Here is a 62,820-nt window from a genome sequence, read left to right on the forward strand (position 1 = left end):
TGTGGATCCTAACTCAAATTAAAATGGGGTTGGTTACATAACTGTCACATATGACAATAATATTTATTTCTTAATCAATACTGGTTTATTTTTAATATATCAAGATCATTAATTTTATCTTGCAAATGTCAAGTGGTTACCTAATTCCTAGGGTGATAGAAAAAACGTGGTAAGATATAAGTGGGATTGATGAAAAAACCAACCTTCATAAAGTGATTTTTTTTTTTTTTGTGATTTTCATAAAGTGATTTTCTCCTTTTATAAATTTGTAATAGACTAGAATTGTTAATTGATTTTGTTATATATATATATATATATATATATATATATATATATATATATATATATATATATATATTACTTAGATATTTATATAAAATTTTGGATTCAAAAATATAAATTTAGATTCTAAAAGATACACCTTATATCTAAATTTATAAATCTTAATTTATGAATCTTAAATTCTAAAATAAATCTTATATTGTATAAATAAGTCATAGACTCTAAATTATGAATTATGGATCCTAAAATATACACCATATATTTTAAAAAATAAATCCTGAATGTTATATTCTAATTTATAAATTATAGACTTTAAAATATATGATGTAGATTAATTAAGGTTGATTTTAATATTTAAAGTTTTTAAATCACTTAAATTAGATCTTAAGTTTTAATATACACATAAAATTTTAATTGAAAGATGACCCGTTTAAAAGGTGTCCGACGATCCTTAAACCGAAAAATAGAAAAAACTATAAAAGGAATGGAAACTATAGAAAGAATATATATGATCATAGAATAAATTGAAAGAATATAGTATATATAGGAATATAATTGGTAGAGAAAGATGGATGAAAAAAAGGAAGAAAAAAGAAAGGATATATGAGGTTTAAGTAAAAAAAAAATAAAAAAAAAAAATAATGGATAAGTCAAACTTTTGTATGAAAAATATGAGTATTAAAAATTATGTTTAATTATTAATATAAAATAGAACGGTTGACAATTTGACAAAATGAAAAGACTTTGTAGTGATATGACAATAATAAAAAAGTAAGGTTGTTTTATTGTAAATAGTTTTTAAAACTGGCAGTTGTGTGTAATTTTCTCAATTAAAATGGTTGTCTATCTCTTGAAACTTCTTAATTGAATTTGGGGTTTGATTTAGCTTTTTGGAAGTGGTAAATATCAGTTATTGTCAAATCTTGAGTATCTATATCACCTCTTTTTGGGTTGTCTTGTTGCTTAATTTCGATTGCTTTAGTGAGGGGTCTCAAATCTCTGACGGTAAACGGCTTGTCCTCCAGGCACTGTCAGCATTTTTATTTTCCTGCGATTTGAAAAGATGTAATATTTGTAAATGTAAGCTTATCATTTAGTGTTTAAATATTTAAGCGTTTAATTATCGTTTATTCGTTTATATTTCAATTTTTGAATTCATTTATTATAAACTATTTTTAGAACTCAAATATATTCTAAATGTTTAATTATACAGTAAAACCTCTATAAATGCATATCTTTAGGACCGGAAAAAAATATTCATTAAGCGAGATTATTTATTTATCGATAAATGAATAAATTATTCATTTATCGATAAATATTCATTAGATATGTAATTATCTTGTTTAGGAAATATATTATTTGATTGATTTGTAATTATTACATTAGCATAATTACAAATCAATCAAATAATTGCAAGATTCGTTCAGAATATGCTAATATTCCTGAACCAGAAGTTGGTCAATTAGATGAAGATATCCAAGGATTAAGTGATGTCATTTATAATTTATGCTATAGAAATGTGATGGATGTTGAACATCTTTTGAACTATCCTAGCGAGAATGATGCAGTTATGGAATCGCTTACAGACGAAGAAATTATCCAGTCAATAATGAACAATGATGATGGAAATGATCCAGAGCCAGATGATAGTTGTGTTGTCGCAAATGTATTGTCAAAAGAGGCCTTTCAAGCAATGGTCACCTTAAACAACTACTTGCTACAACATGAGCAAAATATACCAGAAGTTGTGTTTGCACTACAAAAAGTTAAGCATGGTGTTTATTTTGGTTTAGGTGGAAAGAAAAAACAATCAACTATAGATGCATTTTTTCAGAAGAAATGACTTCTAGTTGATTGATTAAAAGGTTTTGGTATATATATATATATATATATATATATATATATATATTTTTTTTTTTTGACAACCAAAGAAGCATATATTAAGAATCAAGAAGAAGCATATTACAAATAAACTCAGGGGGTACAGAAAACCACTCACCCCGATGTAAAGGTAAAATACTACTGCTAGCTAACAAATGAGCAACAGAGTTTGTAGAATGACAGACAAATCGAATAGAGCAATTAAAAAGCTCGTTCAATGAAAAATGACAATCATTGGCTAAGACGTTAAAAGGAGATGAAACCTCTAACGGGCGGGCCATAGACTGTACCACGATCAAAGAATCTGATTCAATGATTACATCATTCCATCCGCGTTCTTTGATCCAACTGAGAGCTTCACGGACCGATAGCGCTTCAATGAACGATGCATCATGGTAATTCTGCAAGATACCATTTTTAGCCGCAACAAATTGGCCCAACTCATCCCGAACGATACACCCAAACCCAGCCACATTCTCGTTTGCAAATGACGCACCGTCCACATTTAGTTTTAGAAAGCCTGTTAGAGGACGCTGCCACACCGTCGGACTTGGCACAGCCGGACAGCCTGAAGGAGAAACCGATGCCTGCGCTTTCTTCCATGCCTGTAAAAAGGAACTGGCCGAAAGGTACAGGACCGAGGCGTGTGAATCCTTCCGATTCCACACAATGTCGTTTCTATAACACCAAATAATCCACCATAAAACCGCTACAAGCTCAACAAGCTCCACCGGTTTAGAAAAGATCCAGCCCCAATAATAAAAAATGTTATGAAATTGGGTTCCCACATCCCCAATAGGCGAGAGAGTCCAAATAGCTCGAGCCATAGTACATTTGAGAAAAATATGATAAGAATCTTCCACCGCCCCATGACAGAGCTCACATAAATCTGAGATAGGAACCCTCCGGGCTTTCAGCGCGACTTTAGAAGGGAAACAGCTAGCAAGAACCCGCCAAAGAAGGTTCTTAACTTTAGGGGGCACTTTAAGATTCCAAACTTTATTCCAAACTGGAGAATTACTGAACCAATTTGTTCCAAATCCAGCCACAAGTTTTCGGTACCCACTTTTAACTGTATAGTTGCCCCGTCGGTCATCCTTCCAGTACCACCCATCATGATCAATCCGATTAGATAAAGGGATACAGAGAATAAGTTCTGCATCCCGAGGGACAAAAATGCCCGAAACTAACCCAACGTCCCATGACCGCCGACCCTCCTCCATAAGATCAGCCGCCACTTCCACCCCTAAACCATCCAATTTTTCACTTTCAATATATGGGAAATGATCGTCAGGGAGTGATGCGCCCTCACCTAACTCGAGATGAGAACTCACTAAGGGATAAGTGTACCCCGTCGTTATCAAGTAATAAATTTCTGGTTTAAGTCCAGGTTATCGTCCACAGGATTTATTTCTGCAAGTATCAAGCTACTCGATCTCGGATGTTATCTAGGCTTAGGGGGTTTTGAGTTTGGTTTTGTTAAATTAATCTACTCCTAGGTTGAATCGTGCTAATCCTAGCTAAGTTATCTAATTCTAACTAAGTTATCTAATTCTAGCTAAGTTATTCTAACCCTAACTACGTTACTCTACCCCTAATTGATCTTTCATTAATGAAACTATTCGAAGGAACATGGTATGAACGATAATAATAAGATAGATTATCAAGTCTATTGATTAAAGACCTAATCCAAGTCACTTGTATTCAAGGCGATTAACCCTACTTACCCTCCTGGGGTTCCTAGCGCGTGATTCCCTAAGGCCGAAACTAGGTCTAAGGCTCAGTAAATTGGCGCTTAATCAACTAAGAGGTTGTCAATCTCCTAGGCTCTGACTAGGTCAGATTCAGCTCGCAATATGTGCCTACTAGATTTTGGGGCTTTTGAATGAGTTAAACCAATTGAATAAAGCGTAAGACAAGAATTAGACAATAAACATAGAACAAAACAAGAGCTAAATTATTATTAAAGGTGAAAGTAATTGTCACAAGATACAATAAGACAAGTTCGGCAACTGTATCAAAGAGTACAAACATAGAAAGATGAAAGAAGATACAAAAATCCCTTTCAGGGAACCTGTTTACTCTGCAGCCGGCGAATTGATCTTAAGGACGAACCTTAGTAATTCCTCGGTAGAAAGCTTTGAAGGAGCTTCAATGGAGTTTGAGGAAGATGGAGAAGATGGAGAGAAATTACAAGGGGAAAGCTAAAACAATTTACAAAAACGAAAGATCTCTAATTTACAATTGAAAATTCCTATTTATAGACGCGTCTCGGGCCTCGTTTTGACCTATTTCGTGTCCTAGTTGGTGTAGGAAGACGTGGGGCCGAACGTGGCTTCGTGGGGGCGGAATTGGTATTTTTGACCAATTCCCGCAGGGCTGCTCGCTGAGCAGGAAAGGCTGCTCGGCGAGCAGAGCTGCTCGCGCCGAGCAGCCCCCTGCTCGCCGAGCAGGCGCTTGGTGGCCTGCTCGCCGAGCAGGCCTCTGGCGGCCTGCTCGGCGAGCAGGCCACCAGGGGCCTGCTCGGCGAGCAGAAATGGCCCGTAGGGCCCTGCTCGCCGAGCGTTTTCGCCCGAAGCGCGCTCGATCCAAGCTCGATGAGTTCCGTGACCTTTTTCGTCCGACTTCACACCTGCACACGCATAAAAACTCCAGAAAACATTAGTCCAAAAGCCAAATTGATCCATCAATCGCTTATTTTGAGCAAACGCTTCGTTCGGTGCGACTTTTGACGGACCAATTAGCTTCAAAAGATAACGGAATTCTAATACGCATGCTATTTCGGCCGTATTTGCCTAAATTGATTACAAAACAAGCCTAAACGACGAAAAGTAAATAGAATGTTCTCAATTCCTAACTTACTCACACAAAAGCATTTAAATGCGAGAATTGCTCGCTTATTAGACAAATAATCCTAAAAACCGTCCTAAAACCGTACCCAAAGATATGGGTTTTTGACCCCTATCAAACCTCCCCGCACTTAAAACTTTACTTGTCCCCAAGTAAACTAAAAAACTAAACCCGCCATCACAAGCAAGCTAGAAAACTTCCCAGTTTGACTAGGTGCTTGACATAATTTCGAGCATCTGTAATTACATGCATTCGGAAGTACAAAGTAGAGACACGATATCCAAAAGCCGCATTTCAATTACAATAGGTCATAGTTTTAAGAAAAAAGGACACATGTTCAATTAAACGAGCTTGAGGGGATCGCTAAGTAAAAAATCTCACCATAGGTAGTTCACTCATTCACACAATTTTTGGTGGCTAAGGTGTTTACTCTCGACTTATGTTCTTGCTTAGGATTACGTTGATTTTGCACGTTCATCCGAGTTCCTCTACTATGCTATATGACTCCGATGATATCAAAAACAGCCTCTAATTGGGGTTGTAATGTGGTTAGAGGGTTAAAGGTACAACAAAGGTTAAATATTCTAGCGCTACAAAAACAGAGTTAAAGTAGCTTTAGCAAATATGAAGTGACTGAGCTTTTTATTCATCCCTTATTATTTTTGTTTTCTTTTGGGATGCTTTCTTGAGACGTTTTTGATTTTTAGGAACTGGGGAATGAAGTTTTGTTTCCCTTTTGTTCGTCTCTTTTCTTTTCTCTTCTTTTTTCTGCTTTTCTTCCCTTTTTTTTTTCTTTTTTGGGATAGTGATGCTCATTCACTTCTTAGCCTTTTGGCTTGCTACTGTAATGCCATAAACAAAGATAAAGCGCTAGAAGAAAACAAAGGCTCAGTTCGAGCTTTGCAAAAACAAGGGTCAAGTGGCGAACCAAGTTGTGGTTCGCAAAAACGGGTTAGAACGAAAGAAAATCTACAAACTATAAAAATGTCGGCTCAAAGGGGCTTCCTAGAGTGGATGAAAAAGAAAAAGAAGGTAAAGAAAAGGGTTAATTCTAATGAGGCTGATTCATCGTTTATCATCTCAAATCATTGCATGTAGGTTCAACACAGTATTAGGTGCAAAATCTGTAATCTTCCACAAGTCAAAGCATTCACACAAAAATGTCAAGAAAAATAGCTTTTTGATGTTCGCTCTTAGGCTCAAATTCAGCTCACAATTCTTTGGGTTTCAATTTTGTGTTTACTAGTTTTCCCCAAACTCAAGTTTAATATCACATGCCTTCAATTCTTAAGTTATCTACCTAAGTAATGATTTTAGCATTTCTTCAAAAGTAGGGTCTAAATGCAAACTGTAGCTCATGCTTTTACAGATACAAGAGTTGTGTCCTACGCCTAAACTAGTTGTCATGCAATTTTAGATTCGGTTTTCAGCCCTCAAAGACAAATAACGAAGTTTAGATTCGAAGGAGGTTCACGGTTTTAGGTCCTAAACATGCAAAACTTAAATAAAGCAAAAATAAAACACCAAAACGCAAACCTAAACTAGACACACGCAACAAAAATTTAAAAATTTATACAATTTTTGTTAAGTTTGTCTACCCCTCCTCCTCACACTAAAAATATGCAATAAGTTCCAACATTGCATCATAAACCTTGAAGCACGAGTGTAAAGAGTTAGGGTGGAGAAGACAACTTACTGATCGGCCGCCCATTCTGTGCTTGTCTGTAGGCGCAGAACTTGCACGTCCGAATCGTTCTTGCCAAGATAAAGCTTTAGGCGGTGCCCATTTACCTTTTGGGTGGCTCCATCCCTTCCTTTGATTTCAACCATTCCGGAGGGGTGTGCGTTGATGACCGAGAATGGTCCGTGCCATCTACTTTTGAGTTTGCCCGGGAAAAATCTCAGTCGGGAGTTGTATATGAGTACTTGGTCACCTACTTCAAAGGTTTTCTTTTGTACTTTCCTATCATGCACCCTCTTGGTTCGTTCTTTGTACAGCTTGGCATTTTCGTAAGAGTTGTACCGGAGCTCATCCAGTTTGTGCAGCTGAGTTAGTCGTAGTTCACCTGAAAGTTTTGGGTCAAAATTCAAGTATTTCAGCGCCCAATAAGCCTTATGCTCTAGTTCAACCGGTAAATGACAAGATTTTCCGAAAACTAAACGATAGGGGGACATTCCTATTGGAGTCTTGAAAGCTGTCCGATATGCCCAAAGAGCATCATCCAGCTTAAGGCTCCAGTCTTTTCTAGCATTCCCTACTGTTTTCTCAAGAATACGTTTTAATTCCCTATTTGACACTTCTACCTAGCCACTCGTCTGAGGGTGGTAAGGTGTTGCAACCCTATGAGCTACGCCATACTTTTGGAGCAACATGTCAAATTGCTTATTGCAGAAATGGGATCCCCCCATCACTGATTATGGTCCGGGGGGTCCCGAATCTGGTAAAAATATTCTTTCTCAGAAATCTCATCACTACTCGAGCATCATTTGTGGGTAGAGCTTCTGCTTCTACCCATTTGGAAACATAATCAACCGCCACAAGAATGTATTGGTTGTTGTGTGACATGGGAAAAGGTCCCATGAAGTCTATGCCCCAAACATCAAATAGCTCACACACGAGTATACCTTGTTGAAGCATCTCATTTCTCCTAGAGATATTTCCTACTCTCTGACATGCATCACAATATTTAATATAGCTATTAACATCTTTATGCATTTGTGGCCACCAAAACCCACTTTGGAGGATTTTTGTCACTGTCCTATCTGGCCCGAAGTGGCCACCTGGTTCCCTAGAATGACACATATTAATCACTGAATCTACCTCCTCTTTAGGTATACATCTCCTAATTATGCCATCAGTGCAGAATCGAAATAAATATGGTTCTTCCCAAAAATATTGGTTGTTTTCAAACATGAACTTACGTTTCTTGCTTGCATCTAAATCAGGGGGAAGAATGTTACCGACTTTGTAATTTGCGATGTCTGCAAACCATGGGAGAGATCGTACCGAATACAATGTTTCATCTGGAAATACCTCCTTGATTGTTTCATGTTCTAAGGTTTGTTGATCTGACTCTAACCTGGATAGGTGGTCTGCTATTACGTTTTCCACCCCTTTCTTGTCTCTGATCTCGATGTCAAATTCTTGGAGTAGTAAGATCCAACGGATCAGCCTAGGTTTTGCATCCTGTTTGCTCATCAGATATCTCAGGGCTGCATGGTCAGTAAAAACAATTACCTTAGATAACACCAAATAGGATCTAAACTTATCAAAGGCAAACACTACGGCTAGCAATTCCTTTTCGGTTATTGAATAATTCTGCTGTGCATCATTTAAGGTTTTGCTAGCATAGAAGATTGGGCGGAACAGTTTTTCTACCCTCTGCCCAAGACAGGCTCCTACGGCCAGATCACTGGCATCGCACATCAACTCAAAGGGAAGGGACCAATCCGGACTTACCATAACGGGTGCTTCAATTAATTTCTTTTTCAGTAATTTAAATGCAAACATACATTCTTCATTGAAATTAAAATCAACATCTTTCAGTAATAATTGAGTGAGGGGTTTAGTGATTTTTGAAAAGTCTTTTATAAACCGTCTATAAAACCCCGCATGTCCTAGAAAGCTCCTAACCAATTTCACATTAGTAGGAGGTGGCAGTTTTTCAATCACCTCAATTTTTGCCGGATCGACCTCGATCCCCTTCCCCGACACCTTGTGTCCTAATACTATACAGTTTTGGACCATGAACTGGCACTTTTCCCAATTAAGTGCCAAGTTTTTGTCTTCACAACGTTCTAAGACTCGGTCCAAGTTTTCAAGACATTGGTCGAAAGTAGGTCCTACAACATTAAAATCATCCATGAAAATCTCTAGGAACTCCTCGACCATGTCAGAAAACATAGCCATCATACAACGTTGGAACGTGGCGGGGGCATTACATAATCCGAAAGGCATCCGCCTATATGCAAAAGTCCCATAGGGGCAAGTGAATGTGGTTTTCTCTTGATCCAAAGGGTCCACAGGAATTTGCATATAGCCGGATAGCCCATCTAAGGTACAGAAAAATTCGTGCCATGCCAACCGTTCCAACATTTGATCAATAAATGGTAAGGGAAAATGGTCTTTACGGGTGGCCTCGTTTAATTTCCTATAATCTATGCATACACGCCAACCCGTAACCTTTCTAGTTGGGATTAATTCTCCTTTCTCATTTTCCATTACCGTTTTTCCCCCTTTTCTGGGCACACATTGAACCGGGCTTACCCATTGGCTATCAGAAATTGGAAAGATGATACCTGCGTCGAGGAGTTTTATAACCTCGACTTTTACCACCTCTTTCATGTTAGGGTTGAGCCGTCGTTGAGGTTGGGCAGATGGCTTGATCTCCTCCTCAAGAAAAATTCTATGTGTGCAGATTTTGGGGTCGATACCTTTGATGTCGTGGATTGACCATCCAAAGGCTCCTTTATGTTCCATCAGCACCTCCACCAATTTTTCTTCCTGTTCAACTGTCAACAAAGAAGAAATAATAACGGGTAAATCTGTGGGGGGGTTGAAGAAAAACATATTTCAGGTTGTTGGGTAAGGGTTTAAGCTCCAATTTTGGAGGTTCCTCCAACGAGGTCTTAGGTTTAGGTTTGATCTCACGATCAAGGTCCTCTTTCCTACCCTTAACCCAATAACATTTTTCAGGTGGGAGATCTTCAAATGGCTCACTTGAGCTTTCACATTCCTCACCACCTAGACCGAGTTCTAAAGAGGCATTTCTTATATCGAGATCAACTTCCTCAATACATTCATCTATAAGTGCATCCACAAAGTTACAACTTTTGGAGCGTTCTTGAGGAAACTTCATGGATTCATAAACGTTAAATGTTACCTCTTCGTCCTGCACCTTTAGGACCAATTTACCTCCATGGACGTCTATTAGTGTCCTACCGGTTGCAAGAAACGGTCTCCCGAGGAGAATGGGGACGGAGTCATCTTCTTCCATGTCGAGGACCACAAAATCGACCGGGAAGATTAGTTTGTCCACCTTTACAAGCACATCTTCAACTATACCTTTAGGCCGTGCAATTGACCGATCCGCTAGCTGTAGTGTCATGTTTGTTGGTTTAGGTTCTCCGAGCCCCAATTTCCTGAAAATTGATAGAGGCATAAGATTAATACTTGCTCCTAAATCACATAATGCCCTATCTATGTGCATGTTGCCTATCCTACACGGGATGGTAAAGCTCCCTTGATCTTTAAGCTTGGGGGGCAATTTATGGGTGATTATGGCCGAGCATTGTTCTGTTAAAGCCACTATCTCATTTTCCCCAAACTTTTTCTTTTTCGACAACATGTCTTTAAGAAATTTTGCATAGTTCGGCATCTCCTCTAGTGCTTCCATTAATGGAATGTTTATTTCTAATCTACTAAGGATTTCCGAGAACCGGGCAAATTTCTTATCTAGGTTGGCCTTTTTCTGCTTCTGAGGGAATGACAGTTTTGGTGTATAAGGCCTAACCACTTTTTCTACAGCTTTTTCAGAAGCTGAAGTTTCAGATGCGGGACCGGGGTTGCTTACTACTTCCGGTTCCCTACTTACCTGAGGTGACAGAGGCATTTGCGATGGAGATGCCACGAGTGTGTCCACTTCCTTGCCGCTCCTTAGGGCGATGGCTTGAGCCGCTTCTTCTTGCAAGAGGAACGCCTCGTGGCATTCCCTTTCTTCTTGTCTGATTGTGGCGAGCTGGTCACTCAGGGTCCTGCATGCCTCCTCGTTGGCTGCTAGTCGGACGGATATCTCCTTTAGGAGAGTCATTATTCCTTCTGAGTACCCTATATGCCTGCCATAAAAATCAGAGTTAGAATGAGGACATGGAAGGGTATCCATAGGTGCCATGTAGGGCGCCGGTGGATATCGTGTATGCTCCTGATCGTAGTAGTTGTAAGTTGAGGGTTCAGAATTATACCTTTGATGATTACCCAAATAACTTACACTCTCACCTCTAGGTACGTAATAGTTGATGTGGCATACCCTACCGGGGTGATTCTGGCCGCATCTCTCGCAGAATGGTATCCTTGGTTGGCTATTTTGGTTGTATGAAGCCACTAGGAAGTCCATTTTTGTGTTAAGATCGTTCATGGACGGGTTTGATGTTCTGTTGTCCATAATTGCTGGAAGAACGATCCAATTTAAGTAATAGTATATCAACAAGTATATATATATATACAAATATGAATGATATTAACAAGGAAAAGTATTCACAAAGAATGCCTAAACTAACAAGTCGACCTTTGGTTCGATATTGCAGAAGAAATAACTCCCCGGCAACGGCGCCAAAAACTTGATGCGCCCTCACCTAACTCGAGATGAGAACTCACTAAGGGATAAGTGTACCCCGTCGTTATCAAGTAATAAATTTCTGGTTTAAGTCCAGGTTATCGTCCACAGGATTTATTTCTGCAAGTATCAAGCTACTCGATCTCGGATGTTATCTAGGCTTAGGGGGTTTTGAGTTTGGTTTTGTTAAATTAATCTACTCCTAGGTTGAATCGTGCTAATCCTAGCTAAGTTATCTAATTCTAACTAAGTTATCTAATTCTAGCTAAGTTATTCTAACCCTAACTAAGTTACTCTACCCCTAATTGATCTTTCATTAATGAAACTATTCGAAGGAACATGGTATGAACGATAATAATAAGATAGATTATCAAGTCTATTGATTAAAGACCTAATCCAAGTCACTTGTATTCAAGGCGATTAACCCTACTTACCCTCCTGAGGTTCCTAGCGCGTGATTCCCTAAGGCCGAAACTAGGTCTAAGGCTCAGTAAATTGGCGCTTAATCAACTAAGAGGTTGTCAATCTCCTAGGCTCTGACTAGGTCAGATTCAGCTCGCAATATGTGCCTACTAGATTTTGGGGCTTTTGAATGAGTTAAACCAATTGAATAAAGCGTAAGACAAGAATTAGACAATAAACATAGAACAAAACAAGAGCTAAATTATTATTAAAGGTGAAAGTAATTGTCACAAGATACAATAAGACAAGTTCGGCAACTGTATCAAAGAGTACAAACATAGAAAGATGAAAGAAGATACAAAAATCCCTTTCAGGGAACCTGTTTACTCTGCAGCCGGCGACTTGATCTTAAGGACGAACCTTAGTAATTCCTCGGTAGAAAGCTTTGAAGGAGCTTCAATGGAGTTTGAGGAAGATGGAGAAGATGGAGAGAAATTACAAGGGGAAAGCTAAAACAATTTACAAAAACGAAAGATCTCTAATTTACAATTGAAAATTCCTATTTATAGATGCGTCTCGGGCCTCGTTTTGACCTATTTTCATGTCCTAGTTGGTGTAGGAAGACGTGGGGCCGAACGTGGCTTCGTGGAGGCGGAATTGGTCTTTTTGACCAATTCCGGCAGGGCTGCTCGCTGAGCAGGAAAGGCTGCTCGGCGAGCAGAGCTGCTCGGCGAGCAGAGCTGCTCGCGCCGAGCAGCCCCCTGCTCGGCGAGCAGGCCTCAAGAGGCCTGCTCGGCGAGCAGAAATGGCCTGTAGGGCCCTGCTCGCCGAGCGTTTTCGCCCGAAGCGCGCTCGATCCAAGCTCGATGAGTTCCGCGACCTTTTTCGTCCGACTTCACACCTGCACACGCATAAAAACTCCGGAAAACATTAGTCCAAAAGCCAAATTGATCCGTCAATCGCTTATTTTGAGCAAACGCTTCGTTCGGTGCGACTTTTGACGGACCAATTAGCTTCAAAAGATAACGGAATTCTAATACGCATGCTATTTCGGCCGTATTTGCCTAAATTGATTACAAAACAAGCCTAAACGACGAAAAGTAAATAGAATGTTCTCAATTCCTAACTTACTCACACAAAATCATTTAAATGCGAGAATTGCTCGCTTATTAGCCAAATAACCCTAAAAACCGTCCTAAAACCGTACCCAAAGATAGGGGTTTTTGACCCCTATCAGGGAGCCACGGGTCATCCCAAATCCGGACCTCACCACCCGCCCCTACAAACCTGCGAATACCTGACTTTATCAACTCTTGAGCACCCATAATACTACGCCAGATAAAGCTAGGCCCATCAGATAACGATGCATCAAGAAAAGAGCTATTCGGATAATAAAGAGCTTTAAAAACTCATGCCACAAGAGACTCAGGATTTGAGCTAAGTCGCCAACCTTGTTTAGCCAATAAAGCTAAGTTGAAATTATGCAACTTCCTGAACCCCATTCCACCAAATTTTTTAGGGCAGCACAACTTATCCCACGATTTCCAGTGTAAACTACCTTTACCAGAACTATCCGATCCCCACAAAAAAGAATTCATCAACTTTTCAAGATCATCACAGATATTCATAGGAAATAGGAAGAGACTCATGGCATAAGTAGGAAGCACCTGCACAACAGATTTGATCATAATCTCCTTTCCTGTTCTTGATAGAAACCTGGCTTTCCAACTCTTTAATCTAGACCGCACCATGTCCTCAACAAAGCCAAAAATCTGTGACTTATTCCTTCCTACCACCAAAGGTAGACCCAGATACTTATCCGGGATGGCTACAGTGGAAACGCCCAAGATATTACTAATTTCTGCACCCCCACCATCTGGACAGTTTCGACTGAAAGGTATAGAGGATTTTGATAAATTTATTTTCAGTCCAGAAGCACACTCATAGTCATTTAGAGCTTGTTTGATTGCTGAAGCTTCTGATCGATTGGCTCCAAAAAAGAAGTAACTATCATCAGCGAAGAACAGATGAGAGATTGCTGGTGCTTGGTCCGCAATAACACAGCCTTGGATCCGACCCTTTGACTCCAGCCGAGATAAGTAGAGAGAGACCCTCCGCACAGATAATAAAAAGATATGGTGACAGCGGATCCCCTTGTCGGGACCGGAAGAATTTATTATATAATCGAGGTTATTACTTTATCGAATATTGATTTATCGAGGTTTAACTGTAATATATATTTGGATTAACTTTTAATATATAATATTATATTATAATTCATAATTTAGATTATAATTACTTCTAAATATAATTTACAACAATTTAGATTTGGTTCATTAATTTATCGTTATCTTTGATTCAAAAAATAAATTATTGATACTTGAACTTTAATTACTAAATCATATAACTCAAATTGAAGCAAATTCATTTTTATTCAAAATAATAGGAATATGTCTCGAATAAAATTCACAACATGTTAAAGCTATACATTAATTCTATTAAGTCTTATTTTGAGTACCGGTTTATATCAAAATGCGATAATTTAGCTTTAATAACACAATTTTTTCTTAATAAAGTATTTCCAAGATAATACCATATATTCTGAATAATTTACGAATTGTCCATATTTTGAGTAAAATTTATTAAAAACTTAAAATTTGGTCCAGACGAAAATGGATATCTACACCTTGCATCCCTTCTGAAACGGTCTCAAGGGAAATCTAGGGGCATTACCGTCAATATCATTAAAGATAGAAACAGATGAACTTAAAAAGTAATCAATAGTCGTTAAGAGCATTAATGGCATGAGTGTTCGAGTATAGCATCATCAATGCTCAAAGATTACAGAAATCTATATAAATACCTCAATCTCGAGGTATTATATGGTATACTTCCTAGTTCCTAAAAGAGCTCTTGTCATTATTCTTATTTTTTTTGATAGAAATTGGGACGAGACAGAACTTGGACGGGGTGAGCACCCATGGCCCAAGAACTGACAAACCCGCAATATATAAATAAAAGAAAGAAGTGAGTACTCTATTGACTTTAGCATCAGAATGTCTCTCGCTAATTTTGACGGCACCTCACATAGAAGGATTCCGATCAAGAATATTTTACACAAGTATCAATTTTGTATATTTATTATAATGGTCAATTCATTTTTATTAATTATATTTATTCTATTTTAATATTTATTAGGGTAATATATTTTTGTCTTGTATCGTGAAGAAGAAACCTAAACAAAGAAGAAATTTACATGTTGACACATTATTATTTTTATTTTGGTATGCAAATCAATCAATACAGTATTTATGATATTATTATAATATTTATGATGGGAGATATAATGTAACCTCGTATATTCTCTTTACTTTTAGAGTGTCAACTAAACCAAAAGACTGCTAAAACACTTCTTGTAAATTTTCTATGCTTCCACTATTATATATAACTAGTATTGTGCCTGCGTACGCGGATCGATAAATTTTTTGTAAAGTAATTTAATATTTTAATATTTTTTAATTATATATCATTTTCATATAATGATATTAATATTTTGTTTTAAAATGATTTTAAGTTTTAAAAAAATAATATTAAAAAAAAGAACTTTGTTCGAAAAGTAAAAACGTGATAGAATCACTTAAGTCTTCAACTACCATCTCGAACTTATATTTGCAGTTGTGAAAGAAGTATATTCTTATAATTTTGTTTAATATTGAAAGACAAATCATTGTTATTTTATTATTAATTTATAGTTTGGAATTGTTATTCTTGGTTTTCATTCACATTCCTCACAACAAAATGTAACATCATTCGGTTTTACTTTGTTTCGGAAAATTTCACATGCTAAATAGTACTATCTGAATTTGTCGTTGATACTCTTTTCAATTTTGATCCCAAACTAATATACACGGAATGAATTCAATTTATTATAAATTACAAATAAATATATATAAATGGCTTTTCAATTTTTCTTTGATACTATTTTGACAACTCATTAAAAGTACATTTAAAATTCTTTTTAGTTATTTCTCTTTGTTTCTGTTATTATATATAGTATGGATAGAGAAATATATAACGTTTTTCACGTAAACATTTATTATATTACAATTTTTTTATAATATTCGACAAATCAATGTATTAAGAAACCAATTATATAATATTTAATTATTTTTTATTAACTTAATTAAATTTGGTTTGAGTGGTTAAGGACTTTAAGTTATTTGAACTAGCAATATCGCGTTTTAGTTCTGATGTATGTAGAAAATCTTAATTAGAAGAGGATCCACCTAAAGGATGCCTAACGAACCTCAAACCGAGCAATTCGGTAAATTATAAAAAATATATACTTTTTACTAAAATAATATGTATTAAAACTAATTAGTACTTATTTCATCAATTTTTTAAAATAGTTTGTCCAATTTCTCGAGGCTCGGTAGAGCTCTTTTAGATGAATGCTTTCCTAATTAAAGATTCGAACTCGAGATCCAACTTAAGCGACTCGAGACTCTTAACCACTCAAGTCAAGTTTAATTGGGTTGTCAAATTTAATTTTACTTATTAGGTTAAAAAAAACATTATTGACTATTTAACTTATGTTTCATTTAATCGAATATAAATCAGTAAATTAGAAATTCAATAGTGCATATATAACAAATACCACATAAAACAGATATTATATAAATATAAATTTTAATTAAATTATTATAAAATTAATTATCTATTTTTAATTAAATACACAAAATAAGAATATAGTTTTATTACCAACTAAGGTTGTTTGAGTGGTTAAGGACCTCAAGTCGCTTAAACTAGATCTCAAATTCAAGTCATGTCGTACACACAAAAGCTTTAGTTGGCAGCGGATCCACCTAAAGGGTGCCTAATGATATTAGTCATAAATAGGAGGTAAAAAGCACCACGAGGCCCATGATTTTTCACTTTTTTAATCATTTGATCTTTTATTTAAACACTTTGAGCCCTTAGTCTTTTGTTTTTATCACATATCAAATTGGTTAGTTGTGAATATCTAATTTTATCTGTATTTGAAATTATACTTTTTACAACTAGAAATAAGATTTTTTCAGTTTTCCTATAACTATATTACACATATTAAAAATTGTTTCAACTCTTAAAAATAAAAATTTCTAACGCAGGCGAAATGAATAACAGTATGTTAATCAAGTTTTATATTCAAAACTAATTTTTATGGTCATCATGGGCTTAATGTGACAGCAAATAAAAGACCACAGACTTAATGTGCAAATAAAAAATTAATGACTTAATATATCAAAAAAATGAAAAATCAAGGGCCTTATGAATAAAAGTGTCAAAAGTACATACAACCAGATTACACAATACGAAATTGACACACGATTTTAGTGTTTGGGTTTAGCTTAGTAGGTAACGTGTCATTTTTGGGTTAGCATGAAATTGACACGTAAATTTTTAGGCTGGGTTAGGGTTGATATGCTAACTTGAAAACGACATGAATATTTAAAATTATTATTATATTCTCTTATGTTTTTATATATCACTTTATTAATAAAGATAATAAAATTATAATTATTATTTGCAAATATGATTCTAACCTCCTAATTTGTTAGAACCACATTATATTATATGACATCCTAATATGATATTATCAGACATTTTGATAGATAATGTTAACATAATAATCTAAAAATGACATAAATTATTTAAAAATAGTACCATATCTTTTTATAATTTTAAAAGTTATAATTAATATATATGTATAACAAATTACATGTAACCTGCAAACACGACACAAAAGCGACAGTAACCCGAACAGTTTAACATGATTGTGACACGAAAGTTTTTAGGTTGGGTTTGGATTTACTCTTTTAAACACGAACCCAAAATGACACGGCATGAACGCAACTCAAACACGATAATTTCCAGGTCTACTCATAATGCATACTAATTTATAGATTTATTAGTCATAAATAGGACCAACTTCTAAGTAGAGATTATACCTAATTTGTTTTTGATAAAATAAGAATTATTTTGTGTGTTTTCACAATTCAACGGCGAAAATACACAAAGTACCAACTTCTATAGATAATTTGGATTTTATCAGATCCTTTAATTACACAATAAATAATTGCAAATTACAATTTAGAAATAAAAATTCTTCAACACATAATTCTAGAAATACAGATTCTACAGAATCAGTAAATAAAATATTCTGGATGTCCGCAGAAAACACATCACACCACAACATATTTTAAAATATTATGAATATCTGCAGAAAACACATCAAGATTTACTCCACGACGTATTCTAGAAGTCCGGGAATATGTGTATTCAGGAAGTAATCACTCCAATCAATACATTTCACATCAAAGTAAAATGTATCCATTTCCACACCATTTCCTTTTGTTGCTTTGAGTAATTTTTGTATGTTGGAGTCATCAAATCTGAGAAATTCAATATTAAGCTCACATGAATAATAATAATAAAAAAAAAACAGAAAAAAACATCTTTAAATTATATTTTCAAGTTTTTGTTGATTCAGACCATAATTTTTCAATTTGACTCATTTGAATTCTCGATCAATTATAATCGTATATATTAAGTCTCTATTTGTAAAATTAGTTAATTGTAAACATATAATTTAGTCAAATTAATATTACTTGTTTCATTTGTGTCTGGAATTGTATAATCTATTTTTTTTTACAGTTTCATGTATAACTACGTTAAACATAAAAAAAATGTTTCCGCACTGTTATAAGGTAAATTTCGAAAACAGATGAAATGAATAATATTTTGTTAACCGGATTTTATATTTAAAACTGATTTCATGGTCACGAAGAGTTCAATATGTATAATTATAATTGATCAAGAATGCGATGTGTCAAATCGAAAGATTAAGAACATGAAAAAAAAAATGAAAACGATCTCGAATTTCAGAATGCTCTTATTTTTTTTCCAAAAAAAAAAAAGAAAAAGTACAAAAATAAACCTTGTAGTTTGGCCGATTTACAAGATATTCCTAGTGGTTTAAAAGTTTACAAACATGGATATGTACTTTGTGAATTTTGTAGTTAACGGATATATGAGTCAATTTTTCTGTCAAACAATATTTGTGGTTTAGTTAATTTGCAAAGTTAGACTTTGTATTTTGTATAATTTGCAAAGTCAGTCTTTTTTTAATTACTCCAAATTGCTCATTTTTAGGGAAAATAGTAACAACAATAATTTTTGAACGAATTACTGTGTTTCTAAACTGCAAAAAACATAGTCTTATTTGCAAACTTTTAAACCATGAGGATTGTCTTTGCAAATCGATCAAACCATAAAGTTCATTTTTGCATTTTTCTCTGCAAAATAATATAAATATATTTATGGTTTAATACATTATTTGGCTCCCGAATTTGTCCAAAAAAAATTGATTGGCGCCTAAACTTTCAAAGTGTTTCGATAGTCCTCTCAACTTGCTTAAAATGTCATGATAGCTCCTTTTAACTTGCTTAAAATGTTAATCAACTAATAACTCCGTTGTAAAAAAGTAAGTTACATGCGCAATGTGTATTGTACACGCCTTGAAATGTTATTACATAATTCACAAAATAGAAAAAGAGAAAAGTACCCATTATGTTATTAGGCCTTGGAATGAACTACGTGGTATTGTACACAGAATAGAAAAAGAGAAAAGTACCCATTATGTTATTACGCCTTGGAATGAAATACGTGGTATTTACTTGTTAATTTCTAAACTAAGAGGATAATATTTGTAAATCGGTCAAATCACAAAATTTGTTTTTGTACTTTTCTCTAGATTGAAACATATTAAAAATGAAGTTTTATTTACTCAACTGTAAAACTTGTTATCTCTGATATTAGAACTTCATACCTCGACTTTCGTCGTTTTACTTTTTTAAGACACGTGTAACACACTTTCCGCCTGTAACTTACTTTTTTTACAACTCAATGATTTAGTTAACTACATTTTAAACAAGTTGAATGAACTATCAAGACATTTTAAGCAAGTTGATGGAGCTATTAGGATTTTTTGAAAGTTTAAAGGCTAATCGAATTTTGTTGGACAAGTTCAGGGCAAATGATGTATTAAGCCAAAAATATATTAAAATAGACAATTTTAAACAATTTAGGAAAGCATAATTAAGTCTTTGAACTTTACTTTGTTTTAAGGATCAAGCCGCTAACCAATTATTTTTCCACATTGAGCCATTGATTATTTATTTTCTTATGGATTCGGCCCTTATTTAACTTTTTCATCAAGTTTCGATGGTATACACTATTAAGGGATTTGGCCTGCTGATGTGGACAATTTCATTGCTATGTGGACAAATAAAAAACTAAGTTTCTCGATTAGAGGAGAAAGAGAAAAAGGTCAAAAGAAATTACATAGTCGATTTTCAGTAGGTTCTTCCAAGCTAGAAATCGAGCTTAGAAGAGCCTGCTAGAAATGGATTTTGCTTATTAGGGGAAAAGTTCGATTTTGGTCAATTCTAATGTTTGGAAGAATCTGCTGGAAATTGATTTTTGTAATTTCTTTTTATTTTTTTACTCTCTATTTCTCCTATATAATAAACTCTTATTTTTATTTGTCCACGTCAACATGCCGAATCGCCCTAACGACGTGTGTCATCCAAACTCGATAAAAAAGTTAAATAAGAGCCAGATCCATAACAAAATCAATGATGAAGGGTTCGGTGTAGAAAAATAATTAATAAGCGGTTTGATCCTTAAAACAAACAAAGTTTAGAGGCTTATTATTTTTTTTTTTTGCCAACAATTTAAGCAATTAAATTAACATACCTTCCAAGGAAAAATAGGTAAGGACTGTAGAGGTCAATTAATCTTATGACAAATTTGATTTTTTTATCCAAAGTGTTGTACATGTTGTCAAATTGATGGCAGAATATTCTGTTCACCAATTTTAGACCCTGTATTAAAAAATAATATTTTAATAAATAATCAGTAATTGATTAATTATTTGAAACAAATATATAATTTATAGCATACCTTAATTAAAATAAGAGAAAAATCCCAAACATGAAATTTGACAAAAATATAAGTTCTTTTATATATATTTAGGGAAAGGAGGTTGATGTGCTTATTTTGTTCTTATTTAATTTGGAAATTAATATAATTTATTTCATTAATTTTAGATGATTATAGATATATTCCTTATTAAATATTAATTAGTGATAAGGTACAAAAAATACTCCTAATGTTTAGGGTCTGGAGCAATTTTACTCCTAACGTCTAAAATGGTACAATTTTACCTCTAACGTCACTACAAAAAAAAATGGTTTTACCAACACTATTGTAGCAACACTCTATTTAAGTGCAGCTACAAAATACACTATTTTATTTGAGATGAACTCTCTTTAGGAATTTGCCGATAGAAAGTTCGTTTTAAATCGAGTATAATCATTTAGCGACGAATTACAGACTAAATTTTGATCAGTACCGCATTTCATGTAAGCATTTGAAAACCGCCAGTACAAAACGTCGCCATTAGAAAACCTTACCCTGCCGCCCCAGTAAAACCGTCACTAACAATAACAACGGTAGCCATTACAATACTTTTCTGATGGTTATCAGAGCCGTCCCTAATATTTTACCGAAGCCTAAAACCGTTGCTACAATATAAAAAATCTGTCAGTAAAGGGCATTTTTTTTGTAGTTTGGGCAGCTAAGAGCAATTTTACTGCTAACGTTGACAAGTTTGGTCAATTTCAGGCATTATTATATAACACAGATATTTTGTTCTTTATTTTGCACTAATTGCATATCAGTTCGTTTTAAAAAAAAAAAATTTATTTTCTATGATTTAGTAATAGAATTGGAGATTAATATTTATAAATTCGGTGAAATTTTTTAAATTTTTTTTGTCCAACTCGTACAATAGACAATATATTTTTTAATTTTTTTTAAAATTTGTTTCACGTCTAATCATATGTTTATGATCCGTTACTAATGAGTGATAAAATGACTCACATGTGAAGTGTAGATGACAAGATTCATGATCGAGAAGACAGTTTAATGAATTATTTCTCAAATTGACCCAACTTGACAACATTGAGGGTAAACTTGTTATTGGCTGTCAGCATTAGGGGTAAAATTACACCATTTTAAGTGTTAAGGATAAAATTGCTTTTGGCTGTAAACGTTATGGGCAATTTTTGCACCTTATTCCTATTAATTATGGATATAAATTACAATTATTTTGAGGTTTCCATAAATAATTTGTGTTTATTAAACTCTAAGCAATCATGAATCTCGTTATCTGTGCTCTACCTATGCATTATGTTATCAATTATTAATAATAAATCAAAGACACATTTTTAAGGGTAAAATATGAATATTGACAACTAGTCGGTAGGAGATAGGATGAGATTATTAATGAGAAGATGACTTGTATACACTGTTTTGAAAATCAGATTCGATTGGCCGATTTGACTGTAAACCTATTAGATATCTGATCCGGTTAATGCTGGATTTTTATATGCTTAACAAACCGGACTGAACTATTTGAACTGGTCGGGTGAACCGTGAATATGTACGGTTTAGCGGTTTGATCCAGTTAGTTTTTCACTTAAAGACTGTCTAACGAGTCTCGAACTGAGTAATCAGAAATTTTATGAAAAACGATAATTTATCTTTGCAATATAAACAAACTTTACTTAGAATTTAAATGTTAAGTATAAACAAAATTAAAAATTAAAAATCTAGTAAATTTCATAATTTAAATTAAATTAGAAAATATATATTCTAGTATTTTCTTATATTTACATAAATATTTTTATGTTTTTATAGTTTATCCGATTTCTCGGTTCGAGAGTCATGGACACCTTTTAATGAATCATCTTTCAATTAATACGCTAGGACTCAATATATATATATATATATATATATATATATATATAGTTGAACCTATTAAACTCTACCCAATTGTTAATCTGATTCAAACTTTCGATCCAGTTTTTAAAATATATATAATGTTTAGTTCCTACAATATTACTACAAGAAGAAAGAAAAATCCCTACATCTCCCCATGTGATTCGAACCCATGCTCTTTCTAATCATAGGTATGCTCTCAACCACTATAAGAGTTTCACCATCAGTGCACAAGTGTTCTAAATATAACATAAATACAAATTCAAGATCTTTCCGATCAACTTAAGTTTTCAAGATAAATAATTTATTAGTCCTTACCTTTTTACATAATGCACTGTTTAGTCCATTTATTTTGAAAAACATATTATAAGATCCTTATATTTTGTCAATATTAACTCTTTGGTCCTTCTGTCTATTTTTCTTTTAGATTTTTAACCGAACATATCTTAGATTTCAGGACAGCCAATACAATACAAATTACCATGTTACTCTGTTATTTTCTGTCTGTCTGTTTATGTCAAATATAACGGTTAAAAATCTAAAAAAATAGACAGAATGATTAAAAGGTTAATATTTACAAAAGATAGATATCTTATAATATGTTTTTCAAAATAGGGGACTAAACAACGTGTTAGGTAAAAAGTGGGAGACTAATAAATTATTTACCCTTAAATTTTTTATTGATGATATTAATTATTATTTTTCTTATTATGATTTGCTTGTTTCATCTATTATGGTCAACTGTTTAGTCTTGCTGATAGATTTATTTTTTCATCTAAAATAGTTAATAACAGTTATTTCTCAATCTTAATCAAATATTTATTTGACAGTTTAGAGTAATATAGCAAAAACCTGATGTAAAAAGGAGAACCATATAAAAAGGAAACCCAAATAAACACTTAGGGGTATGTTTAGTTCAACTGTTGTTGTTAGAGTTTATTGTTTCATGTTGTTATTATCTATTACTTAGGGTTTGCATCGGTTGAAAACCGAACCAAAAAATCCAATATCGAAAGTTCCAAAATAATTGACACCGACACTAAAGCGAACAATATATAAAATCAAAATATAACCGAACCAAAATATTTGGTTCGGTTTTAAACCGAACAAACCAAATTTAGTTAAAAAAAATGAAACAACAAATAAAAATCACTATATTTTCTCATTAAATTTAGCTCAATAATCTATACTATATATAATTTTAGGAGCAGAGAGAAAATAATAACAATGATTCTAGAGGTGTTTTTGATGAGGTGATATCTTCAAAAATTTATACTATATGTAATTTTAGGAGATTCTAGACGTGCTTTTGTTTAGGTGGCATCTTCAGAAATAAAACAAATATAAAATAAAAATATTGAAACATGGTATAAAATTAAAAAAATCTATCTTTTTTTTCACCAATTTTATCTCCTCAAGTTATCTATAATGGGGTGTTTGTTAGAAGGGATATAGGATGTGGGATAGGGATAAAAAATACGAGATAAGTTATCCCGTATTTGTTTAGGAGATAGAAGAGTGAAAGAGATGAGGGATAAACCTCTTATCCCTCAAATCCTATACCCAAGAGGAGGGTGGTACAAGGAGGTGAGATAAGCTCCTGCGATTTTAATAGGATGGAAAATTTCATCTTATCCCTCAAATTAATGTTATGTAGTTTACATAAGGTTAAAATAGTAAAATGTATTATTTTATCCATATCCATATCCCACATACCAAACATTGAATAATAATTCTCGACTATCATATTTTTATCCTTATCCCAACCATTTATCTTTATCCCTATCCCAACCTTTATCCTTATCCCTATCTCAATAGAATACCAAACGCCCCGTAAGTGTAATTACTCACTTCTCTTCAAGTGTAATTAATTATGGGGTGGAACCAGGGGGGAGGGGGGCTCGAGCCCCGGCAGGCGGCTGGAGAATTGAAAATTTTCTTTTTTTAGTAATGGTGTCTGGTAATATTTTGGAGATAATTATATTAACTCTATGTAGTATTATTTCAATGTTTAAAAGTGAATGAGATGGTTAAAGCTGCTTACTTCTATTTGAGAGGTCTATGTTCAAATCCCTTCAACCTCATTTTTTTAAAAGTTTTTATTTATTTTTATTTTATTTTTCAATAATTATAAAAACATGTTACCATTATTAATTAATTTAAATGGACTCTTTATTTTTATTTTTTATAACACTTTTGAATTGATAAAAAAAAGACAACATTTTTTAATTCATTTTTAATATGTCTTTACCATTAAAAAAAAGTAGACATATTTAATATTCATTTTTATTATATTTTTACCATTAAAAAAAATAAACATGTTTAATTTTCTATTAGTTCAATGCTAGTTTTAAAAAAAGGATAACATTTTTACAGTTTTAATGCGTTGAAGGGTAAAAAATTTTTGCCCAATCCTAACGGGCTGGACTTTGAAAATTTACCATCAACCGCATAATTAATTTCGATTTTTTATCTGACGTTTTGAATTTTTTTTTACTGACATGTTTGAACCCCGGGTCATCCAGGATCCTGGTTCCGCCACTGCTCACATAAGTCTTAACTTCTCTTCGGTTTCTAAATGTTTATTTTCGTTTCATTTTCCAACCCACACCAAGAGTCTCTCTCTCTCTCTCTCTCTATATATATATATATATATATATATATATATATATATATAATTTTGTTATACCAATTCCTTCTAATTCGTTTTGAGTTATTTTGATTTCACTAGGATTATATCCATGTCGTTGAAGCATTGCTTTCCACCATCAAAATCAAATCATATTCTTTTAATTATATGCTATAGATTTTTTGCATCACTTACTTCATCCCAATTTGAGGTAACCTTTCATGTCAATTTTTATTTAAATTCAAGTTGACTAATATTTAGAAATTTGCTTGTCCTTTGTGTAAATTATTCCAATTTTGTGTGTTTGGATTTGATTAGATGGATATGCTATTCGGACCATCAACTTATTTTTTTTAAACTTTTCTTAATTTAGATATTGAAGGCATTTTGTCCATGGAGATGGAAAAATTGCAGTAAGTAACAGTGAATTGTTTCAGCCATGTGATGTAATTAGAAATTTTAGATGCTTCGAATTTATATCTTTAGGTTAGATCCTACATTTTAATTTTTTAAACCTAACTTCAGTTTTGACATATACCATCTTTATAGTTATTATAAATTGTAATTGGATAGTTAATTTTGATGGTGTGTCAAAAATAAAGATTATATTTTTTAGAAAAATCATACCTTGTACTTATCTAAATTTATACTATAATCAATCATATATCTTAATCGTTATCTTTATTTTTTAAATAAAATATATGAAGTTTTTCTTAAATATATACTAATATATTAACTTTACCAAATTTTAATAAATTCTAATTAATACCATATAATGATCCTAATTTGTCATATTCTACATATATAATTGATGAATTCTATGGTACTTTGTATTTTACCAATTAACAAAGTAACGTTGTGTATTTTTACCATTAGATGGTTTATATGAAATTAATATAATGTAGTTCATATATTTCTTCTCAAATTTATGTCAAATTAAATTAAAAATGTATATAATAAATTATATAATAATAATGCATGATTGTTTGAGTCGAAATAGGTTATTTAACACCGAAATCCCCCTCATCCCAACTAGTTTGGCACCAGGATAGAGACAAACCGAATATCATTGTCATAATAAGAATATAAAAAAATTATCTATTACTATTAAATAATGTCATGTATTGTTCAAAAAATAAAGTAAAAAGCAGTTAGTTAAATTGTATTGTATTCCCGCGCAATGCACGTAGTAATAATAATAATAAAAAATTAAAATACTTTCAAAATATATCTATATTGGATTATTATCTCAATAACAATATAAAATTAGACTTGTAAAATCAAATATGTATGTATATATTTATATATAAATGTAGAATATGAGTAATTTAGTGCGGTTCAGGTTCTTACATTTTTTCCCAAGCTGAAATACACCTAAAACTATAGGCTGATACCAAACTGAAGTGTCAAAAAAATCGAAACAAAAAATTGGATTAAATTAGTTCGGTTCGATAATGAATAATGTACGGTCCTAATTAGTGTTAGCTAGTAGATATTAACTAATTTTCTTTCTATTTAATTATAATCGAACACTTTTATTAAAGTAAAAATACTAAAAAGAACATACAAAAAGAAAAATATAACCAAATTTTAATTTAATAAATTAAAAAAAAATCTGTGGTTATACTTTTTGTTAAATGTATGCATGTGGTTTTTTATTGTTCAACGAGAACTGATGTTTTGCTAAAAACGAAGATCTTTTTAATTGATACTATAAAAATGATCGTTAACGACCTTAAAATGTAAAAGTTCAAGAATTAAAGTTGTTTAGTACCACATTTATTATGTAACCAAATTTTTTATTTTTCAAAATCATTATTTTCAGATCTTTCTCTCTTCTCACCAAATAACCACCTAAATCACTTTAAAATTAAAAAGTTGAAGAATTAAAGTTGCTTAGAATATCATCAATTCTCGGAATTTATCAAGTTTAAGGTCGTCAACAGTCATAAAAGATCATTGTTTTTAAGAAAACGAAAAACCTCAGTAACCTCACAAAAAAAAAACTTATGTCCCTGTTTGAACAAACAAAATTGGCTTAATACATCATTTACTCCCTAACTTGTCCAAAAAGCTTGATTGGCTCCCATAACTTTTAAAGTGTCTCGGTAGCCCCCTAAACTTGCATAAAATGTAATCAATTAATCACTTGGTTGAAAAAACTAAGTTAAATGTGGAATATGTATTGTACACGTCTTACATTGTTATTACATAATTCATAAATAGATTAAAAAGGAAGTTTTTACTTGCTCAACTATAAAATTTATCTTCTCTAATATTAGAACCGCATACCCCGACCTTTATCGTTTTACTTTTTTAAAGACGTATGCAATACATCTTCCGCATTTAACTTACTTTCTTGCAGTCGAGTGTTTAATTGATTAAATTTTACACAAGTTCAGAGGGCTAACTGAACATTTTATGCAAATTCAGAGGGCTATCGAGACACTTCGAAACTTTAGGGAGCCAATCAAGCTGTTTGGACAAAGCAAAAAAACCTACAGACATGTAATTGACAAAAGTATAACTGCAATGATCTTTTAGTAGAATTTACCCTTTAATTTATATTAAAAAAAAAAAAATTCTCAAACATGAATTATAAAATTACCTTCAACAATGGCATGTAGTGGATTGCCAAATATCTATGGAAACTAGCTTTGCTTTTCAATATGATAGGTTTAGAACACTTGATTGGCTTCCCATTTTTCCCCAAACATGGTTTGTTGGTGAAGTAATGACAAATATAGTCTATAAGGTCACCATATATAATTGGATTTCTTGATGATGATCCCACGTGATAAATTCCATTGCTATAAGGTTTATTTGCATTAGCTACCATTGCTACAAAAATAGCATTTACCACCATATCCACTGGTATCTGCAAATATTACAGATTGAATTACAAGGTTAAATGGATAGTTAATGTTCAAGAATAGTTTTTATTATAGGATAAGGTGTAAAAATATCCTTAACGTTTACAGCCAGGCAGTGCCGGTCCTGATAATCTATGGGCCCTAGACGGAATAATAAATAAAGGATCCTTTAATAAAAAAATATTTTACATAACAAAATTTAAAATGTATTTCAATACATGATAAATAAAAAAGTACTAGATGTTTCACAATTTCTTTAAATTATTGATTAAACTCCTATTTAACCCATGTGGTATCTAAAATTTTAGTATTTGGCTAATGTGGTATTATTTGATAACATTTGCCCCTTGTAGTATTTTCATAAGAGAAATTTAACTTATTTGGATAAAAAATAAAACTAAATAATTTTTAGAGCTTTTTACATGAATATCACAATTGGTTACAAAAAGTACAATTAAATCATATCATCAAAATTACTTTTCAATGTCATTATTTTTCATATATAAGAAATAAAGTATGATTTAATACTCTAATTTAAAAAAATTAGACCTCAATTCATAAAGGCAAAAAGCATCATTAGACCCCTGATCTTTCATTTTTTGGTTCATTAGGACCTTAATCTTTTTATTTGGATACATTAAGCCTCTGATCATTTATTTTTTTGTCTCATTAAGCCCCTGGTGACCAAATTAGTAAGTTATGAACATTTAATTATGTTAACAGAATGTTATTCATTGTATATGCATTCAAATTTTGTATTTTTTAACTGTTTTAAATCAATTTTGGATGTGTAATATGTCTATAGAAAAACTGTACAAACCTTAATTCAAACTGTAAAAAATATTTTTTTAATAATTTCAAATACAAATGAAGTTAATAACGTATTTTTTAACAGAACTAAATGTTCACAACTTACTAATTTGGTCATTAGGGCTCAATGAGACCAAAAATAAATGATCAGGGGCTTAATGTATTCAAATAAAAGATCAAGGGCTTAATGAACCAAAAAATGAAAAATCAGAGGTCTAATGATACTTTTTGCCATTCATAAATTCTAAACTTTAATAAATATATCCTAGACTTTTAATTTATAAACCTTTGACATAATTTAAATTATCATTTGACATAAATTCATAAATTTAATAAATATATACTAGAGTCTTAAAATAAAGATTTGTGAATGAGTTTTTAAAAGCAATGTTATAAAACTGAGTTTTTAAAAAAGTGAATTTGAATAAAAAAACAATTTTGGGTCGAAAACAGAAGAGGATCATTAGTTTGAGGATATCTAAAAAAACATGCTTGTGTTACGAATCAAACACAAGATCCTTAGAGAAAGGAATGCAAGCTTTACCACTAAGACACTTAACTAATTTTGATGTAAAATTGTTTTCCATAATATATATATATATATTTTCATAACTAATAAAATTTTTGGGCCCTCTCACAGTCTTGGGCCCTAGGCAGGCGCACTCCTGGCCTAGGCCCAGGGCCGGCCCTGCAGCCAGGAGCAATTTTGCTCTTCATGTCTAAAATGATACAATTTTATACCAACATTGACAAATTGAGCCAATTTCAGACATTATTATAAAACACATATATTTTGTTCACCAATTGTATATCAATTTGGTTAAAAAAAAATTATATTTTGAGTGATTTAATAATAGAATTAAAGATTAATATTTATAAATTCGGCGAAATATTTTGAATTTTTTTTGTCCAACTAGTACAACACACAATATATTTTTTTAATTTTTTTCACGTATAATCATATGTCTATGTCAGTTGCGTTCACATGGACCCTGATGACTACGTAAATTTGGTCATTCACCGTTAGATCTAGGCGTATTAAATATAAGCCTTATGATGTTTTGAATCTCCATCTTATGATTTTAATCCATCTAGATCTAACGGTGAATGATTAGATCTAGGCGTATTAAATATAAGCCTTATGATGTTTTGAATCTCCATTTTAGGATTTTAATCCGTCTAGATCTAACGGTGAATGACCAAATTTACGTGGTCATCAGGGTCCATGTGAATGCAACTGTGTCTATGTTCTGTTACTAATGAGTGATAAAATAACATTCATGACCGAGAAGTTAGTTTGATGAATTATTTCACAAATTGACCCGACTTGATAACGTTAGGGGTAAAATTGCTCTTGGTTGTCAACGTTAGAGGTAAAATTATACCATTTTAGATATGTTAGAGGTAAAATTGCTCATGGCTGTAAACATTAAGAGTATTTTTGCATCTTATCCGTAAACTGATCGAAGTTGCAAATATATATATATATATATATATATATCAAAGTAAAAAAAAAAAAAAAAGCGTATGGTTTGCACTATTTGTAAAGAGAGATATGCGGTTTAAAAGTTTACAAATAGAGGTATTTAATATTTAGTATGTTTTTTTTTATACAAAAAAAACAAAGTATTTGAAATTATATATCTATCTACCTAAACCGAACTGGTCCATTATATTTTTATATATTCAAAGTTTGATATAGAAATAAGCACGAACTTGCTTTGCTTGGTCTAATGTCAATTTTCTCTATACAAGTCTGATTTATTAGATGTGGGTTCGGTAGATACATAGACCCTGAACAAGTTTATTTATTATGATATTTACTATAGTATTCGTTGCATTCTATAAAAACCAATAAATTATTAATGGGTATTACTAAATACCGCAACCAAATTCCTTATCACGTATCTATTGGACAATTTTATCCTTGGTATAAAAAAATTCAAAATTGGGAAATTTTTTGTTTTGAGAGAAAATTCAAAATTTAGCTTAAACAGATGCGGCATACCGTTCGACCCATGGCGGGAACGGATGCCGCATCCGTTCCCACCATGGGTCGAGCGGTATGCCGCATCCGTTCCCGCCATGGCTCGAACGGTATGCCGCATCCATTCCCACCATGGGTCGAGCGGTACGCCGCATCCGTTCCTGCCATAGGTCGAACGGTATGCCGCATCCGTTTAGGCAAAATTTTGAAATATGCAAAATCGTAAATTTTTTAGTGACGAAAAATATTAAATCATTCAATTTTTTATGAAGAAAAATGAAAAATTCTCCTATTTTTTGTGACGAAAAATGTAAAATCGTCATGAAAAATATGTATTATTTTCATGAGTTCTTTGATAAAAAGATGTAAATCTTAATGTTTCCGACTCGTAATCATCCATTTTCGGGGTTCGGATTGTCACACATCAATTATTTTCATAATTTCAATTATTGTTGTTCGGGTTTATGATTTTGGAGAAAGAATTTTCAGTTTTTGATCAAAATTATGAGAAGGGCAAAAAAGTCCAAAAGAGGCGGAGATAAGGAATTTGGTTGCGGTATTTAGCAGCTGACTTATTAATTAGAGTATTAAATTGATAGCTTAATACATCAGGAGCTTTCTAAACTTGCTTAAAAAACTGATTATTTCTCTGAACATAAAAAATATCTCATTAGCTTACTTAACTTGTTTAAACTGACTTATCAATCACCTGAATTTGTTTAAAATGACATATCTTTCTTTTGCAAATGCACATGGATTTAGAGGATTAATAATGTCCAATCAAATTTTTAAACCAAGTTTAAGAGGCTCGTGGTGTATTAAGGGTAAAATAGTTGATTTTCCCTTAATAAAAAAATTCATAAAATTGTATTTTTCATGCCAATTGTTTATATATATATATATATATATATATATAAAATGAAAAATGAAGAAATTGCTAATTTTTCAATTAAAAGTAAAAAATTGAAAAGGAAATGAGATTTCTTAATTACCACATCAACAATTGCTCCAACATCAATGGCTAGGAGTTTCATTTTTCCCTTACCAATACCCACAATGAACGCATCAATAGTCCTGTAATAGTATTAATAAATAATGATTAGTAATAGTAATTTTAATAATTAAATTAAAAAATTGTTATTACTCTCTCAATTTATTATTTATTAACAAAACGAACATTCATTTGTTACATATTAAGGAAAAAAAAGAATTTAGTTATAGAAAGTAGAATTTTAAAAGAAAAAAGTTAAGGTTAAATTAATAATTTCAATAGCAGTGAAAGTCGAGATCAAAAGAATTAACGCTATAAACATCCCGACTAAGTTTGTACCTTCAGAAACCTTGAAAATCACCTGACCCAAATGTTATTAATATAAAAAAAACAAGAATTACTAAAAAACTATAACATGGTACTAACTTCCCAATTTCACGGTTAGAGAAAACGAATCACGGAAGAAATAAGAATAATGTATTTGTCAGAGCTCTATGATTAGTATAAAATCTATGATTGAGCCTTAACTATCAGTTTGAGATTTTAGTTAAATCGGTTCTATGACATGGTATCAGAGTCTCTTGGACCAAACGGTCGAGGGTTCGAGTCTTGGCAAATTCGTTAATTGGTTCCATGGCAGGATGAGCATGTGTTGTGCACCTTGCAACTAAAGTGGATTTAGACTTTAAGCTCATGGATAAAAGCGTAGGAGGTAGAGAGAGAAAATGAAAAAGTACCGTGAGGAAAACCTATAGCGTTATGAAAAACTATATCCAAACTAGCCAAATCGGAGTCCCATTACAGACCCATCCATATTCGTTTTCATCCACCGAGGAAGAGGACATCAATGAACGATGCTCCACAATGCGTGGCGCTCTAAGCGGTCGCCCAACAAGAGTTGCGAAACAATATGTTGATCCATGCTAGAATTCTTCATAATACTAAAGCTAATCAAACTTGATTTTATAAGGTCCAAATAACATTCAAAATGTCTATCCATCTACTCTGTAACATTCAAAAAGTGAAAGCGCATAGATTTTTTTTTTAGATTTTACCCTTGATTTTATTAAGGAGCACGAACGGGAATTTATGAAGCACAAAAGAGTGTAGTAAAGAGCTAGTCAGTATCGAAGTAATTAATGACAAACGATGATCCATAGAGAGGATTTTACCTCACCACTTTGAAAATTTTGGTTAGAATTTGATTCATGATAGGCTTCAAAAACCTGATCCTAGAACCCCAAGTTACTTGAAGATAGATACCCAATGTTACCACCCAAACCAAATAACTCACTATAAATCCTAAACAACTCGGAAAGAGTCCGCATATTATTCACATTAGTCTTGGAAAACAACAAGATGTCATCTACATATAAAAAATGGGATGAGAATCGTAGGTTTCACACATACTACATGGCCGCAATGTTGCCACTATCCACAAGCTAAGAGATTTCCCTACATTGAAAATATTCAACAATACAAAAAAGTCAAAGGAAATAGAGGATCCCCTTATCGAACCCCTCTCGAGCAGCTAAAATAATGGTTCACTAACCTATTTAGCATAATTGATATCCTTAGTGAAGCAAAAGTGATGAGAATAGAGAACCTGAAGGTCAGAAAAAACCCGAATGCATCTAAAACCTCCAAAATCAAATTCCAATCCATTATATTGAAGGCTTTCTTTATATTAATTGTTAATGTTGTATTACCCCTAAAGCACTTTTTATTCAGAACATTGACTCCTTTTGAAGCTGCAACGATGTAGTGGTGAATGTTTCTATTCCTGATGAAACCAAATTAGAAGTACCTTTTACCAAGGTTAATCGGCCTCCAAGGTTCGGTGATACCCCGAACCTTAGCTAACTTGTGTTTCAAGGCATCAACTTCCATGGTTGTTCCCTTTTACTAAGGTGTTGTTTGATAAAACTGAAAATTAAGTGCTGAAAAAATAAGTACTAAATATTATAAGTGCTGAAAGTATTGAAATAGGTAACTTTTATAAAAATATTAGTTGATAATGTTTAACTTAAAATGTTAACTTAAATATTTCGACTTATCAAAATAAGTGATTTTTAACTTAATTAACTAATTTAAGTGGTGGAGAAACAACCGTTATCAAACACACTTAAATTAAACAAGACTCATCCTCCTAATTAGTGGATTTTTCCATTGTTTTAGTCGTCGTTTATAAGCCTTCATGTATTTTTATAGACTTGTAGCCACCCTCATTTCTTACGTTAGTAGAAGATTCGGCTTGGAGAACAAGGGAGTTTCTATCAAGAACGACAATGGAAGTTTTAGGCGGTGTTCATTCACCATAAGGAATGGTATCCATCTCTCTTTTAATTGGTCAGGTGTATTAAACCCGGTGTACGGTAGAACTTCTCTAGAATTTGGAATTTGTAAAGAATACATTTAGGGTTTTATATCGCAATAGAAATAGCAGGATTAGGGTTTGATATTGCAGGAAGTAACAATATAACTTTTTTTTCAAAACTAACTAACTAACTATATATATAATATTAAAAAAAAGCTGTAGCAGTGAAGTGGATTTTCAAAATAAAGAAAAATACCAAAGGAAAAGTGGAGAAGTATAAAGCTCGCCTTGTTGCAAAAGGTTTTTCTCAAAAGGTCGGAATTGATTATGAAGAAGTTTTTGCTCCGGTGGCTCGAATTGAGACAATTCGATTAGTTATTTCTTTGGCAGCTCAACAAGGATGGAAAATTCACCAAATGGATGTCAAGTCAGCATTCTTAAATGGAACTCTTGAAGAAGAAGTTTATGTCAATCAACCATTGGGTTATACTGTAAAAGGGCAAGAAGCCAAGATGCTGTAGTTAAAAAAAGGCTTTGTATGGCCTTAAGCAAGCTCCAAGAGCTTGGTATTCTTGCATTGATGACTATTTCCAGAAGAATGGCTTCACAAGATCTCCATATGAGCATGCTTTGTATATTAAAGAGAATGGAGATGGAAAAATAATGTATGTATGCTTGTATGTTGATGATTTAATTTTCAGAGGATGTGATCAAAAGATGATTCAAGAATTTAAGAAGTTGATGACAAACAATTTTGAGATGACTGATTTGGGGCTGATGTCATATTATTTGGGCATTGAAGTTAACCAAAGTGATGAATGTGTCTTTTTGTCTCAAAAGTCTTATGCCGAAGCTATTTTAAAAGAATTCAAGATGGATAAATGCAATTCAGCTTCTACACTAGTGGATTGTCGAAATACGTTGTTAAAGCATGATGGTGAAGAAAAGGTGAATCCAACTTTGTTTATAAGGTTAGTTGGAAGGCTGAGATTTTTGACATGTACAAGGCCAGATATCTTATATGAAGTTGGACTCATTATTTGTTACATGGAGGTTCCAACTTTGACTCATATGGAGGCAGCAAAACGAATACTTCGATACATTAAAGGTACATTGGATTATGGTTTATTTTACTCTTCCCAAAACAATTTCAGATTGTATGGATTCAGTGATAGTGATTGGGGAGGAGATGTTGATGATAGAAAGAGCACAACTGGTTTTGTATTTTTTATGGGAACTGCTGTTTTTGCTTGGAGTTCTAAGAAACAAGCAATTGTTACACTTTCTACATGTGAAGCAGAGTATGTTGTAGTAGCTTCTTGTGTTTGTCATGCAATATGGTTGAGACGGATGTTAAAAAGTTTGAAGTTTTCTCTAGATGGAGCAACTGATGTTTTTGTTGATAATAAGTCAGCTATTGCGTTGGCTAAAAATCCGATCTTTCACGATAGAAGCAAACACATTGACACCAAGTATCACTTCATTAGAGAATGCATTGGAAGGAAAGAAATTCAACTCAAGCATGTACCATCCAAAGATCAAGTTGCTGATATTTTTACTAAAGCTTTGAAGTTGGAAGATTTCAGCAGATTGAGAGCTGTTCTTGGTGTTACGAAGGAATAAAAAATTATAAGTTTAAGGGGGTGTGTTGAAATAATGAACTTATTTTTTTTTTGGCATGAAAGAAAAGAAAAACAAACAAAGCCGCTTAACCCGGGATCAGCCTGGGAAAGCTGACCCCCACCAAATCATCCAAGAACAGGGACAAAATGAACAACGGAGGAGAAGAAAAGGTTGAGAGACCCAACATCCTTGAATGACCTTCAACCGCAAGACGGTCCGCTACACGATTTTGCTCCCTATAAATATGGCCGTAGCTAAGAAAATCAAAGGAGGAGCCAATCCTTCTAATACCTTTGATTAAATTTTGGCTATTCAAGCAAATAGCATTGTTCTCCAATATCATTTTGACCGCTTCAAGGTTATCAGACTCCACCAGAAGCTTTTTCACCCCCATATTTTTTGCTAGCCTAAGGCCAGAAAAACTCCCCCAAAGCTCTGCAGAAAAGGACGATCCCATGCCCAAATTCTGAGAGAAACCAGAAACCCAACCACCACCATCATCTCTCAGAACCCCTCCCGCGGCAATTCTCTCGTCCTTTAGACAAGAGCCATCAGTGTTTAGCTTAACCACACCTTCACTAGGCTTACACCAGGCTAAGAGATGGACCTCTTTCTTCTAAATAGCCCTAGCCAATGGATCCTCCACGAAGCTATCAACCAAGGTGCAAATCTTTTTGGAAAAGAAATAAAAAACATTAGGCAAAACAACCGTTTCTCCTCCAAAAATCTCCTCATTTGGTTCAGTGTATTGTCCAAGAGTCATTTCTGTATCTGTATCTGTATTTATAGAGAGTTAATGTTGTTTACTAAGACTCGTGTATGTAATCTATAAATACCTATCAATACAAGTAGTAAGGCAAGAGAATTTTCTTCCAGCAATTATACTCTTCCTCTATACCTATGAAAGTTTATTTATTTGATCCAACAATATACAATTTTTTCCTTTAAAAAGCTATTAATAAGAAATCATATAAGTTTGGATTTTTTCATGGAATAATATTGTTTCTGAGAAAAAAATCCTTAAATAAAGTTCATTTATTCTATAATGTTCAAGTTTGGATCGTCAAAAGGCATATAAAATTAGTATTCAAACATCAGTTTTAAAATTACAAAATTAGGTTATTATATCATCTAGTTAAGCGATCAATATGAGACATATGACACTGATATTCGAAACTCTAGTGTTTATAGATTAAATAGTTTCCATAAGTTTCTTAGTTGCAAGAATATCTTAACTGAATCCAATGATTTAACCGTTATGTTTTCTCTTCCAAAACTGGTGTTTAAAATACTTGTTTCATATGTATTCTGACAACCAAGACAAAAACATTTAGCCCGAATTTTTTTAACCAAATCTTACTTAAAGAAAATTTCTTACAAAAAAAAATATTACTGTGAAAAAAATATCATAACTTAAAAATATGTTACTCACCTCAAACCCTCAATCCAACCCGGAAAAGGTTTTTGTAAGTACTAGAAATAATGGTGGGACGAATGATGATAACATTCAGATTTTCTTTCAAACGTTGAATACTCATTTCTCCCATAGCTTTAGTAAATGAGTAAGTGTTTGGCCATCCATATTTTTCTGCCCTGTTAATAACGTGAAACCAAAGAAAAAGATATTGATTTAATAAGAAACTAAATAGGAATAACAACTATATAAATGGTTCATCAACACGACACGAAATTAATACGAATTTAATATATTCGTATTTTATTAAATTGATATATAGGTTAAGTTGTTTCGAAACTTACATTGATCTTATATACTTATAAGTTTAAACTTTTAGGTCAAATAGTTTCTTAACATGATATCAAATCCTCTTATGCAATGTTGAGTCACCCGTTAATATTTATTTCATTGTCCAAGTGATTCAAATGTGAAGGGTTGTGTTAAAATAACAAATCCCCTCACATCTCACATTGCTTAATAACGCCGTTATATGACTTCATATATATATATATATATATATATATATATATATGAGGTATCTCTCTTATTTTGAGAGGTAACTTTTGAAGTGAGTTAAACCCTTGTTTTCATTGTATCAGAGCCTCTTTGACCAAATGGTCAAAAGTTGCAATCCCGATAACTCCATTTATTGATGGAATTCCAACATATAACAAGATGAACTTCTATTGTAACATAGGAGCATTCATGTTCGGAGGTGTGTCACGAATAATTATAAAACATATTATTTGGTATTGCCTATCGTCTTAAGCTTTTGAGTTAAATTATTTCTTGATGTGTACTAGAGTCCTGACAACTTCATTTATTAGAGGAATTTTAATACATGGTAGGATGAGCATGTGTTATAAACACTTCAAATCCAGTGGGTATTTACGTGCAAAGATGTGTCAGAGACTATAATAAAAACTATTATTGGAGCTTAACTGATGAGGACATCTTATCACTAGACCCGAGTCCGGAACAACGAGGAGCCACCCGGGAGAACCCACTCAAGGAGAGCAAGGAACAACCCAAGCCAGAGGGCACGCGGGGCGTACCCAACCGAGCGCAAGGCGTGGGAATGGTGGTCTTGGATGAAAAGCCATACCAGTTAGTGACGCGGGACGAATCCCTCACCACGCGGGGCGTAGTGAACCACATCAAGCAAGAAAACGTCCAGGAGATCAAACACGCGGGGCGCAACCCTTGGGCGCCTCGCGTAGGTTCCAGTCCGGAGATCCACCAAGTTCAGGAGCCCCATGACGCGGGGCGTAATCTGCAGGACGCCTCGCGTACTGAGCTCGAGCCAGCCTCCTCAAGTTCAGGAGCACATCTACGTGGGGCGTAACCCCGAGACGCGGGGCGTGTTTTGACCTGGAGAATACTTCCCCTCCAAGTTCTCACCTTGAGGGGACCATTTCTGTGACACTCTATTTACTGTTTTTCCATTGTGACTTAATTACTAAACTTCCCCTTCCTTATTATACCCTTATGGCCATGTGTTAACCAAAACCCTATTCATAGGGTTTTGGGTCTTTTGCTTTGTTTTGTGGGAGAGTATTTAAACCCCCATGTTTTGTAATGTTCTCAACTTTTTGATGAATTAAACTTATAGCCTCCTTTGAGAGCTTGGATTTCATATCCATTGGGTTAACTCAACCTTCAAGTTTAGCTTGAGAAGATTGAATTCTTTGTGGATTTACGATTAAAATCCTCAGTCGATTTCACCCTACATCATTAACTCTTCTCATATTATATATAGGGTAAATAATTTATTAGTCCCCTACTTTTTACCTAACACACTATTTAGTCCCACTATTTTGAAAAACACATTATAAGGTCCCTAGCTTTTACCAATATTAACCCTTTGGTCATTTTGTCTAGTTTTTTTTAGACTTGTAACCGTTATATTTTAGCATAAACAGACATATATAAAATAACAGAGTAACCTGATCAATTTGTATTGTACCGTGGTTGTCCTAAAAGCTAAGATATGTTCGGCTAAAAATCTAAAAAAATAGATAAAAGGACCATACAATTAATATTTGTAAAAGATAAGGACCTTAAAATGTGTTTTTCAAAATAGGGGGACTAAACAGTATGTTAGGTAAAAACTAGGGGACCAATAAATTATTTACCCTTATATATATATATATATATATATATAGGCCACCCTTAATAAAGATAGGAAAATTCTATGTAATTTGTGAACACGACACATACCCTATTAATTGGATTGACTTGATTATGCTATGAATTTGTTGAGTTGGTTTCAAATTTACTTATTGAACAATCCAATAATGATACAGATTAATGTTGAGATTAATGTTGAACTAGTTGAGTTTGATCTTAAATCAACTAAAGAGTTTCTTCTCAAGCTAAAATTTGAAGGAGTTAATCTCAAAGAAGGCTTTCAACCTTGTTCCAATGGAGGCTTTTGATAATTGATTTCATAAAAAAGTTCCCCATCCTTAAAAACAAAGAGGCTTAAATAGCTCTCCCAAATAATATGTAAAAGACTAAAATAACCTAGCTAGGGTTAACAATCATAAAGTAAAGGATATGGGTAGTATGAGATAAGTGGTTAAATGGCATTTAGGATATTATCCCTAAATGGCAAGACAGTAACTACAGACAATGGCAAAACAATAAATTAAAGAAGTGAACAGTAAAACTGGCAGTTTTGTCTCCTTGTCCATATTGATGAAAAGGCCACTCCACATGATATGTGGGGGTGTCACACGACGCGTGGCCTTATGTCTCTGCCAGCCTAGCTCTCCCACGCCTCAGCCACTCGTCCCTGCAACGAAGATCACATATCGTGTGGCGATATTCACATGTCGTGCGAACTAAAATGAAAAGTTCCAGCGGCTCATCTAGTAGACCACACGACGTGTGCCCCTAGCGACACGCCATGTGGGATGAAATTCCCACACTTCATGTCACATCTGTGTCCCTAATTTTAGTTATTATACCTTAATATTATGTTAAATTATATTTATTTATTGATTGAAGAGTTAATTAGGTATTATAGATATAGTTTGGAGGTCAATTTCATGCTTTAAGTGTAAAATTAAAAGTTTAAGGTAAGTTTTAAAAGAAGTTAAAGTTTAGAGGGACCAAAAGGGAAATTTCCCCTTATTGGGAAGCTAAATATCACATTCCCATATGTTATTTTCATGCATACCAATAACAATGCACATTCCTATGTCATTTGATCTTCATTACCAATTCCATCTCCCTCTCCTTTCTCCTTCTACATCCCAAATTACCCAGTTTCAGTGATCTTAAGATATCCGGAGTTTGCGTGGTCCGATTGAGCTGATTTTTTTACAGTAGGTTCTAGACATCCTAATACACATTATGGACAGTGAGATTTTGATTTGGAGCTCTCTAGATTTGATTCGAGCTAGGCAGATTCTAAGCAAGAAAATGAGTTCTTAGTGTGTTGTTCTTCTTTTCTTTGCAAAAGTAAGTAACTATCAACTACTCTTTTGAGTTTTTATGTATATATATGTATATAACACTCTATGTTTTTCAGAGATTGATATTTTTGGGGAGTTTTTACCATGCATTTGCTTAAATGAGGTTTTTATGATTTAGTTTTAATATGATTTTAAACTATGTTTAAGAATGTATACATATATATCTTTGCATGTAAACTTAATTAGTTTAAAGTTAAGTTCAAGTAATTATATATGTATTTGCATGCCAATTTCAACCTATAATATATATTTATATGTACATGATTTGGGTTTTGTTTTGATGACCTTAATATATTTGATTAATATTTGTGTAAGATTTGATAATTTGAAGAATAGATTTAAAGGAAAGTGTATTGAGAAACTTTATTGATAATTGGTTTATGAACAAATGTATATGTATATACATTAAGTGATTTTCTATAAATTTATTTCTCAAACTAAATTTTAGTTTTAATTAAAGATTGTTAAAGTTGCAATTTTGATGAATTTATGATTTATTGAAATAAAGTATATATATGATGATTTATGTGTTTATTTTTAAGAAATTGAAGTTATTATTGATAAGTATATCAATAAATTATTTATTGGTGATTTTAGTTTAATAATGAAGTATGATTTAATATTTTGGAAATTGATTGAGTAAAGATAATGAGAAAACTTTATGATGTTGATTTATGAGTTATATATATATATGTTTACATATATATATTTCTGATTTTAAATTATATTATGAAATTATAATATTTTTAGTATCCATAAAGAGTAATCCGGATAGGTGGTTTTTATTAAAGTCCGTATTTATTGAGAAATACGGCTTGTGTACACAGTTGAAAGACCTATCAGGTATGGCAAAGAAGTGTTGAGTAAGACCATGTGGGTCAGGCAAAATTATGAGATATCTCGATTCTATTATATTGTTGGGATTGATACATAAGGGGATTATCTCTCGGATGGATACGGTCTATAAAGTATTTAATGATATACAATTGATGAAGTATTTATTGAGATACAATTTTTGAAGTATTTTATTGAGATACAATTTATGAAGTATTTATTGAGATATAGTTTATGAAGTATTTTATTAAGATACAGTTGATGAAGTATTTATTGAGATACAGTTTATAAAGTATTTATCGAAATAGAGTTTATGAAATATTTATCGAAATACGGTTTATGAAGTATTTATCTAAATACGATTTATGAAGTATTTACTGATTTACGGTTGATTTGAATAAATGGTTAATTGCGAACCTATTTATTTTGTATAGTTGAGATTTTAAACAAATAAATATATACGGTTATTTGAACATGAGTTTTGATATTAAGTATTTTAATACAGTGATTACGTTTTGACTATGTGTGATATTTTGAGAAATAATGTTGATAGCAAACTTGATGTTTTAAGTTGCAAATTTGTTTAAAAGTATCATTTGAGTATTCTATTATGATTAATCCATAAAAAGTTCATTTTCAAAAATATGAATTTTATATGATGCATTTTGAAAATTAAAATATATATATAGTTATTTTGAGTATAAGTACTTTATGTAGTTGATAATTGCTTACTGAGATTTTTGTCTCACATTTTTAAATGTTTTAATGTCTTAGGTGAGAAAGAGCAAGGTATAGGAGAAATTACTGGTTGATAGACAAGGTTGAAGTGTCAAGTCATCGATTTTGTCCTTAGTTAGGACATTTGCCTCTCATTTGCAGATTTGATTGTATTGGGTAATATTTTAGGACTTGAATGTAGTGGAAATATGAATTTATTTTATAATATTATATCTAAGAGAAATTCTTGAAAAGTGTGATATTTATGATATTTGGATAATTTGGAGACCAGTAAGTGTTGAAAGTGATCTATCTATTTCACGCTCGATGCCGATTGAGGTCGTCTAGGGTCGGGTGTGACACTTGATTCTTCTCCTCTCATATAACATGACATGTGGCTATGGGCACACGCCATGTGAGGCCTTCCTTCACCTTAGATCAAATTCTTAGAGAAGATGTCTGCATCATTCTCCCCTTCTTGAAAAGATCTGGTCCCCCAAGTCTATCATAGGATAAGAATTAATGCGCTCCTCAACATGTGATATATGCTTCGTAAGGCCAAGAACTCCCTTTCCATCCTTAAGCTCAATAGAACTACTTCCGACCACCAACAACTTATCATGGCTCAAGGTGAATACCGAATACAATATCTCACTGACTCGAATAATGGAAACTTCATGCTCATTTCTCCACCTAGGCTCTTCGTCATTGTTCAAGGCTGGTACCATGCGCCTATAGGGGATGCATTGTACTTTGAAGTCCTCCACAATCCCACCATGGCTTGGAGTTAACTGATTCCGGGTTTTTTTGACAATCCCCCTCTTGGCTCCACATATCGAGACCGTTCTTGGTACACTCCCCATATGGTCTGGCTGGTTGCACCAAATGCATTTGAAAGGTGCCGATTTGACATACGAATTATTGTTCCGAAGTGGAGATGGAATGCCCCTTACTTGCTTTCCATTCCCAACAAGCATCCTCCTAGTATTAGACCCATTGGTCCCACTAGTACTTGCAATTTGCTTCCCATTATCTATTGACTCTAAGTGTACCAAGTGGAAGTCTTACCAGCTTCACCCATCCTCATAAAGTTCTCTCGACTTCTTATACTCAATTAGGATTCCGCCTTCAATGCCAAGTTTCAAGCATCTTGTACCCAATGACCATTTGTGTACCAATTATGTCTTGTATATTGTACCCCAAACCTTCAAGATACCATGAGGTCTTTTGGCTTTCGGTGTCTGACAAGTTTGCCATTGTCAAAAGCCTTAAGACTTCTGAGGTGTATTGGTGGACGCTCTTACTCCCTTAAGAACATCCACGGTAAGAACTGTAAATGTATTGCTCGTAGTCAGATGGTAGAAACCTCTCCCTTTACATTGCTTTCATCCATAACCAAGACCTTATCGGATCCCTACATCCTCTTCTTCTCTCTTCACTAACGTGGTCCTACCAAACTGGTGCCCCACCTTTCAATTGATATGCAACCAAACAGACCTTTCTCTATCCGATATTCTTGCATACTCGAAAAACCGCTCAACTTCTGATAACCAATCAAAGAATCCCTAAATATCAAGCTTACCCCCAAATGAAGGCAAGTCTATCTTCAACTTAAAGGCATCATCCTGATCATAATTACCAGCGTACCCATCCCTAACATGCATATTCTCCACATATGTGTTTCCCCAAACATAATTCAGATTTCCATGACCAACCAAAATTTCTACCAATTTTATCATGCTCAAACTCATCAAATGCATCTCCATCACTCACTATCGGAATTGTGAATAATAATGTGATTAGGACGTCTTACCTCGGGAGCCATATGGGCCATTTGTGGTTAAAGAACATTCCGCCTTTGGGGTGGAGAAGGTGGGGGTGTAGGTTGCCTTTGGGGTTAGGGTCTAATAGCCTCCTCTTGCCTCCGGTGAAGACCTTCGGTGGGTGGTGGACGGGTGTTCCGCATCTCAAGCTTGAAATCCTCAAAGGAGGCGACTAACTCCTTTATTCTCGTTTTATGCTTTTTGTTTTGCTCCATAAGAGCTTCTCTAAACCCTTTCATACAAGCTTCCATTTCTTCAAATCTCTTATCAATGGATTCCATTATCTTTTTGGGTAGTCGGCTTGAACCATTGCCAAAAAAAAGTCTCCAGGAAGGAAAATGATTCGGCTTGGATACCAACTGATACAGATTACTCTCGAATGTGTTGATTTTAATCTTAAATCAACTAAAGAATTTTTTCTCAAGCTTAACTTGAAGGAGTTAATCCCAAAGATACATTTCCACCCTGCTCTAATGGAGGATTTTAATAATTGATTTCATAAAAAGTTGCTCAACCTTACAAACAAGGAGGCTTAAATAGCTCTCCCAATTAATAATTTTTAAGATTAAAGCACCTTAGATAGGGTTACAAAACAATAAGGAAAGGATAGTGGTAGGATGGGAAATGGGTGCCAAAATTTAGGGAAATAAGCCTAAGTGGAAAAATAGTAAAATATGGAGTGGCATAATCAGTAATTCCAAAGGATCAGAATTCTAGCAGCTGAATTAGAATTCTGGCAGCTCTTGTCCCCTAGCTACTCTTGCTGGAAAAGTCACCCCACATGATGTGTTGATGGGTGACACGTTTTGTGGCCCTGAGTTCTCCCTCATCCACCTTGATGAAGACTTGATCACTCGTCCCTCTTGCCAAGTTCACACGTCGTGTGCCAAAAGGCACATGTCGTGTGAATTAAGGCTTTCCACTTTAAGGACTCGGCAGCAGTGCCACACGGTGTGTGTCCCTGGTGACACATCGTGTGGGTTGTTTCCTTCACACTTTTTCCTTTGCATTCCATCTCACATGACATGTGGCTGAGGGAACACACTGTGTGAGGCCTTCCTTCGCCTTGGCTCGAGATCTTAGAGGAGATGTCCGCGTCAGAAATTTAAAACTATTACCATGTTATGCTTAACATAAATAGTAAAAGTACACGTTGTGAGGAATGATAATAAAAATTATTATCGGATCTTACCTATTAGTTTAAATTTTTGGGTCAAATAGTTTCTTGATATGATATCAGATCCTCTTATACAATGTTAGGTCACCCGTTAAGATTTGTTTCATTGTCCAAATGATTCTGGCGAGAGGGGATGTGTTAAAATAACAAATCCCCTCACATCTCACATTGCTTAATTGCGTCATTATACCACTCTTTATATATACGATGCATTCTCTTATCTTGAGAGGTATATTTTGAAGTGAGTTAAACCTTTGTTTTCATTGTATCAGTCTTTTAGATCAAGTGGTCAAGAGTTCAAATCATGGTAACACAATTTATTGATAGAATTCCAACATATAGTAAGATGAGCTTGTGTTGTACACGCTTCAAGCTTAGGAGCAGTCACGTTAGCGTGTGTGAGGAATAATTATAAAAGCTATTATTGGGTAGGATGAGCATGAGTTATACACACTTCAAACCTAGTGGACATTCACGTGCAAAGATGTGTTAGCGATTATGATAAAAACTATTATTGGAGCTTAACTCTTTAAGTTTAAACTTTTGGGTCAAATCGTTTCATGACATATGTAGCCTATGATCATGGACTTTCCATTTTTTATATGCCATCTTTGATAGAGGTAGCAAAGTTATACACGTGACTTGCAAATGCAACATGAAGCAAATACAAAATACATAGATTAATTGTTTGTTAAATAGGTTTTGGATTAAAATTTTGAGTGAATTCAGTGACAGAACTGTAACCAAATATTCGGTGGTCAAAGTACAAAATTTTCATAAGAAACAAACATTTTTTGGAATAAGAAACAACATAAAATTCGTCGTGAATTCTGTTGTAATATCTAATTTGAACAAATCTTGAAAATAATAAAATTATTGATGAAGATTTATGTTTAACAACCAATGTTTTCATCGGTAAACTTAAATTTTTTTGTTAATCTACCCGAAATGATGGGTCGACAGACTCTTCAAGATCCTCTCTAGTTCCATCCATGGGTTAAAAAAGGTTAATCTACCAATCCAAGTATTGACTTAAATATCTTAAATTATTACTATATCCTTTGATATTATATATACATGTCACTCTTAATATAAACAGTAAAATTGTACGTAATTCGCGAACACGACACTTACCTTTTTAGATTTAGGTCCTGTTCCTTTTCACTTAATTTTAGTCCAATTCAGTAGCATTCAGTTCAGTTCAGTAATTTATCATTATTTATTATAATTATAATTATTTATATATAAAATTTATCATTATTTATTATTATTAGAACCATTATTATTATTATTATTATTATTATTATTATTATAAGCTTATTTATTTTAGTTATTGCTATTTTTAAAGTCTAATATTATCATTATTGTGAAGTTCAGATCAGTAGCATTCAATTCCGTTTAGTTCAGTAGCATTCAGTTCAGTCAAAAAACAATAGGGCCTTACTTGATTATATTATGAAATTTTTGAATTTGTTTTGGGTTTACCATTGAACAACAATCTAATAATCGACAGGATACACACACGACCCACTTACACGCATTGTGGTCCGTAAATCTAAAGGAAATTAAAAACATCTTGAAATAGTGTTGTTTTTATTACCTTTTCATTCCCAATTCTTTCATAGCATGTCTAATCTCTGCTTCAGTAACTTTTTGAGCCCTTAGTTCTTCAACTTTCTTATCAATTAGGTCCTTTTCTTCATTAATGTCTAATCCATAAATACCATTATGTGACTCGTTCAAGTTGTAAGGACTTTCTTGAATTGATCCTGATCTTTCTCCACAAACATATGCTGAAAAATACACATATTAATTATTGAATGACAATACATAAAAATAAGGCTTAATATATAATTATATACTGAATACATTAGCCCCGATCCTGATCTTTTACAAGCCCGAGCGAAATAATAAGTTTGAACCCTTTTATACATACATTCTCAAATTTTAAACAATTAAAGAGAATAAATATGAAATTCAAAAAAGAAAAAATATGAATTCTAAGCATTTCTTTTACCAGTTACTTTAAATCTTAGAGTGGAGGAGACGAAGTGAAAGCAAAATTTTACACGCTACCTTCAAAATCAGTAAATCAAATTTTTGGAATAAAGTATAAATTTTCCCTATTTTCACTCTTAATGTATGAAATGGTAAAATTTTGCTCTTTATGGTTTCCAAGCAGGCTTTATCCCCACCTGACAGAAAATTTGAAGTGACTAGTTTGACTATTATTTGACTGTCACATTAGGCTTTCCAAATAAGTTTATCGATCAATTGAAGCAGTTTCGTGCATTTTGTCAAGTTGTTTATAACTGTGTTAATAATGTAATAAATATTTTATGCAATTTGTTGTGCTTAATTTATACATCACAAATGTAAATTCTGACATTTTGAGGGTTTTTTTTTGTTTTGCAACTGTTTGCAACATAGTAGACATTTTAGACATAATTGATGCTTAGATGTTTTGATGCAACAATTAAATAGTGAGTTAAATTGAGATATAAACTAGTTTATTCAAATTTTCTATCTGATAGGGGTAAAATTGATCCTACTTAGGAATAATAGAGAAAGTTTTCTAACATTGTATACGTTAGAGGTGAATTTACATTTCTTCAAAAACAATAGCGGTAAATTTGGACCTTATCCTTATTTTTATATTTTGTAAGAATTTGGGCACCCTTAATTGAGGGACTCTGGGTGAACACCCCTTAATTGAGGGTCCTTTACTTATCCAGATTATCTTATTTGTCTCCTAAACTTTAAATATATCTCATTAATCAACCATTATATACGTCAATCATTGATCATTTAGACAAAGATGACCTTCTAACAAGTGTGATTTATCAACATTTGACTTGATCAACCAATATTTACATGGATTAATAATTATTTGAACTTTTATATAAGCATATGTTAAAGTTTAAAAACATTTATGTCTATTACAAAGTTCAAGCGTTATCATATTTGATAAGGGCATCCAGTGGACTAAATGTGTCGAAACGGATAGTGAGAGAAGTTGAGCCAAAGGGAAACACACCTAGGGAAAGAAATGACAAGTTAAGGGGCATCTCCTTGAGAAGTCCAAGTTAAGGCTGGGGAAGTACCCAAATGGTGGATCACATAAACCAACGGGTCACATAAGCCACATGGCGAATGAGGAGGAGGAAGGAAGGAGGAAGTGAAAAAAGAACCACACGACAATATCTAAGGGATACACGACATATCATTCACTTGGCAAAGTTCCTGAAATGTACGGTGTGTCACTCACTTGGCATGTCATGCAAGCCACCGTCATATGATATTACTTCATTCGCTAAGGAGACTAGTCTGACACCAGCTTCTCTTAATTACAAGTTTGTCACCCATGCCATCAACTTATTACAACCTTGCACCCTTTACCCTTATCCACATGCTACCCCTTAACCTTATATGTTTAAGTATTTGTATATTTTGGCTTTCATGTAATTTTGTCAATAGGTTTAGAGGATGATATAAATTCATCTCTTTCTTTGTAATGAACCAAATTTTATGAATCAAATATTAATTTCTCTTTGAGAGTTGTTTTAGGGTTCATCCCTCTTAATAAATGGGGTTTTCTAATTCCTACGGGTTTAGCTTATATATCTTGGGGGTTTTATGGCTCCTTCAAGTTTAGCTTGAAAATATCTTTGATAATTTACGATTAGTTAGTATTAGAGCCAATCGTTTCCTAACCCAAAACTTCTTTTAACAATGGAAGCCACTGATAAGAAACTCGATGATTGGAGAGCCGAAATGAGTGAGCAAAATTAGGCATTTGTTGAGGAAATGAGAAAGACGAGAGCATTTTGGGAGAGTCTCAAGGTAGATATTCAAAATGCCTTGGGGGTTAGTAACGAATAAATGAAAAAGACCCAATATTGTCTCCTAGAGATTCATCACCCATCTTTCCTCCACTACACATTCAAGAGGTAAATCCTAACTTTTCAATTTCTCATGTTGAAGTTATGGATAATCAAATTACTAGTGAGAAGTTGAATGTTTCTGATGTTGATGGTGGTTTAGATTCTCATTGTGAGTTTGTTGATAATGAAATTGTAAATGTGAGTTTGAATTCATGTATGGATGAGGAGGAAGGAGGGCTCGTATGTGAGAATATTGGGAGGTTGATTTTGTGTGTGGTAATATTGAGAAAGCTCATGTTAGAAAGGGTGTTCCCCATGTGTTTGATAAAATTCCCATTAGGCATAACTTCATTTGTATGTTTGAGGGAAGTGAGAGTATTTATCTTGAAGAAGGGGAGAGTGACTTTGGGCTTCCTTATGTGTGGAGGTCGATGGCTATGTGATGGGAGAGATATTGGTGGATATGTGATGGGAGAGATATTGGTGGATCGAGATGAAGCTATGTGTGATGTTATAAAGATTGATGCTTGCCACTTGCTCCTAGGGAGACCATGGCAATTTGATTGTGGTGCCTCACATGTGGGAAGAAGTAACATTTACACCATCTGCCAAGACAACATCTAGTACAACCTTACGCATTGGAAAAGTTCTTCTATTCAGAAAGGGAAGGCTACGTTGAGTGCCTGTTCAACTCAGGAGTTAATTTTGAATGAATGCATAGGCAAAATGGTGGAGATTAATTCAAGGGAAGTTGAACCAATGTTCGAATATGTCAAGGATGCCACTTCACAAGAGAAACTTCAAGGGCTTGCACCCTTGGGGAAAATACCATGTGATATTGCATCTGATCTCGAGGATCGCGTACCAAGTCTTCTCCATGATAGCTTGAGCTCTAGAAAGAAGAATGAAAGGTACATTGTGAGGCCTCTAGGAAGACCCGAGACTCCTAACACGGTATAATACGAATGGATCAAATCTCCCACTTGGTAAAGTCTGAACTTATTGTTTTGTACTTTGTTGAAATGTATGACTTGGGATATATGTGGTGTTTGTTGAGGGAGCATCACCCCTATGAGGAATCTATGAGATGTAACCTTATAGTGAAGAATATGAGCTTTGTGGAGTATTTTGCTGAATGGGAATGGCATCCCAGGTGATACAGAAGAGATGGGAAAGTTTCAAGAGTTGCGGGATAATGTCCAAGTTAGTGAAGAGGCAACTAGAATTCCCAAGGTCATTAACTCAAGACAAGGAATGAGCTTATACAAGTGTTCATGAGATCACTATGAAGTGGTCGATAAACTTCACTGGGATATTCCATTTGATGCTGGTAGAAAGCGGATGACGAATTTCAAGAAGGATGAGACATGGGGAGAGTCCCAAGTCGAAAAAATGGGATAAAGCTTGTATGAAGGATGTGAATCTAGAAGCTGCGGAATGGGCTTTATGAATTCATTTCGAACAACACTTTGGTTCGATTTGAAAGCTTTGAGTCTGTTCAAGATCAACGAGTTCTTCCATACGCAACAAGTAACTTGAGGTCAAGTTCTTTTCAAGATGGAGTGTATGATGAAGGCATCCAGTCGACTAAATGTGTGGAGATGGGTAGTGAGAGAAGTCGAGCCAAAGGGCAACACACCTAGGGAAAGAAATGATAAGTCAAGCGGCATCTCTTTGAGAAGTTCAAGTCAAGGCTGGGGAAGTACCCAAATGGTGGATCACATAAGCTAGTGGGTCACATAAGCCTCATGGCGAACGAGTAGGAGGAAAGAAGGAGGAAGTGAAAAAAGAACCACAAGGAAATATCTAAGGGATACATGACGTATCATTTGGTTGGCAAAGCTCCTGAAACATATGGTGTGTCACTCACTTGGCATGTCATGCAAGCCACCGCCGTACGGGATTACTTCATTTGACAAGGAGACTAGTCTGACATCAACTTCTCTTAGTTACAAGTTTGTCACCCATGCCATCATCTTGTTGCAAGCTTTCACCCTTTACCTTTATCCCTATGCTACACCTTAACCATATCTCTTTAACTATTTGTATATTTTGGCTTTTATGTAATTTTGTCGTTAGGTTAGAGGATGATATAAATTTACCTCTTTCTTTGAAATGAACCAACTTTTATCAATCAAATATTAATTCTCTTTGAGAGTTGTTTTAGGGTTCATCCCTCTTAACAATGGGGACTTCTAATTCCTACGGGTTTAGCTCATGAATCTTGGGGGTTTCACGACTCCTTCAAATTTAGCTTGAAAATATCTTGGATAATTTACGATTGAAAATTATCACTGTTACCCGATCTGCATCAGTATTAGTAACAAGCATTAATGTTCACTTAGACCCTAAATTATCAAATGAATTTGGATATTCACCGTTAGTTTTGACTTTTATTAAAATCTTTCAATGAAGATTCAAAGCATTCTAAGATTTAGATTTAATAAGTCTAGAATAACAAAATTCATCATTTGATTAATGGAAAAGAAAATGTTGCAAGAAAATTAAAATAATTACACTAACTAACCTGTAGATAAGTGGACAAGCAACTTTAATTTAGGGCAAGTTTTAGCAAAGCACGTAACATTCTTAGCTCCCATTGTATTGGTACCAAATGCAACATCGTACCTGCATATAAATTTAAATGGTTGATTTTTACTCCTTTTTTCAAGTAGATCTGTTCATCAATCCAGGTATCTATCCGTCCCACCCAGGTTCATGTACAACGGGTTAGACTTCGACAATAAAAACTAATATTAAAGTTCGATTTTATTATTTGGCCTGTGGGTGAACTTGGATTAAGAATATGATGAACCGGTCTTGTCCAGCGCGTCTCGTGTTATCAATATTAATTATTAAATTTATTTATTTATATATTAAATATTTATTTTAAGTATAATTTTAATCTTTATAGGTAAATATATATATATAAATATATATATATATATATATATATATATATATATATATATATATATATATATATATATATTATTTTTAGGTTGTCTTATTCGGGTTGAGTTTGTGATTTGATTTTAAGCATGAACACGCCTAAGTTAAGAGCAGGGGAGTAGATGAGGGCGTGCAAGGAGTGCTAACGCACAGGACCTCAAAATTATAAGGGCCCTAAAATTTAAGATGTGCTTAGTCGAATATAGATATTAGCTTAAAATAATAAAATAATAATATAATGTAATAAGATTTATTTACACTTTTTCATTACATTGAGTGCGTATGTGATTTAGATATTCAACCATTCAAAATTTACAACCTTAATACAAAATTCTATTAATTAGTAAGGGTTTAAGAAAATTTAGTACAGGGGCCCCAAAAAGTTTAAGACGACCCTGGTTAAGAGCAGAGTGAGCTGCACTAGAATTAACCTGAGCATTTAAAAGCTCGTTGAACTGGTCTGAGCCCAATTCAACTTAGTTCGAACCATTAACCTATCTATTTTCAAGAAATTTGTTGCTAGTTTTCTTTTCTTTTGTTATATATGTAAATTTGAGCCCAAATTTCCAATGCTTTAGAAATGGGACTGGATATCGAACCAGTGTGATGATTGTTCAACTGATTGAACCAAAATGATTCAACCCGATACTGTCATAAATATATTATATATAAATTATAATATATATAATAAAATCTCATTTAGTTAAACATAATATAAAAAAATTACAAATCCAAAAACAAATTCTTAATTTAACACAACATAAATATTAAAATTGAAGTTAATTAATTCAAATTATTCCTATTTATAATTTAGGATTTAACATTTAATTTTTTTTATCATCAAAACAGTCTTAATTTTTTCCTTTTTTAATTTTTTTTTCTCAAAAAACTAGTATCAATCGGTTTAATCAGTTCCCAGTTTGATCTGGTTCAATCCGATTTAATATGAATAAACCGTAGCACTTATAATTGGACTGGATTCATAACAGTTCGTGATCCAACCGGTCAAACCTACCAATCCAGTTAGGTTTTTAAAATATTGCAAATTTCTACCATGAGGGCAAAATATGTTTTGCACAAATTGTATTAATCAAATTCTTTATTTTACTGACAATGTAAATCATTTTTTTTCTTACAAAAATTACTTCATTTTTCTACTTATAAATGTTTGAAATCATTTGGGTAAATAATTTATTAATCTCTGAGTTAGTCCATTTATTTTAAAAAAACACAATATAAAGTCTATTAATATATCGACAAAACTAACTATTTAGAATTTCCATCTATAAATTTTATATAAATGATAAGTTTATCCTTCTACCATTAATTAATTTAGGTTAATACACATATATGCGTTTTAGCATACATGTCCCTATATCAAATAAACACCTCCACCTCACCTGCCACCTGAACTAAAAAATGTCCGTCATATATTTTGGAGATGAAATTTTATACTATTGAATTTTATGTGCCAATTTCTCCAAATTTGTCGTTAAAAAGGATCATACCGACAGAATTACTGATAAAAAAGATTCCCTATTAAAATTATAGATTTACTAATTTAATCACCCCTATTATTAATTGTGCCGTAGTGGTGTGATGACTAGACTAATAGAGTTATACGAAATAAGCTAATGTTCAAATATGGATATATTTGTCTGTTCTTAACAATTAAGAATGTATATTTGATTGTTTATTTGATATAAAGGCAATTGTTGTAAAACAGACAAATATATGGACATATATATATTAACCTATTAATTTATTTAGATGTTCTTTAATTGAGTTTTATATGAATTTTTTATTATATTAATGCAAGTATGACAAGTAACATTAGTAATAATATCACATTAAGTGTTTTAAATAAAAATATGTAATTAAAATTAAAATAATATAATATTTTAATTTAAATAATAGTGAATCCATTTTTTATATAATAAAATATTTTATTTTATGTGGTATTTATAATTATAAATTATTGAATATATATATATATATATAATCAATAATATATTTTTATAAAAATTATTTTAATAAATAATTATAAATAAAAGGCTTAATAAATCAAGAGCCTCTTGAAATTGCCTAAAAAGCTTGATTGGCCTAAAGTTATAAAGTGTCTTGTTTGCCCCCCTAAACTTGCTTAAAATAACCTATTGACTACATAGATTTGTTTAAAATGACCTATTAGCCCATTGAACTTACTTGCATTGATTCATTTGCTTTCCGAACTTGTTTAAAGTGATATACATTTTAATTCGTCTAAACCAGTAAACAAATTCTAAACTTACAAAATAAAGGCTTAATATGTGATTTTAAGTGTTTAAAACAAATTAACTTTATGTTTCGTACATCTTTATAGAGTTTTTATAAATTTAATCATGACAGTTTAAACAAGTTTATAGAGCTAATAAGACGTCATATAAGTTCAAGGAGCCAATCAAGCTTTTTGGATAAATTCACAGGGCAACTGATGTTTTAAGCCTAAATAAAATGATAAATGGTCTATCTACAATGAGTTAGTTTCATATTCGATAAATCAATATATTAAAAAATCAATAATGTAAAATTTAGCTATTTTTTACTAAGTTAATTAATGTTAGCTTGAGTGGTTAAAGACCTTAAATCGCTTAAATTAAAGATCTCGAGTTCGAATCCTCGTCTTTAATCGAAAGATGATCCACCTAAATAATATCAAACAAACCTTAAACTGAGAACATAGTAAATTATAAAGAAAATATATGTTTTTTTACTAAAATAGTATATATCAGAATTAAGGGTTAATTACAAGTAGATGTCTTGTGGTTACACGGATTTGCAGATGGATACTTGTTGTATTTTTCTTTACAAACGCAACCATGTAGTTGCAAAATATTGTTTTTTCTTTACTTTGCCAAATTTGACCGATAACGACCTTAAAATAAAAAATTTCAAGAATTAAAATTGTCTAGTATCATATTTACTATGGAACCATAATTTTTAAGTTTTCAAAATCAACATTTTTTTAGTTTCTCTCTCTAAACATTAACTTTCTCTCTCATGAAAAACAATACCTAAATGATCTCAAACCTAAAATACTGAAGAATTAAAGTTTCTTAAAATATCATTTAACTCTTGATAATTTTCATTTCGAGATAGTTATCGGCCAAATTCTGACAAAGTGAACCAAATGTAAAATTTTGCAAACCATATGATTGGATTTGCGAAACAAATACCACAAATACCCATCTACAAATCGACAAAATCATATGACATCTATATGTAATTAACACTAATAACACATAAAATATTATAAGTTATAATTACCTTTCATCAAATTTGGTGGTGGCAGCAAAATTAAGAACAAAGTCCAATTCATTCTTCATTTCTTCCTTCAAGGATGAGTTTTTTATTCCCAAATCTTCATAACCAACATCACCACAAATAACCTTAATCTTTTTGGTGATAATAGAATTAAATTTTTCTCCCAATTTTTCCTTTACCACTCTAAACAATTCCTTCTCCATTACCTATATATAATTAATAGAATCCATCATATATAGATAAAAAATGATAAACCTCGAAATATTAGTGAGAGACTTCCTTAAAAAGCAGTCCAATTGAATGGGTAAATTACACATATGGTCAGTGAACTTCAATTCTTGAATTTTACATTTTTTAACACCGGTGGTCACTCAACGCCTCAAAACAACCGTTGAGGGTCTCAAAATAAAAAATTCGAAGAGTTAATGATATTCTAAGAAATTTTAATTCTAGAAAATTTTCGTTTTGAGGTCATTTAGATGTTGTTTGGTTAGCAGAGATGGTGAACTTTTAGAGAGAGAAAGCTCCAAAACAGTTGATTTTGGAAAATAAAAAAATGTGGTTTCATAGTAAATGTCGTTCAGGACAACTTTTATTCTTGAATATTTTCATTTTGAGATCGTTAACGGTCATTTTGAGGAGATAGCTAAAGTTGAGTAGTCACCGGTGTTAAAAATTATAAAGTTCAGTGGGCATGATACCGTTAAAAATTAAATAGTGACCACAATGTTAAAATGGATAAAGTTCAGTGGTCATGGGTGTAATTTACCCCAAATTGAATTGAAATTATTATTATAAACAAATATTTTTTACCATGATAGTAAAATTTAACTTTTTCAATAATGTTAAAACTAAATTTGACTGTTACGGTTGTTAACATTAGGGTAAAATTGTTTAAACAGTATGAATAAAATTAGTTTTAACTGTCAATATTATGTATTTTTTGTACCTTATCCCTGTTATTAACAGAAGATATACAATTTCATATCCGATTGGATGGCCAGAATGATGGAAGTTGCAAGAAGACCGGAACGTATAATTGCATATGAAAGAAAAACTCATATTTTTCATTAATGCGATTTGAAATTATACTGTCCGGTAAATATTAGGTTTATAATTACATTGTTTTTCACGTGAATGCTAAATCCACTCTTCCGAACTAAATCGGTACCTTATTCTTAAAATAAACATATGGCAAAAAAATCCTAAAAAATTAAAATTGTTACCTCACTATGGAAACGTTGAGTTGCAGAAATGTCACCTGAAGCTCTTAAAAGAAGATAAAGCTTCTTCACATTTGGTTGAACTCTCAATATCTTTTCTATAAATACTGCATTAATAATTAAACACAAAATCAATTAATAATTATAACCCGATAAAACTATAAATGAGTCGAGTCGCTCGGTTCCATAAAATATCAACCATGTTCTACTCGATTTAGAAACTAGATGAGCTTGAGAACAATATTGACTCTAAATTTATAAATGAACCGAGATTGAGCACATAAAAAACTTGTGGATAGCCATGGTTATAGATTCACGAACAAACTTGATTATAATATTGATGGAGATTGGTGAGCAAGCTCAATTTGATTATTTTTTTAATAATAGTATTTTTTATAAAAGGGAAAATATAAAACTATGTAGTTTTATAAAACTCGCCTCAAAAACTCGTGAATAGTCGTAGTTGTAGCTTCATGAACAAGTTTGATTATAATGTTGATAAACAGATTTGTGAGCAAGCTGGATTCAATTTTTTTTTTAATAATAATATTTTTATAAAAGGGAAAATGTAAAACTATATAGTTTTATGAAACTCAGCTCAAAAACTCGTAAATAGCCATGGTTGTAGGTTCATGAGCAAGTTTGATTATAATGTTCGTAAACAGATTCTTGAGCAAGCTCGATTCAATTTTTTTCTAATAATAATATTTTTATAAAAGGGAAAATGTAAAACTACGTAGTTTTACATAGTTTCATGTGAAATTTTAGTTTTGTAAATTTTAAAATGAACATAGTTAATTAGCTGTTCGTGAGCAAAGTTTATGAACAGAATTAACGAGCTCCTCACCGAGCAAAACTCGTGAAAAAATAAACTTTCGGTTGAGTTTTTTTTAAGAACCCAACTCGAACATGATGTTGAGCTCGAACTGAGTCCATTTTTTTACGAAGCCAAGCATAAACATGCCAAAACTCAGCCCGGCTGGGTTGGATTACAACCCTAACCCCCGATTATTTGTTTTCGACTCTACCGCTCCCTATAACGGACGTAAATTTCCAATGATACGTGGTTGAGTAGTTTACCGACAGATGCATTTTCGAAAGAGAAAAAAAAAAGATGGTACCTTTGGCAAGCAAACCAGTTACTCCGGTGACTAAAATGGCCTTATTCTCAAGAAACTGAACAATGTTTTCAAACTCCATTTTTGCAAAAACAAATCGGAAGTTGGAGATGCTAAACATGTGAAAATCAAGTTGATTTATAACATTTGTGTCAATAAATGAATGAAAATTGAAAAGACATCATAATTTAATTCGTGTGCATAGTAGGTAAAGGGCTCCTCATACTACAGTTTCATAAAATTTCATTGGGATCTGTGATTTGCTACGATATTGAGAGGGTAAATTAGACTCCTGACCACTGAATTTTATCAATTTAACATTGTAACCATTGAACTTCAATTCTTAATATATAGTATGGCCATTGAACATTACACTTTTTAACACCCGTGATCACTCAACATCTCAAAAACCGTTGACGGCTTCAAAATAAAAAAATCCGAAAAGTTAATGATATTTTAATGAACTTTAATTCTTGAAATTTTTCGTTTTGAGGTCATTTAAATGTTTTTTGGTTAGAAGAGAGAATGAATTTGTAGAGAGAGAAAGCTAAAGAAATGATTTTAGAAAATAAAAAATGTGATTTCATGATAAATGTTATTCTGAACAACTTTAATTTTTGAATATTTTCATTTTAAAATCGTTACCCGTTATTTTAAGGAATTAGTTAAAGTTCAGTGGTCACCAGTGTTAAAAAGAATAAAATTCAGTGGTGGCTATACTATTAGAAATTAAAGTTCAGGAGCTATAAGTAAAATTCAGTGAACATGGGTGTAATTTATCCGATATTGATACAGTAAAACCTCTATATAGGAATACACTTGGGACCGGACTATTTGTATAACAATTGGGAGGTTATTCCTATATAGAGGTTGGTATAACAAAGACTCTCAGCACTTGGGACCAAACTTTTATATAACAATTGGGAGGTTATTCTAATATAGAGTATTCCTATATAGAGGTTCTACTGTAGTAAGTAGAAGAAAATATCCTTATCTAAACTTTTTTTTTTTTTTTTGACAAAAACCTTATCTATTTTTATGTATTTTGGTTTAGGTTGCGCCAATTCTAAGTCTAATATATGGAATCGGATCCTCTCCTGTTGAACTAAAACAGGAGAGGATCAGTTAATAAAATCTCAGCCCTTGGTTCAATTTAAGGGCTGTGATTTTAATTAAATGGTCTTGTTTTAAAGTTAAAAAAGAGCTAGTTGTTTAAGATTTTTTATACGAAGACTCTCACTCATATCTCCTCCAATTAATTAATTAATTTTTTATTTTTTATTTTAAAAGTTAAAAAAATTAAATAGTTAAATAAAAGATGCGTCACTTAATTAGGTTTTGTTTTTTTAATTGAAGCCTGAACGGATTAACTTATATTCATTGCGGCTATATTCATAACAATTTTATCTCTCCTGTTTTTTTAATATTATTTATGTTTAATATATCTTTAATAGCTTTTCTTGCTTTTAATAGTCATTTTCTTAATTTTAATAGTCACTTTCTTATCCTAATGGATTATATATTAGATTTAATATATATATGTATGAAGTTTTATTCTTTACTGGTTTTATTTGTACTTAAAATTTTATGATTTAATGAAATATTAGCATTACTATTTAAAAAAAAAAGTGCATGAACTTTAAATTTTGAAAACATTCATTTTAAAATCATTGAATTTCACAATAGACTTTTATTTTAGGAAAGACAAAAATGAAATACTTTTCAATTGTATATATAATTAATTATATTAACTTGTGCATGTAAGGTCACCTTTTTTTTCCCTGATAGAATCATGTAAGGTCACTTTACCAGTTATAGGTCCAGCCTTTATTTAAGGATAGTGTTATTTTTGTTGGATAATGCATAAAATTATATAATTAATTTAAATATTAACTAACACTTTCTTTTATGAAAAGTCTTGTGTATTCGTAAATAATCGTATCCATTATAAACAATCATGTTCGTTTATAAATAATCGTGTCAGTCTATGAATAATAGAATTTTCATAATCCTAATCGGAATTGAAATTTTATTACAAGAGATTAAGAATTAGTAAGTTTTATTTGTTTAAAATTTAATAGAAGCAAATGAAAGTTATAATTCTATTGAAATTAGATTCTATATACTATATGATATAATTATATTTTAGTATTAGTGTTTTTTATTTTTTTGCAAATTATATTAGTATTGGATATATATATATATATATATATATATATATATATATATATATATATATATATATATATATATAATTTTTTATATCAATAATATATTTTAATGGGTATATTTATGGGTATCCGCATGAGTAACCCTAACGATAATGGATTGGGAATCGCCGTGGAGCGGGGATAGCGATTACCGTCTCCAACCCATCTCCTGGAATGGGGATAGTTTTCCTTTCTATCCCCAACCCTATAAAAATGGGTATTGGGAATCCCCGACCCTAATGGGGTGGGACTCAATAGATATGGGTATTACCTGTCCCATTGACAAGTCTAGTTACACTTGCAAAAAAAAAAAAATATAAAGTGTAAAAATACTCATAATGTCTGCAACCAAAAGTAATTTGATCCTAACGTTGACAAGTTGGATCAATTTTCAATATTATTATAAGACACAAATATATTGTTGCTTATTCTCCATCAGTTGTCTATTAGTTAGTTCCAATAAATATTTCACATTTTTTGTTATTTAATAATAGAATGTAATATTAATATTTTTAAATTCCACCTAGTTAGATAATCAATCTTAAGACTCAATCTTAAGTCCACTATGATTCTAACTTTTTAGGGATAAGATGCAAAAATATCCCTAACGTTTACAACCAGAAGGAATTTTACCTCTAATGGTAGCAGTCAAAAGCAATTTTACCCCTAACATTGTCAAGTTGGATCAATTTAAGCATCAAACTGTCTTCTCGGTCATGAATCTTGTTATCTGCACTTCACATATGAGTCAATTTATCACTCATTAGTAACATATGATTAGACGTGGAAAAAAAATTAAGAAAAAATACTGTCTATTGTATTAGTTGGATAAAAAAAAATTCAAAATATTTCCCAAAATTATAAATATTAATCTCTAATTATATTATTAAATCACATAAATATTAAATATATATTTTTTAAAATGAACTGATATGAAATTGGTGCAAAATAAGGTACAAAATATCTGTGTTTTATAATAATGTTTGAAATTGACCAAACTTGCCAACGTTAGGGATAAAATTGTTTTTGGTTGCCAGGGTAAAATTGTACAATTTTAAACGTTAGGCGTAAAATTGCTCATGGCTGTAAACATTAAAGGTATTTTTGCACTTTATCTCAATTTTTTTTTATTAGAATAAAAATTTTCAATTAATTTTAATTCTAACATTTCTAATAATTTAATAACTCAACCACCCAATTCCAATCCGTGTGGACTGATATTTTCTAGTCACATTGATATCAACATCTACACCATTGAATGAAGCTTTAATTTTTGTTTTAGTTGATGAAGTTAATTTCAATATGTATATTTCACATCAAAGAAAATTATATTAAGGTGTGCATTTAAGGTCACTTTACTAGTTATATGTACACAACTCTTTATTTAGGATATTAAAATGGGTTAGTTACATAAAACTCATGTTTATGAGAAAAAATATAAATGTCTCAAAGTGGTGATATGTATTCCTTATATGTTAAACACTCCCAATCCTATGCTCAATATGTCATTAACGACACAACCCTTGATTTTTTTTTTTTTTTGAGAAAAGTTGGTTTTATCTACAAATAATTTTAGATAAAAAAATATTCAAACGAGCAAATTCACCTATCACAAGTGGAAAATGAAATAATATAATTTGAATTTGAATAATCATATTTTTTTAATCTGGATAATCATATTAAATATTAATCCAACAGTTTTCATAGGTTTGTATATTTATATTGCGGTTAAGGTGCAAAAATACCCCTAACGTTTTGGGTCATGAGCAATTTTATCCCTAACATCTAAAATGGTGCAATTTTATCCATAACATTGATAAATTGAGTCAATTTGAGAAATAATTCATCAAACTGTCTTCTCGGTCAGTAATCTTGTCATCTACACTTCACATATACGTCATTTTTATCAGTAACAAATCACAAACATATGTTGGGATGTGAAAAAAATAAAAATATATATACTCTCTTTTGTACGAATTAGATAAAAAAAATTCAAAAAATTCATCGAATTTATAAATATTAATCTCCAATTCTATTATTAAATTATAAAAAACATTAAATTCTTTTTTTAGAACAAATTGATATGCAATTGGTGTAGAATAAGGCACAAAAATATTTGTGTTTGATAATATAGTCTGAAATTAACCCAAATTATCAACGTTAGGGTGCTCTTGGCTACCAATGTTAGGGGTAAAATTGCACCATTTTAAACGTTAGGAGTAAAATTGCTCCTGGCCTAAATATTATGAGTATTTTTACACCTTAACCCTTTATATTAATATACAAAACAGCCTTTTTATTTTTTTTGGTAGGAAAAAAAATTTAGGTAAGGGGTAGGTCTACCCACTTCCAAGGTCAGGGCAAACCACAGACCTTACAGTGGAATTTTTATTATTATTATTATAATTTAACTAATCATTAATGGAATAAAACTCATCACCTAATTCATAAACAAAAAAACGGATAAGATAATGGGAAAAACAAAAACTGTAAAGAGGAAATGAGGAATAACTGTTGTATTTGACAAAATTGAAATAAATTTTGGGTTTTATGATAAAATGATGCGGACATCCTAACTGAGATCTCTGATCACAGGCGCTCTGGCGAATCCCCAGACATCAGACCCACGAAGGTTCTACCTAGGAGGGCGGATCCCCAAGACAAGCAAGTGGGGCGAATCTAGGAGTACGCAAGGAGGCGTATCAACATCTACCACGGGCGGATCTCTAGGTTTACTTCCTCCCGAAGTAATTCACCAACAACCCTGACAATCCGTA

At 32.4% G+C, this 62,820-nt stretch overlaps 1 pseudogene; it reads right to left on the bottom strand.

Annotated features, from left to right (window-relative positions):
• Positions 1–17,815: 17,815 nt before the first annotated feature.
• On the bottom strand, positions 17,816–57,925 carry LOC136223991 (fatty acyl-CoA reductase 3-like; annotated as a pseudogene).
• Between the last annotated feature and the right edge of the window lie 4,895 nt (positions 57,926–62,820).

This window comes from Euphorbia lathyris, chromosome 3, assembly GCF_963576675.1.
Source record: "Euphorbia lathyris chromosome 3, ddEupLath1.1, whole genome shotgun sequence".
NCBI classification, from domain to species: Eukaryota; Viridiplantae; Streptophyta; class Magnoliopsida; order Malpighiales; family Euphorbiaceae; genus Euphorbia; species Euphorbia lathyris.